Source organism: Diadema setosum, chromosome 15 (assembly GCF_964275005.1).
Source record: "Diadema setosum chromosome 15, eeDiaSeto1, whole genome shotgun sequence".
Classification (NCBI taxonomy): Eukaryota; Metazoa; Echinodermata; class Echinoidea; order Diadematoida; family Diadematidae; genus Diadema; species Diadema setosum.
This window is the reverse complement of record NC_092699.1, coordinates 9078952-9151040: the sequence shown is the minus strand read 5'-3', so window position 1 is coordinate 9151040 and position 72089 is coordinate 9078952. Positions and strand designations below refer to the sequence as shown.

Here is a 72089-nt window from a genome sequence, read left to right as displayed (position 1 = left end):
AAAAAAAAAAAAAAAAAAAAACCTCTAGGTCTTATTAGTTACAACAGTAGGTAACGATATAATGACGTGAGCAAAAATGCTGCTTGGCAACCAAATGGAATGTTAAAGCCTTCACCAACGATGCACAGGTACATAATTTCATTAATGTCCCATTTGCGTGCTTTTTAGCGTGTATTAAAAATGTACATACATTTTTCCACATCCTCGCGTATGCACAATACGTTAACTGACACTTGACGGCTGAAACGCACTCTTTAAATACGAATACTAGTATGCGGTACTTACAGCTATTCTCTTAGTTTGCTATATGGCCTTGCATTGTTTTTGTTGTCAAATTAATATGTTTGTTGCATTCTGTGTCATTTTGACTTGGGATTTTGCTGCAGCTTTCACGTACTAAAGAATACTACAACAAAGGATAACAATAGCTCTAATGATTGTAATCGCTCGCGTAGATTAAATAAAACCCAATACAATTTGTTGTTCCATGATGTGAGATCACCACTAGCGGTCTTAACACCACTCCAACAACTGCCGTAAGACTTTTTAACGAGGAGGGTTTTTTATATTTTTGCTTTTATTCAAACAACTCAGAAAGATTACAGTATTTACAACAGATTTGCACGATTAAAAAAAAAAAAAGATAATTAAGAGCAAATTAAGAAAGGGCTCCTGTACGCAAATCACTTTGATAATCGAAATTCAGCTACTGTCTCTAGTTACAACGTGATCATGATTACATACCAATTAAACATCATTTTTATATGAGATTTCGTTTGTGATGAAAAAGAAATAATTTATTCTTTGACTGTTACCTTTGTTGTTTTCGGTGGTGATTTTTTTTTTTTTTTGTTAAAGGTCATGTTTACCTTTGGAAACAGTGATTTAGAAAAAAAAAATCAAGATATGACATTTAAGGCATATGTGTAGGTCTGTTGTACCACAAAACATCCTGTCATATGAAATTTTCGTGATAACGCCTAAAATATAAGGAGATATCTGTATTTTTCCCAATAAACCGTGACTGTAGACGGTTTAGTGTGGAAACATTTCTATTATAACTATTGTTCACATTTTGTATATCTAACAATACTTAACATCGATTTTACCAAGTCAAATTTTTACAGTGGTTGTTTCTATCCGTAACTCACCTTTTAGAACTATTTTAAAGCACTGATGCTGGGTTTTTGTTTCATCTGCAAAATGATAAATTATGCCTTTAGTCTTATTGTTGATATCGTTATAAACTGTCATCATTCTGAAGCTTTAGGAGGGGAGCAACGTCGAAACATTTCTCGTCACAAATCAAACATTTTATTTTTTTCCCTCCTTAAATGTGTAAATGATACCATAATAGTAACCCTCATACAGCTAAAATCCAAGAAAAGTAATATGAGGAAATGACAAAAGAAACAATTCGTTAACAGCATTATAATTTCTAGGATTTATGTTTAAAACCTGACTTCTTTTTTTTCTTTGCATGACATTGTTGGATGGTGCATCTTGTTGAGATCAATATTCACAGTAACGAGAGTTGTCACAATGTGAACCCAGTTGTGAAACCATTGTTTCATCTAAACACCGTTATAGTGTTGTATATAATCATTAAAAAATGGTATGCAATCCCGCAGGATTTTCTTTTCCTGGATCAGCCAATAATAATAATGATAATAATAATAATAACAATAATAATAATAATAATAATAATAATAATAATAATAATAATAATAATAATAATAATAACAATAAATGATGGAGCTAAGCTCAAAATGTCACACTCAGACGTCACCTCCCGAGGAAGTTCCTTAACCCGCTGACACTCAAGTTGGCTATGGTTCTTTGAAGCGCCAATGGAGTTGTTCAAATGGCCCGGATTACGTTTTATAATTTAGCTAATTTTTTTAACTTGTGGCCAGAAATACGATAGCTAATCCATACCTCATGACATTTTATTTGTGTTTGTCAGTGTGTCGATGGATAAGTCATGAATGATATCATGTATACTTTAACACAATTATTTTCTCGATCATCTAACTGGGGAATCGGGTGACAAGTCACACGCCTTCACATAGAAGCAAACTGTTGAACACACTGGCTTAAAAAAAAATGGCATGTTGTTGTTTTTTTTTTTTTTTTTTTTTTTAATCACCAGATGCATTTGAAAGCCCCTTTATTGCATGCATTTGCCAAGAACACAATCCAGCTCCCTATAAGCAGGAACATTATATAATCATAACGGAAATATGTTTCATTGTTATAAGTTATTGAAAGGGCAGTTTCTTCAACGTACAGGTTCAACAACAATGAAGAAAAATAGCTTTTGTTTATGTCTGTGTGTGATTAAAAAAAAAATAATTTTCCTGTATATCATTCTGTTACTTTGGCATTGTTGTTATCAAGTTACCATCAGAATGGACGACACGTATTACTAAGTAAAGCTCAACATATTCATAAAATTAGGCATTGGCAGGATCCATTTGCATGTTCGGGAAAACGTTTCCTTTAAAATTCATTTCCAATCTCAACTCAATCACACTCGGCTGTTACTCATACCCTCATTCAGATGAGAGCAGAAAACGATTTCCAGCAGAGAGAGTAGAATTTCGATTATGTTTGAATTGTGGGCACTTTGCACCAAGGCGTAATTAGTTTCCAAATTGATCCAGGTGGGCACTGTAATGTATGTAATTTGTCGTGATAAGCCGAAAGATGATTTTGACCTTTCATCTCTCTCTCTCTCTCTCTCTCTCTGGAATGAGATTATGGTAAAAATACTGTCCTCCTTCATCAAATCACACTTCACTTCAAAATTGTGACTGCATATGAAGAGTTTTATCGCAAAACGAGTTATGACGATTATCGTTTGAACTTTAGATATTTCAGATTAAAGCTGCTGATAAGCAAATAAGACGAACACATGTCAAATTTTTAGTCGTAACAAAAAAAAAAAAAAAAAAAGGAAAGAAAACGGAGTTTGTACAGGCATATACATCTGGAAAGGGTCTCTTTTGCTATATTATATATGATGATGGACTTACTTAATGTTTAACAAAAATGGCTTTCAATTAGCCTAGTTTGCGATCAAGCCCTTGCACAACGAATGACCGGTTTTAATCCGAAATTACACAGATATAACGTATGGAATGTGTAATGAAAACAAAAACACAACAAACAACAACAACAAACAAATGAGCCAACAATCGTCAATCGTGTTTCTCGAAATGATGAAGGAAAGAATTAGTGTTTCCATTATGATGGCATAATGGTAGACATGCATGATGTACTGACACATTACAAGGTTGCACATGCGCAGAAGGACAGTATAAAAAAAAAACCAAACAAACAGAAATAGAAATAAGACACGTAGAATAAGAAAATGCGAAGTATGTGTAAACTGTAAACGGCAGGAATACTACAGTTGAGGGCACACCTGAGGCTTGAAAAAGATGTCAAATAAATAAAACAATTTCAGGATCATAGCCTTTGTGTGTGAATCATTGCTTGAATATCTGTAGTATTTTCCAGAGGGGCCCACAGCCTACAATCTCTGCCCTTTTAGTGGATCCCTTCGTTTTTCGCACTTTGCACAAGGTTTTACTTTATTTCGGCCATTTCTGTTTCTTATACTACATGGTATAACTATTATAAGGTTCGTCAATTACTGTATTATGTAGTTGTTGTTTTTTTCATTCTACAATGTTTTGTTTACGCTATTCTCTGTTATCAAATGAAGTGAAATATATATGTTCTATCTAAAAATGAAATCGACTTTGAAACTGAAATGGAATTGAGTATCTGAATATAAGAACGACCCAAGTCCATGGGAGACCATTTCGAGTAAACTTAAAAAAAACTTCATATCTTTTTTATTTGTCCAATAATATTCTGTTTAACTGTGATGGGAAGGCAACATTGTACATACAAATTAGAACATAATTGTATTATTATGACAATTAACATTTACATCAATTGTGGAGAGGCCATTTTGTGTGATGGACTTGGGTCGTTCTTTGAATCATTATGGACTTGGGTTGTTCTTTGAATCATATACATGATATTCTGCTATAGAGATGAGAGAAGGATGAGAGAGGGCGCTATAATATGAATGTAAGAATGACCCAAGCCCTTCATTCTTACATTTGTATAAGATTTAACTCATTCATTTCAGGCACTTTCGGGGGTAATTAGGATTTATCATTTATACACAAGATGAGTCCATGCATAAGCTACAATTTCCTATGTCAAACTGAATTTGGACAAAAATTGGACTTGGGTCGTTCTTATATTCAGGTCTTCAATTGAAATTTCAAATGATTTTATTCTCTCTCTATTTCTTCTTCATCGAGGGCAATTTGTTCTATAATATACTCTATTTTACATGCCATGACATCGATTTAGAGTGGTCGTGTCTATTCAAATTCATAGTGCGGATTATGTCAAGGCTCCGTGTTGTAGAGAGATAAAACAATACAATGCATCTATGTAGCAGGGGCGTTGACTAAACGCCACTGTTTTCTTTTTTTTCCCCCCCACAGCCTCTCCCCGACAAAATCGCAATCGTTGTTATAGTATTCTATGTTGCAGACTATTGATATCTCACTCTGACTACATCTGTTCTGCACAAGATGACTTATAGACCTTTCACACAGACGAAGGGAAGTTCATTCCCAATTACTGTCGCAATCAATTAATTCGCTTTTACTGACATTGCGCATTGGGTTGAGCATCGGATTTCTGCATCCCCCCCCCCGCGGAGTTCAGAGGAGAGCAAGCTCCATACAGTGTATAGGTGTATGGAGAGAGCGGAATTATGTCATTGTCGCAACGACTTCTTGATTGCTGTCAGCCAATGTGTGTGTGTGTGTGTGTGTGTGCGTGCGTGTGTATTATGAAGTATATATATATATATATATATATATATATATATGCATATATATGTACATATATATTATATATATATATATATATATATATATATATATATATATATATACAGTATATAATATGACCTTCTTCTTTTTGTCTATACTAGTAATTTTCTTTACTGGTTTTGTGACATTAAATCATTAAATATCATAAACAAACCAACAAGAGTTAATTTGAATACATGGATCAGATTTCTTAACAAAGGCTTAAAAAAAATCACCAAATCTGTTAAAACACACAAAAAGCAAATGTAAAGTACCGAACAAACAAGCAAGCAAACTAAACAAGAAAAAGCAACAATGATAACAGCTCCAACAACCCCAATGTCGTCATCGCAGGATACTGTAGCTGCTGCTTGTGTAAACAAACAGAACAATTCAACTTGAAGGAGACGATGAACAAACTTACAAACCAATTGATAAGAAAAAAACAAGAGAGTCATAACGAAAGTGAGCAGGGTAACATAAACGATATCAGTGACCCTCTATGATAACACAGTGTATTTTGCTCACCTTTCCTTGCCCGGAATTGCACTTCCAATTTGTTTTTGTGATGATTGTGGAGGAGCAGAAAGTTACCAAAATGTGCCGTCAATGTCCTGCACATTTGGGTAAACTTACCAAAATGTGCAATTTATTAAAATGTGCCGTAACAGTCCGATGGGAGCTAATAACACAATTCATATAAACCTTGATAATTAGTTAAAGGAGACAATACAAAAAAAAAAAAAAGAAGAAGAAGCCAAGAGCAGCAGTTCTCTGCAAGGTTCATAAAACAGGATAACTTTCTTCTGAAACAAGTTCAAGTTCAAGTTCAATCATAGTTTATTTCCAATCAAAGAAAATCAAAACGTAATGCAAAGTATACATATCATAAAATGATATTGTCTACACTTTTACAAAAGGTTAATGTAATATACGAAATAAATTATATACATCAACATATGTACAATAATCAGAAGGAACGATGCGTATACATGTATGCTTCGCGAGCTTTCAGAAAATAACTTCAATTTTGGAAAATAGCGATCCACAAAAAAGCTAAGCTTGTAGGACGTGGATCCCTAGATAATTGATGAGTAAGCAATATATTATTCAAGTTTGTTTTATTATTTTCTTACAGCATTTATATTAAATATAGATTACTTGTCGTTTGTAAAAATATAGCTATACGCTGGCTTCGACAATAATAGGAAATAAGTATCAATGCTAATGCCCAGACGGTGTTCATTGAACTGGTGTACCGGAAAAATATAAGAAGGACGACACACTCGTACAGACATTCAGTTACCCACACACATATACGACGCGAGACAGTACCGAGAAGAGAGAAGACGGTGACAATACAAGTCTACGAGGAACAAAGACAGGAAGGAAGAGGAAAGAAGAATAAAGAGAGAAGAGAGGTCTGCATACAGAACACGCCAAGTGCTGCGACATCAGGACAGGTGAAACCTCAAGCATAAATTAAAACAATTAATTTAGATTATCTAGAATTATAAGTAGATAACAAATGTTTTCTGAATTTGTATTTAAATGTGAGGAATGAGGGTGAGTCTTTTAAGCTATTATCTAGATTATTCCAAAGTCTGGGTCCGGTATACAGAAATGTATTTTGGGCATGTACGGTTCTCATGAATGGAAGATGGAATTCGTTGGATCGTCGCGTAGGATAGTTTAATATGTACATGACTGTTTCGATGAAAAGAGTCGTGAAATATTTTGGGTAAAAAGTTGCTGTTATAATTAAACATGAACTGACCAAGTTGAAACACATACAAATCTTTTATTTTTAGTATTTTATGGTAAAAAAAAAACAAAGGATCTGTATGTTCTCGTGTAGTTAGGTTAAAAACAGTTCTGAGTGCTTTCTTTTGCAATTAAAAAAGTTTATCAAGTAATATCTGATATATATTACCCCAAGCAAGAATCCCGTAGTTTAGATACGGTAGTATCAAACTAGAGTAAAGAGTTAATAATGCATATGAAGGAAGATAATATTTTAATCTGTTCATTACGCCAATGTTTCGTGAAATAGTTTTACATATGCTATCAATATGATTCCTCCATGAAAGCTTGTTATCAACGCAAACACCAAGAAATTTAAAAGAAGAAACTTCTTCTAGGGGAGTAGTATCAAATGATATATTGCCCGGGAGGCTAACTAAAGAGTTACTAAAAAGCATAAATTTTGTTTTTTGAATATTAAGTGACAATTTATTTGCGTATATCCATTGTATAACCTTTTTCAGTTCTTCGTTTACTGTTCTTGCTAAGATATTTGGGTCGGGATGGGAAAAGAAAAGGTTAGAGTCATCCGCGAATAATATGAATGATAGTTTCTCCGAGGATCTATGAAAATCATTGATATAAATAATGAATAACAACGGGCCTAGTAAGCTCCCTTGTGGGACACCACATGTTATCGTTTTATTTTGAGAATCAAAACCATTGACATGTACAAATTGGGATCTATTTGATAGGTAACTCGTGAACCACTCCAAGGCCTTTCCACGTATGCCATAATGGGATAATTTTGCGAGAAATATTCCATGGTTAATCGTGTCAAAGGCCTTGGAGAAGTCCAAGAAGATACCTATCGTGTGTGAAAATGTGTCAAGTGCGTGTGTGACTTTGTCGATGAGGGCGAGTAATGCGTGTGTTGTGCTGTGGTTTTCCCTGAATCCAAATTGAACATTTGAAAATATGTCACAGGTTTTAAGAAAACGTACTGTCCGGATGTAAACTATTTTTTCAAGAATCTTGGAGATAGAAGATAATAAAGATATAGGACTATAATTGTTGACATCATCCTTCTCCCCTTTCTTGAAAATAGGAATTACTTTCGCAATTTTCATGCTATTTGGCACATGGCCAGTTGTAAGCGATGAATTGATAATATGTACTAAGGGATCCACTATTTGAGGAATTATGTTTTTTATCAGGTGGTTATCAATTCCGTCGTGGCCAGGACTTTTTCCTTCTTTCAAATTGGCAACAATCCTTACTATTTCTTCTTTATATGTAGGGTCAAAAAATATAGTTTTGGAGTAGGTGTATCTAAAAAATCAGTAAAAGTTTTACTAGAAAGAGGAATATTTTGAGAAAGATTTTGTCCAATTGAAGAGAAGAAGTCATTAAAAATTTCAGCCATGCCAGCGGGAGTGTTGTTGGAGGCATCGCCCCATCGAACTTCAGTAATATTGGATGAATTGTTAGGTGTATTCATAGCATCTTTTAATATTTTCCATGTGTTTTTAATATCATTTTTATATTAAGACTTATCTGATTTACATAAAAGTTTTTCTTCCGCGAATAATGTGGTGAGTGTGTTTTTATATGAAACATATTTTTTCTTATTTTTTTTCAGTAGGATTGCATCTGTATTTATAAAATAGATTATTTTTTCTATTTATAGATCTTAATATGGACTGGGTTATCCACGGGAGTTTTGGAATTTGCTTATATCTATCTTTTATGTTACGCTGCGGAATATGGTTATCGATTTCAGAGGAAATAGTAGATATGAAGTAGTCATAAGACAAATTGACATCGGTGGTGTTGTGTACAGAGGACCACTCGATTTCTTTGAGGCTGTTTTGGAGACTTGTAAGCTTATCTGCAGTAATCTTACGTCGCTTGTGATAGTTATTTTGTTTAGTCAGTTTTGGAACCTGGGCAAATATAGGATAATGGTCAGTGGTGTCTGAGAGGACGATACCAGACTCAGGAAGTGGAAGAACGTTAGAAAAAATGTTGTCTATGAGGGTAGCCGATTGACTGGCGACTCGGGTAGGCTTAAAAATTAATGGTAAAAACGAAGCAGACATTAATGTTTCTATAAATTCTTGTGGGTTGTTTTGGGAATTACATTTTATGAGATCAATATTAAAATCGCCCATTAAGAATGTATCTTTGTTAAGTGTAATGGGATTTTGTACTAAATCCTGCATATATGTCAGAAAATCATTCAAATTCGACCGAGGGGGTCTGTAAATTACGCCAATCACAATGTTTTTTCCATGTGGATTTATCAATTCAATAAAAAGGGATTCGAGTTTATCGTTCATAACACTGACCTCCTCATGTATAATATATTTAATTTTTTTTTTGAGATGTACAAACCAACTCCACCACCGACTTTGTTGTTTCTATTTCTAAATACAAATTCGAATCCGGGTAAAGAAAACAAATGACTTATATTGGAGTTCAACCATGTTTCTGTTAGCCCTTGATGGAGCAAGATTTTTGATCTGGGTTTTCTAGGAGTAAACGCAACTTGTCAAAGTTTCTGTTGATACTGCGTATGTTAAAGTGAGTTAACAACAATGTTTCATTGACTGTATTCATAATACGATTCTTATATTGATTTTCAGTCAAATAAACACATGATGGACTCTGAACTGGATCATTTGAGTCGAAATTGTATTCAAATTCTTGTGCTGAGGTATTGTATTTATTGGATATATAATCTTCATACAAAGTGGAAGTAATATTTGCATGGTCAGATTCAGAATGCCTTACTGTGTCATAAAATTCATCACTATTCAAGGAATTGAAAACAAAATTTGTTATGTTAGCCATGGTTATAATAAAACATTCGGGAGTTAATAACTGGCTTCTCGAAACGAAACGAAACGAAACGAAAACAAAACGAAACGAAACGAAACATATTAAATGAAAAAAAAAAATAAGACACTGCATTAAATCTACGTCTGCTGTTAGTGATGATGTATTGGGGAAATAGTAAGCAAAAACAACAACAACAGCAACAACATCAACAAAACAAAACAAAACAAAACAATGCACGTCAAATTGATCATATTCAGTGTCAGGTCTTTACGTTTAAACCACCATCCTAATCCAACAAAAAAGGATTTGTCGTATATTTTACAGTAAAACCACCTCGGTTTAGAAATTAAGTCGCATTGATTGATTGCAAACACAAATACGAATACACATACACATCTCCAAATCTCCAAAGAGCCCATTTCAATGCCGTTTTTAAAGGGTGTGTGCAGTTCTGGTCGAGGTGAGGATTCATCTTTTAACGTTTTGCGAGATATTCAGAAACCACTTTATGAGATGTCAAGGAGCATGCAGTTCTAACAGGGGTATCAAAAGTTTATTCAATGAAAATCGGTTTTGAAATGGCCGAGACATCCAAAAACAAGGTGAAACAAAGAGATCCTCATAAAGTTGGGGCATGTCACCTTTTATTATTAGCACTTTTTTGGACATCTCAGCCATTTGAAAACCAATTTTCATCAAATAAATGTTGAATCCTTCTTAAAATTACATGCTTTTTCATATTTCATAAGAGGCTTTTCATTATCTCACTTAGGAATGTTCAAAACATGAATCCCCACCTCAACCAGTACTGTACAGTCCCTTTAAGCCTCGATAGACATGACCCACACACGCATCAAGGTACACACACGTTATACGCAATGCACTACCGTCACTAGCGTTTTGACAAGGCCTCGTGGCTGAAGATTGAGACTAACTCGCTACACCGAGAACTGCGAGAAACGGATGAACGCGAGACCGAGTGGCGCAGCCACGATGCCTTTTGAAACCTGGGTTTTTTCCCCCTACCACCTCCCGACGAAGGCGAATATGAATTATTCATATAATTAATTCATGAGTCAGAGCATGCTTTCATGCTAATGTATGGAAGCAGGAGCCCGTCAAAAACACGGATATACGTCGCGTAGTAATTCGAATTGCTACGCGACGTAAATAATTACGTCGCGTCGCAATTAGAATTCCTACGCGACGTAATTATTTACGTCGCGTAGTAATTCGAATTGCTACGCGACGTAAATAATTACGTCGCGTCGTAATTCGAATTACTCCGCGACGTAATTATTTACGTCGCGTAGTAATTCGAATTGCTACGCGACCTAATTCCGAATTACTGCTCAACGACTTAACGTCACGACATAAAATGAATTAGTGTCGTGTTGTAATTCCCAGTGCTACACAACGTAAATAATTACGTCGCGTAGTAATTCCAATTACGACGCGACGCAAATAATTACGCTGTGTTGTAAATAATTACAACACGACGTAATTCCGAATTACTGCTCAACGACTAACGCAGCGAATTAACGTAGCGACGTTAATTCAACCAATGGGATCGTTCGTAATAGCGTGTGAAAAACCCAGGAGGAGTACGAAGCGCATGCAATCCGGTGAAAACCGAAGCTGGCTATACAGCAGGGAGGTGGAAGTTCCTTTCCACCTCCCTGCTATACAGCGAGCCATATGCATTTCGTTGACAGTACAATCCTATGAAATGTTTAAAACCTAAATTATAGGGGCCTATACATTGTATCAGAAAATATGTATTCGTTCAGCCATATCCGCTAACCAAATACTGACAAAAATGCTGTAGGGAAAATGAGTGTCTACCCCTTTGGCTCCTGCACCGTGATGCATCACTGAGCAAATAACGAACGATTTCATTGGTTGATTTAACGTCGCTACGTTAATTCGCTGCGTTAGTCGTTGAGTAGTAAGTCGGAATCACGTCGCGTTGTAATTATTTACAACACAACGTAATTATTTGCGTCGCGTCGTAATTGGAATTACTACGCGACGTAATTATTTACGTTGTGTAGCATTAGGAATTGCAACACGACACTAATTCATTTAATGTCGTGACGTTAAGTCGTTGAGCAGTAATTCGGAATTACGTCGCGTAGCAATTCGATTTACTACGCGACGTAAATAATTACGTTGCGTAGTAATTCGAATTACGACGCGTAGTAATTCGAATAACGACACGACGTAATTATTTACGTCGCGTAGCAATTCGAATTACTACGCGACGTATATCCGTGTTTTTGACGGGCTCCTGCTTCCATACTAATGAGGACGTGTCAACGCTGCGCTGGCAATGCTGGCAGCTACGGATGGGCGAGCCGCCGACGTGCATATTATGCGTATTCATTAGATGCGACGGCGTGGTGAGCAATGCGGTCGCTGATTGGCCGCTTCCCTATAGGGTAGCAGAATCGGCGAGAAACAATGCTCAAGATTAGAAATTCATGTCAGGTTTCAAAAGGCCTCGCGCTGCGCCGCTCGGTCTCGGGTTCACCCGTTCTCTCGCAGTTAGTCTCTTTCACAGCCACGAGGCCTTGCCAAAAGGCTATAGGGCTCACACCCGTAAATACAATGGAATGACCCAGACCCCTTCACAAATTCGTACCAAAGATACCAAAATAAATGAAGAAAAAAACTGATTAAAAATCAATGATGTAGTTTGGCAAAAAACTGAATGGCTGTAGATATTGAGTATGAATTCCTCTACAAACTGCATTTTGGTTGGAAGATGAAAGCTTTTCTGATGGAATTTGAGGGGACTATATTTCATTGGGTACGTGTACGGAAAATAGGTGATTTTTTGAGTGACAAGAACTCGTAGTCTGGCTTTGCGGACCCCTGGACAGAATTTGGACTGAAGAATCCACCCTGAAAATTTGATGGATGAGAGGGTATATCTCACTTATCCAGGTTAGTGAAGCTGAAACACCTCATTTCTCCCAGCTATTTTACAGAATTTTTTGAAATTTGATTTTTAACACACATCCCTATGGGGAAATATTTATGGGTGTGAGCCCTATGCCGTCACCAACATTGTTGCTGATGTCATCATGCTTCCTTTGTTACATTCAGTGAAAGTCATCGCATTTAGTATGTTTAGAAAGATGGAAGTTGTTTTGTTTTTTCTCAAGAATTTGAAATCTTGCTGAAAGAGAAAATGAAATGCAAAATCTTGACTTGTGTTTATTTATGATACCTTCAGCATAAGTAATCTATGAATATCCAAATATGTGACACAATTTTATGTAATATATTTTCTATTATTTTTCTACAGATGACTTGTAAACATATAGAAAAAATAAACTTCCAAACCAGGATTTTGTCCGTTACATAATCTGAAAAACATTGTTAGAGTATTATTATGATCAATAAGAGATATTGGTATGAGCTCTTTCGAGATTGAGCATAACTTGTACGTTTCCATTAGAGTGTATTATGATAAAAAAAAAAAAAAGACACGGCGCCGAAAAATCCCAGTTACATGTACGCTCAGTGTAGGAAAAGGTGCATTCCAATGCCTTTTGTTAAGCATATCAGTACTTTTCAGTGATTGACAGATGAAGTAATGTATATAATTTTGATTTGATCGTTCTTTTTTGTATACATTTAAAGAAAAACAGCAGAAAAATACATTATAAGAGGAGTATAATTGCAGCACATATCCATATTTCATTTTGGCTACACAAAGTGATGATCAGGGTATTATGAATCCAAAAAAGTCAGCATGCATTTGCATTTCATAACATAGCTATGGTCCCTTGTTGCACTAAGGCAAATCTATGATGAAAAGACCAAAAAGCAAACAAACAAACAAACAAACAAACAAACAAACAAACAAAAGACAAAACACACCACCAACAAAAAGACAATATATGAAGATTCACCCTTTTCAAAGCAGGCTTGGTAAATATTATATGTTTTTCTCTTGGAATAAACAGCTTCGTTCATCTAAAAGAAAAAAAAAAAGAACCCGACCTGAATCATATATCTCTGCCCAAGTTGCTTGCCCGAAGCACCATTTTCTAAATAGCCTGTACATGGTATGCATAACATTTCTTGAGGGAATCAGGGCGTTACAAACACAAATAATATTAGTAAAACAAACAACAAACAGAACAGATCAAATCAAAAAAAAAAAAATAAAACAATACAAAGCAAACCACCTCCCGGTCGCCAACCAAAAACGACAGCACAATCGATGACGTGAAATCTAATTAGGTAACGCTGGTGTATCATAAGTAAATGAAATTTTCTCAAGTCAATTTCAAGTCCCTTGGCAGACACAACCAAGCGGAACCCACTAACACAGAAGGTCCATTCCAATCCACATACATGATCGTTTTTTAATTCGTCTTAGTTTTCAATTCACTTCACATAAAAGACACGAAAAACATTATCACATCTGATTCATTATTCATGATGACATGGCAAAATCTAATCCAAATACATGCTTTATGCATAAGTGTTTTTTTTTTCTTTTTTTTTTCTGTGAAAACGAAACACTCACACAGTGAGACTGAAGACCATGTTCTGACCGGACCTCGACCATTAACCTTTCGTATGCTTCGAGGGCTGATTGGCACAGAAATCTCCATAGAGTTTGTACACATTGCATAATGTCATTGGCACGGAAATGGTTAAAATGTGTTCTGGTGCTGGGCTGCATTACTTTCACGCCAGTACGAACTATAGCTGTGACTCAACCGTCCTTTGTTTACGTAGGCCTAACAACAATGTCGAGTCGGAGGATATTTGCGTATGCAGCTGTATTGCTCTTTTGTTGTTGTTGTTTTTTTCATGTCATCCCAATATTGATTTATTGATTGATTTTGCGAATTGTGTTTTCCGTTTGTTATTTTGATTTTTTCCCCATTACAATCACAGGTCTAAACGCTGCACCCGGTTAGTATTTCCTCACGTAGACACTTTATAAATGTTTGTTTAATCTATCTTTCCTGTCCATTTTCATTTTCTATTTTGTACATATTGTCTGAGATCAAATAATGCGTTGTTCATCAAATTCTTACCACGTTTGATTGCACAAGTAACCGAACACGTGAAGCGCGAATATTATATTCATAATACAGACAGACCCGCATAACGTATGGATAAGTTTCGGGGGAATGTAAAGTGAATCGTACAACAGTCCAAGCCGAAGTTATTTACACTGTTATCTTGTTATTCACTCGTTTTGTTGATGACAGCTACATGCGGTCCTTCTCAATTTCAGGTCACAGAAGTAGACAGAATAGATCTTAATATAAGGAACCAACAGAAAGATATATCAAATTGAGAATCAAAGAAGCCTATACTGTACAGCAAATACAATACAATGGGAAACCTCTTAGAGACCAAATGACCATGAACTAAATGAAAAACAAAATGCACAGTAAAGTAAGGTTGGACAACCAAGAGAATTAGAATATGATAGGCCTTCGTAAAAGCAAGATATTCTGAGTGCAGGTCAATGAAGAATTATAGGTATATTACGGTAATTATAACATTGATGCCAATAGTGATGATACTGAAATGATACAGTTTTATTTAACAAAGGTATAGCTTCTTCCTGATGCAACGAAACCTGTGTGTGAGTTGGTGTATGTGCTTATGTGTGTGTGTAAATGGGGGGGGGGGGGGGGGGGAGAGAGACTGTGGAACCGTTGTCATGATACCCCTCCCCCAGAATCCCCGAAAGTCATACACTTCATTGAATGTATTTGTCTGTTTCCCATTTCCTTAAGACCCAAGGTTGCACCCCCCCGTTCCGTTACCTCTGTCTTCAGTGTCGCTACTGCGCTACGAGAGAGCCCTGCCCTGCATGACATTATTATCTTCAATATTGTAAGATGTAAAATTCATATTATATACGCACCTGAAATGATTCAAGACCTTATTCCATGATCTTTTCTATGGTATCAATTATAAGAATGGACTGTGTTCAAGATAACAAGCACATGATCATGATGATGGCGAGCCGGGAAATGGGGATGGGGGAGGAGGAGGAGATCGCACCCCCCCCCCCCATAACACTTGCAGCTTCTACAAAAAAAGACTCAAAAGAAACAAACCAACATAGGAAAACAAATCTCCGAAAACTAAACACACCCCAAAACAATGACTTTCAGAGATTCGGCCTCGAAGAAAAAAAACACACAACAACATTCCGCACACCGTGCACAACATTCATGATGATTACTGAAATAAACAACTTCAGGATAGTGATAATGTAACGAACAAATAACTACTTAAGTAAAGTTACAATCACACGGTTAATCGTATTTCTCTGCTAGTAAACAATACTGTTTATACCAGTGCTATTTCTTATTTCTGCACAGGTATGCAGACACGTTCGTCAACTATACTGTCTACTCGACTCCCACCCACCCCCCTCTCTGTCCTCCTCTTGTTCTTCATCGTTATCTTTATGGATCATTTCCCACATCTAAAGATTTGCCACTATCAAGGACCCGAAATTCACTGAATCCTCTGTTATTTTTTCCAGCATACTTAAACAGCAATTGACTTACATCTTTATTCATTTAGAAAGCAGGAGGAATTAGTCTCTCTACCTGTGTATCATTCCTTAAAATGCATATCAAATTTGCGTATTTTTTGTGCAGTCTGTTGAAAGAAGTGAAAATAAAGTTTGGAAACGAACGTGAATTTGAATGATTATTGTTTTTAAGATGTAACAAAAAGGCTTTTTCAGTTTACAGAAAAAAAATTGAAATTTTGTGGAATTCGTACTAATTTTGTTAGCATCGTTGTTCTCCAGTGACATTATACGAACTACATTGTAGGTCCATGGTCTTCTTATCCAGCAATGGCCACACCAAAATGTTGACAATGTATAACTTTTGAATACATTTTCACAGATATGACGTGTTCTGCAAATTCATACCGTCGTGACAGTTACATTCGCTCAATTCACATGACCTCAATGGGATGGAGTAAACCTTCCCTTTAGTACCGAGCTGGCTTTCGGCGTGTATCCCTTTTTTCTTCCAGTCCATCATCAGATACAGACACGACTGCGACTCTATGACGGACGCTTCTTTCCTTGTGCCTCCCTCTCTTTGTCCCCTTTCCCTCCCGAGCTCTCCCTTCCTCTCAGCTCTTCTATGTTCACTATGGTAATATCTACAGGTCAGGGTCTGCAATGCGAAAGCAGAGGTGTATCCCCCCCCCCCACCCCAAGGGGAAAAAAAAGGAAAATAAGAAGCAGCAATTGTTTATGATGGTGTGTTATAATCACATCAAATGATGGCGGTGAGCGGAGCATGAGCAATAACAGAACTGTAGCTACTGCTACTCATCATGACAGTATGATCACGATAACAACAATACAACCACCACTACCTAGCCCTAATCATTACCAAGTGAAACTGCATGCCTGTTAGCGTTGATAATCATGCTGAGCTTTGCGATCGTGACCATGGTTGGCTCTAGCAAAATTATGCGGAGTTCGAAGAAATTTTACGATTACATTGCTTATAATAATGGTTATGATATGACCAGTATGATTGAATCCAGTCAATTTGTGTTACGTCTTTTTTTTTTCTTCACAGTCTATCCCTTTGTATCTAAAACTGTAATACTACTAATATTATTAATTACTGTACTACTACTATACTACACTACTATTACTATCATTACTACTACTACTACTACTTTACTACTACTACCACTACTACTACTACTACTACTACTACTACTACTACTACTACTACTACTACTAATACTAGACTGCTACTACTACTACTACTACTACTACTACTACTACTACTACTACTACTACTTCTACCACTACTACTACTACTACTTCTCAGCGTCTCAGATGGAAAATGAAAACAAATCAACCAACAGGTAGACTACACCTATTCTTCTTCACTTTATAGGCAAAATCAACCAGGAAAATAAATACTAGTATTTTAACGTAGCTTTATCTTCCTCCTCAAAAAATATTATGATGTTCGATTAAATCATGATGATACCTGATGACCACGTTTCGTCGACTTTGTGTTAAAGAAGAAAAATCTCTGCATGTATCACGGTAAATTAAAAAGACTGCACAAATTAAATTCTACCATGCATTGGCTGTGAAGCAACTATTTGAATAAGGTATAATCTAAAAAAAAAAAACAACAACAACAACAAACAGCAACAACGAGGGAAGAACGAGTTTTGTCCCCATCAGATAAGCGAATTCATATAGGCCTACAGATTATAGCACACACATAGAGGAGTGTGCAGTAAAACAGTCCAAAAGTCATGACAACCGTGCACAAGAGCAATAAGAAAGAATACGTTTAAGTACGAGTGTCGACCACAATGACAATGGAGTGTAAGATCAATTACAGAATGCACTAAGTTATGCTGGTGTGCAAGTGTCTCATGACCTACAAATACAACATTATTTGTGTGTATATTATTGCATTTTCCCTGTTGATCCCCTAGTGATTCTTCCTCCATCTTGTCGTCATGTTCGTGTTCAGCAGTGCGTTTGGTATCATCTTCAGGGAGTTGTATATTACACACTTTAATAGGTCAATTCCAACCCCCTTTTATAGTAACACGCTCCATCAAATATACGGAAACATTCTGAACGCATTTTGTTTTGCTTGTTAATTTGCTCATTTGTAAGTTTGTTTGCTTATTATTTTGTTGTTGTTTTTTTTTTCAAGACGATGCACAATACGGGATTTCGTTTGACTGTCTGCTCAGCTTGGTTTTCCGCTATAGATAGAATGACATGGAATCAAGTCAAATCAAGTCAACACATAGTGGAATATTATGTGTGAAAGATTATGGGGGGTTTTGAGAGCAAATGCGTATGTGGATGTCACCATCATTCTACCCTTTACATTCCCATCAAGGAAACTTCTAGTGACCACAGAAAACACTATATACAAGTAGTTCATCAGCACGCTCGGCTCAAGTCTTCAGACAATGCTACTCAACTCTCGCGTACATCTCGACTTCTGTTACGCTCCACGTGGTTCTCTCGCTTGTATTACTCTACGTGAGGATTGAGGCGGTGTTGGCGGTTATTAAAGTCCCTCCGTGCACGCCGTGATATTTTCAACTTGTTAAGATGATGACAGATTCTAACGGGTCTCCAGTGTGATAAGTCTTGCGAACTCTTCTTCTTCCCGTTGTGACATTCACGCGAGCAAATCATGCGAAAGTCGCGCGTTAATGCCATCAAAGAACAACTGTTTTTTTTTTTTTTTTCCTCAACACGCAAAGCAGAGAGCATTGCTTGGGGATCGCCAAATGCACTATATGAAATGAATATATCTGCCGTGGCAAAGGCAGAATAAATTCTTGTAAGGAAAGGTATCGGAGAAGAAATAATGAAAAATCAATATAAGGCAATCACGTGAATTTCAGTCATCGACTTGATTTTCTTGTTCGCTTAACTATTTGATTATAATTCAAGTCTCTGTTTTCTACAACCACGTATGTATCGCACATTCAACATATTCGCCATCTCGACATCAAAGGATACAATCAGGCACATATTAACAATGGAACAAGAAGCTGCATCATGAATAAACAAGAGCATATCTGTCTTCAGTTTAGAAGTAAATGCATGGAAATTCTGATGAAGAGCTTGCTTCTAAAAGCTGCTAAATCCATCATTTTTCAATGGATTTAGCGCCTCTGCATGGAAGCAAGTTCTTCATAATTATTATACACGTATATGTGTGTATCGACAAATGTTGAAAAAAAAAATACAGACAGAAATACGAGATACAACATCTCTCGAGCATTAAATCGGATAACTGTTACGTCTTTACGTATTTCATCCCTTTGTCGTTGAGAGCATCGATTGTCAGGTCTACCGACATGGACAGAATTCACAGGAATGCAGGATGTGTATTAAAGGGACTGTACAGTACTGGTTGAGGTAGATATTCATGCTTTGAAAATTCCTAAGTGAGATAATGAAAAGCTTCTTATGATATATGAAAGAGCGTGTAATTCTATATAAGAAGGATTCAACGTTTATTTGATGGAAATTGGTTTTCAAATGGCTGAGATATGCAAAAAAGTGCTAATAATAAAAGGCGACATGCCATAACTTTATTAGGATATCTTTGTTTCACCTTGTTTTTGGATATCTCAGCCATTTCAAAACCGATTTTCATCGAATAAACTTTTGATACCCCTTAGAACTGCATGCTCTTTGACATCTCATAGAGTAGTTTCTGAATATCTTGCAAAACGTTAAAAGCTAAATCCTCACCTCGACCAGAACTGTACACATCCTTTAACCCACCAAAGTAACAGAATGGTCTTACCAGTGTGTAGTCTGGTGTCCTAAGCTTTCTGTTTTCATTTTTTCCCGTCGAGACTCTTGAAGAAGGTGGAGGCCACCGAAAATTCGAGTACAATATTTATTGGCAAAGGAAATGCATTACTAGTATATTTCTGGATTTTTCGTTTTATATATATATATATATATATATATATATATATGATATAATTTAGAACAGAATGATACTATATAATAGGACAGAACTCCAGACATTTGCATAAATCCTACTGTCAATACGAATAGATTATAGGAAGAACACGAACTAGGATGGATTACAAATTATTCATGCACTATATACGTAATACATGTAATAGGCTGAAAAGCTGAAAAGGTCGAGATGGCGAGGAATTATCTCGTCTTCTCGGTGACACTTGAACATTTTCTTTAGGAAACAATACTTTTAACACAGTGAGAATGGGTTACATAGAGGGGAGGCCATTCTAAAGGAATGACCTTTTCTCTTCTTTTTTTATTTGCACAAAAATAATACCCAAGAAATAAGGCAAATCAAAAGCGTCAAAAGAAAACAAAATCATTATTAAAAAGGCAAAAATCCAAAAATTGTTTGATATGCCTATAGTGTTCGATATAGGTAAAAATTCCATCTTTTTTTTTTTTTTTAACGAACATAGCGTCTTCATATAGCGTCATGTCATGTGAACTAATCAAACTGTTTATGAATGCAAGTTTACTTTATCAATGACACGATATATATATATATATATATATATATATATATGAAGAGTTTGTTCGCAAAAACCGATAAGTCCATTTTTGAAGATTTTGAAGTACGGTCTCTGTCATAAAGTACAAAATAATACCTTTTAAATGATATATCGGTCACTACATATAAAGGTACATTTTTAAAGTTATGGTCAAAAGAAGCAAATTTTTCTTATTATTCTCTTTATTTTTCTTGACCTTTAATCGCAAATATCTCCATTTGGCAAATATGGACTTATCAGTTTTTGCAAACAAACTCTTCATGTATATATATATATATATATATATATATATATATACATGTTGAGAATTAACGTATTGGCTCCACGAACAAATGAAGAAATAAACTGGTAATGCATTTTTTTTTTTTTTGCCAATAAAGAATGAGCTTATTCGACTCATTTTTTTTTTTTATTTTGCTTTGCTTTGATACCGTCATTGTCAAAACTCCTGAAGAAGGCGGAGGCCGCTGAAAATTTGAGTCGAATAAACTCATTCTTTATTTGCAAAAAAGGCATTACCAGTTTATTTCTTCATAATGTATTATATATATATGTATATATATATATATATATATATATATATATATATATATATATATACATATATATATATATATATATATATATTATATATACATATATATATCTAAAAGTAATATATACCTGTTCTATTATGTACATATATATATATATATATATATATATATATACCTGTTCTAATGTACATGTATATGTATTTATTGTATGTACACCAACATGTCTGTATGTATAGACATGTAAACAATCACACACGCACATAATGACGCAGTAAGCTCTTTTCACTCTGCTCGGTCATGGGTTTGATACGGAAGAGGAGTTCTCGAACATCGGTGAAGGTACTGAAGAATCGAATACGAGAGAATGCATGTGACGTCTTCATATTAGCAACGCTTCACTAAACTGCCTTCTTTGAAAGCACGTTTCTAGAGGGTATATCGGGCATTACCATCCGAGATGTAAACCGAACTATTTCTGTTAGTCTGGTAAGATGGGAGTGCTGCTTCCGGCTACGTTACGGCGGGATGCATGCTTATCTTCACATTTACGACTTTTACTGGCGTGATGCAGGATGCAGAAAATGTCAGGCTTTAAAGATACCTACAATGATGCTGCCTATATCATCATAACTACATAAATTATTATAATGTATTGTAGTTGTAAGGAAACTCAGAATTGCTTCTGTGAAGACTAGATAATTATTTGCATTTTCCAAGGGGGGTTGTGCCGGAAGGGTGTGTTGGGTGGTGGCGCATCGCGTTAATGGGAACACCACCCTTCGTCCAAAGCCCCCCCCCCCCGGTTTTGCCGAAAGGGTGCGTTGGGAGCGTTGGGTCGCGTCGCGTTGACTGGAACCCCACCCTTCGTCCAAAGACCCCCCCCCCCCGGTTTTGCCGAAAGGGTGCGTTGGTACTTTTTCTCCTGTAATATTAAAAGACGAGTTTTGAATTTATATTTAACCTTCAAACAACCATTTCAAAGAGGCTATCGTCCGGATCTGTTTACACTCCATTACCACTTGGTCTACAGCCAGTTGGTCTCATAGACTGTTTAATATCAGTTGGTCTAATAACCAGTTGGTCTAGTCATCATTTCGTCCAATTACTGTTTGGTCTAATTGTTATTTGGTTTAATTACTATTTGGTCTACAGACAATTCGTCTAACAATAGCCATTTGGTCTATTTTTGGTCTAACACCAATTTATATCATCAAATACCGATTTGGTCTATGATGAGTTGGTCTAATTCCATTTCGTCTAATCATCAAATAGTCTAAAATAAAACCAAATTTGTCCCATATAAATTTGGTGTACACATCATTAATTTTGGTCCATTGCCCAGTTGGTCTAGCCTCTGTCTATCATCATTTAGTCTACACCCATTTAGTCTAATAACCATTGATCTTATTGTCATTTGGTCTAATAGCCAGCCTCCTGGTCTAATCACGTACCATTTGGTCCAATCATCGTTTCGTCTATATGACCAACTGTTTTTTTTTTTTTTTTTTTTGGGGGGGGGCTTTTTATTGATGTGTTCACCAAATTTATATTGGACAAATTTGGTTTTATTTTAGACCATTTGATGATTAGACGAAATGCAATTAGACCAACTCATAATAGACCAAAAATAGACCAAATGGCTATTATTAGACGAATTGTCTGTAGACCAAATAGTAATTAAACCAAATAACAATTAGACCAAACAGTAATTGGACGAAATGATGACTAGACCAACTGGTTATTAGACCAACTGATATTAAACAGTCTATTAGACCAACTGGCTGTAGACCAAGTGGTAATATAGAGTGTAAATCGATCCGGACGATAGCCTCTTTGAAATGGTTGTTTGAAGGTTAAATATAAATTCAAAATTCGTCTTTTAATATTACATGTGAAAAAGTACCAACGCACCCTTTCGGCAAAACTGGGGGGGGGGGGGGGGGGGGCTTTGGACGAAGGGTGGGGTTCCAGTCAACGCGACGCGACCCAACGCTCCCAACGCACCCTTTCGGCAAAACCGGGGGAGGGGGCTTTGGACGAAGGGTGGTGTTCCCATTAACGCGACGCGCCACCACCCAACCCACCCTTTCGGCACAAGCCTTCCAAGGGTGTGTTCTCGAGATCCGAAAAGGTCCGAAAGATCCGAAAAGGTTTAGAAGACACTTCAGGAGCTTCTGTAGCCGCTATACAGTCAAACCTACCTATAGCGGCCACCCAAGGGAGGCGAAAAGAGTTGCCGCTATAGACAGGTTATCCGACGTTTGTGTGCATTGCCTACATGTACATTGTCCTCGCTGTATAGTATACATTTATGAGTACTTACATGTATGCATTGAACAATGCCGGTGTTGATCAAGTTGCTTGCACAGTAGCATGTGTTTAGTCGTGAAGAAAGCTTTACCCTAGTGGACTGATGTAAATTCTTCTCATTCATCCAGTCGAAGTACAAGATCAAAGATTAGTTGAATCAAGAAACTGGAAATAAACTCACTGTTGCGACGTTTCGCCAATTATCAACTGGCTTCTTCGGGCGAATGAAGCTCCCGATGATGGAATGGCCCTTAAATAGTGCGAGATTGTGCAGAGCGCACTGGACCTTGTCCAGCGCGCGAAAGACGGCTTGGGATTTTGCGAACGGCCCGGTCCCACGCGTGTGATAAATTGAAGCGGAGACCTCCTCTCTTGTTAACAAGAGAGGAGGTCTCCGCTTCAATTTATCACACGCGTGGGACCGGGCCGTTCGCAAAATCCCAAGCCGTCTTTCGCGCGAGAGGAGGTCTCCGCTTCAATTTATCACACGCGTGGGACCGGGCCGTTCGCAAAATCCCAAGCCGTCTTTCGCGCGCTGGACAAGGTCCAGTGCGCTCTGCACAATCTCGCACTATTTAAGGGCCATTCCATCATCGGGAGCTTCATTCGCCCGAAGAAGCCAATTGATAATTGGCGAAACGTCGCAACAGTGAGTTTATTTCCAGTTTCTTGATTCAACTAATCTTTGATCTTGTACTTCGACTGGATGAATGAGAAGAATTTACATCAGTCTATCCGACACGAATTCGGTCAGGAATGTGTGAGATTGTGCAGAAACAGCGAAAAGACGGCTAGGAAAATCGCGAATTTCCGTAATCACCTGCGGTTCAACCTACGTTGTCTACACGACAACATTATACCTACCAGCGTACAGCTAAAGAGTAATGTTCGAGGTCATAAGGCACTGAACATCTTGAAGAACGCCGAGAGGAAATTACTCAACGAAAGGGTCAGACAAATCAATCACAAGTTAGATAATTTGAAAGCACATCAAAACTGCTTGGAAAAGAAGATAGGAGAGCAGTTTCCAGCCAAGGTTGTCCGACAAATCAAGGATTACACTACACATGCGCAGTTGGCACAACACGAGCTCACCAAACGGCGCCATATTGGAAAATTCGCGAAGCTCCGTGATACATGTGAATCACGAGCGGATTTGGATCATAACTGGAGACGTAGCAAGCCTACATGTGTGTCATCCAGCGTCCCATCGATTTGGGTGAGAAATCTGTCATCTAGGGAATTATCACATGAGGAAAAATCTCTCTTAGGAAAAGGTCTAAATTTTGCGACATCACCTACACAACTACCCGTATCGGAACTGATTACCGCTACTGAGTCTGCCATCCGACTAGGTAACATCAAACCTGATGCTGCAGAGGAGTTACGGCATGACGTGAGTACCCTATTATGTCACTCTGAATTACCGAAACCGAACATCACGGAAAAAGAACGACGTGCTTTGGAAGAGTTAGCAGGGGATAAGAACATTGTAACTGTACCAGCAGATAAAGGGAGGTGTGTAGTTGTGCTCGACAAAGACAAGTACACTGACAAATGTCTAGATTTGTTGGACGATAAGAAGACCTATAAGACCATAGGCTACAACCCTACCAATGGATATAGGAAGACAGTAACTGGTGTCATTAATAAGATCCACAAGGAAGGTGGTTTCAGCGATAGACAAAAACAGTTCTTGACTCCACCTACAGAACCTACAGTACCAGGATTTTATGGCCCGCCAAAGGTACATAAACCTGATCCCATTCCAGTGAGACCTATTGTAAGCTGCATTGGCTCTGTGACTTACAGCCTTGCCAAACACCTTGCCAACATTCTAAGTCCCTTAGTAGGAAAGTCCCCTCACCACGTGAAAAACAGCCAAGACTTCGTTGAGAAGATTTCACACATCAAACTAGCGGATAATGAAACATTAGTATCATATGATGTAAGTGCCTTATTTACATCGATTCCCTCATCTGAAGCAGTTAATGCGGTTAGGACATGTCTTAGTCGGGATGACAGCTGGAAGGATCGTACTTCACTTTCCATAGATCAGATTGTTGAAGCGCTAGGGGTTTGTTTGAGTACAACCTATTTTTCTTTCAACGGCAAGCACTACATACAACAACATGGATGTGCTATGGGTTCACCAGTTTCTCCCATAGTGGCCAACATCTACATGCAAGAGTTTGAGGCCACAGCACTGAGTACCTACTCTGGACACAAACCACGTATCTGGCTCCGCTACGTGGATGACACTTTTGTCATCCTCCATGACGAAGAGAGTGCGTCTTTCTTTGGTCATATCAACTCTTTGGACACGCACATTTCCTTTACACAAGAAACATGCAAGGATGGACATCTGGCATTCCTAGATGTTGAGGTCCACGTCGATTCAAATGGTACCATCTCCACTTCAGTGTACAGGAAACCGACCCATACGGACCAGTATCTTAATTTCCAGTCACATCACCCCTTGGTTCACAAACTTGCAGTCATCAGGACCCTCTTCCACAGAGCAGACACCATAGTTCACAGTCCACCTGAGGTTGAAAAAGAAAAGACCAACATCAAAAACGCCCTGGCTAGATGTGGATACCCAGACTGGGCATTCTCTAAAGCAGACACCCCGAAACGACAAAGCAAGAACACACAGAGAACCCACGGTACACAGGGACGAAAAGTCACCATCACTATCCCGTACGTGCATGATTTGTCGGACAAGATCAAAAGGCTGTTTCAGAAACAGGGCATCACTACTGCCTTCAAGCCCCACAACACATTAAGGCAGAGATTAGTTCACGTCAAGGACCGAACCGCCAAAGAAAAACAGAGAAACGTAGTCTATGGCATCCGATGTTCCCAGGAGGATTGCCATGAATTCTACATAGGGGAAACACAACAATCACTAAAAGCTCGCATGAACCAACACAGAAGACCCAGCAACTCAGAAAGCATCCCGGATTCAGCAGTATACACACACATCAATGCCAGCAAACATTCGTTTAACACCAATCAAGTGATTATTCTGGATAGAGAATCCAAGTGGTTCGAGAGGGGCGTCAAGGAAGCCATCTGGGAACGTGTGGAGAGACCTACACTTAACAAGAGAGGAGGTCTCCGCTTCAATTTATCACACGCGTGGGACCGGGCCGTTCGCAAAATCCCAAGCCGTCTTTCGCGCGCTGGACAAGGTCCAGTGCGCTCTGCACAATCTCGCACTATTTAAGGGCCATTCCATCATCGGGAGCTTCATTCGCCCGAAGAAGCCAATTGATAATTGGCGAAACGTCGCAACAGTGAGTTTATTTCCAGTTTCTTGATTCAACTAATCTTTGATCTTTACCCTAGTGCATTATCATGACTGAATGAGTGATGAATGCAGCGGTGGCGATCACTGAACGTTGCTCATGAATGACTGGCACGGCTACAAAACTGAAAAACACGCAGAATTACCGCCTCAGCTGCGGCTCCGTGTGGGTCTTTGGCCGCTATAGACAGGTAAAATTCTACCGCGGGAAACGAAATGTGTGGCCGCTGGTCGCGTTAGACAGGTGGCCGCTAAATGTAATGCTAAAAAACAGATGGACGGGATTTCTTTCATGCATGTTTGTAGTTTCTCTTTTTGTGAATCTCCAGGCTTTTTTTTTCTTGGTCTCTATCAATAGTTCACCAGTTTTACCTCAAGGAAAGAGAGTATATGAATCGGTATTGTACAGACGAACCCCTTGATAACGAAAGGAATGAAAAGGAAATACGGAACGAAAATAAATTTCATCATTGCGAGAACATTTTCGAGTACGCATATATCTGCGGGCTCAACTCACTCGATAGGCTAGCTAATTTCCGAAACACATAGCAAGATTTTGTTAAGTTAGGAATGTATTTTACCAAAAAACCGGCGTTTTCCTTGACGGAGAAAGAAAACCAAATACAGAATTGTATAATCGATATGTGGATTAAAGGACTACTGAAATAATTATTAGTTGGGCAAGAGAGTTAAATTAAAAGAAAATAGAACAATTAGCTCAAAATGTATCATTTTTAAAGATTTTTGTGTCACCATTGCTAGATCAGAAGACTACAAAGTTCCATGATGTCATGGAAGTTATAGAGAAAACAAAAAGGCGGAATTCAGCATTATAATTTCACTTTCCGAGCATACTGGAAACCTCAGAAGATATAGCGGATCATATTACACTTACCATATAGGTCTATATCACTATAACGAGGATGGGATATGTACTTCTCATTAAAAAAAAAATAATAATTAAAAATTTTGTGGAATTCTCTTGATAATATATATGTATTTTTTTTTTCAAATATCGCTGTTTATGCATGACGTCATTGGCTGTTAAAGTCTTCTTTTTTTCATTAATGGCGGCAACAGGCCTTTGAATAGCCGTAACTTTTGAACGGACCATACGAATTCCCTAAAACTTCACTCGTGTGTTGTACTCATATATCCGCATTTACTCAATCCATAAACACAAACATTTCTTGGGGTTTCATTCCACTTTAGTAACTTTGTTTATTGCGTTGAAATTGAATAAACAGCTTCGTGTATTCACTGTCACCAGGCGCAGATCTTGTATAGGCTAACATAACACACAAACGGCATCATGGTGTTACTCTTCATTGTAGACGTGTAAGACTACTTTTGCAGTGCACAATGCAGTAACGAGCTCTCAGTCATGATTTGGCCATGGTAAGCGGACGCTTCAAAGCCGAAACAACAAGAATCAACACAAAACTTGGATGTTGTAAAGGGGAAAGTGGAGAACGTCCCCACCATCCATCCGATATAATCTTCTCCCCCCCCCTTTCTCTCGATCTCTCCCTCTCTCCGTTTACGCAATGTGTAGTTTACAAACTAAGACACAAAATGAGCAGAATATCCTTAATGACCAATCGGTTTTTGCAACGTGAGATTTCAATTTTTTTTTAATACATGTAATCATACTTCTCAAAAGAAAGAAAATAATGCGACTTACAAACCCGCATGTGGGACTGTGTAGCAACCGTCTTTAGTCCTGTAATGTAAATTGTGTGTGTGTGTGTGTGTGTGTGTGTGTGTATGTATGTACAGTATGTATGTATGTTGCAACGTATGGGGGTTGGGTTGGGGTCTGTAGTCTGATGTCATCATAAAAAGAGAAAATTCTCGCGGTCCCAGAGCATATTTCCATCAATTGGGGTTCACCTGCACTCTCTCAACCGCCTGCCTTGTACTAGTAGTCAGTAGTAGTTGTTTCGTTGTCTTTTTCAAAATAAAGTCATCGCAATCATAATGCAAAAAAAAAAAAAAAAAAAAAACCCTCGGGTGACATGACCTATTTTACAAAGCAGAAAAAAAAGATGTCAAAATTGTATTTTACGCTGAAAGTAAACTGTCGTATTTAGATTGAAGTATATGCCCATTAACACACTAAAAAAACAAAAAACAAGGAAAAAACCCTCTAAATTTTCTTCAGTTTATGTGAGAGCTGACAGGTCACCTCGATAGCAAACCAAATTTACTTTCATAATTCATCGGAAGTGACTACCCGTCATCAGAAGACGGGTTGCTCCTGTCAATTACATCACAACTTCACTCGGGTGGAAATTGCGGATTTAGCGAGGTTTTAATAAACGCTTTGTACAAAACCATAACATCATGCATCAGTATGCTTATTGTGACTGCCTCTGCATCGTGGGACATGGCATGGAAAAGAAATTGCAACAATCTGCTGTAATGTATTTTGTATCTAAATGATATATTGAATTCGTTTGTAGGATTAAATTTTCCTAAGAAAGCCGCACTTATATACCAAATATTTTCGTTCGTACATTTTACTCTTGAAAAGAAGAAAAAAAAAAAAACCTCTTGAACAAACAAACAAACAAGCGTTGCAGATAAAAATGAAATTCAACACTGAACTGTCTTAGTCTCTCCATGCCTAAATAGACAGCTGAAATTTCACGATGTTGTACTTCAGTAAGAAAAGGTGTCACTACTCACTCGTGTATTGATGTTAATGACTCTATTAACATACAATGTGGTAGTTGTCGTTGCTGCTGTCATATTTACGTACATGTCTTGAGGAACTTTGAAGTACAAAGTACATGTTTCTGGTGTCTGAGAACAAGGTATGGCTAAAACTAGCCCGACCAGACGCTGTTACTACGCTGTGTGCACCTACGTACAGCGACTGGGCTGTGTATAGTTAGGCTAAAACAAGAAAAGTATAGTACATGTACGACAATAACAAGATGGTACCATTCGTGTAGGCAAGGTGACATACATTGTATTTGAATGAGTTAACTGTACTTTTTTCTTTGTTTCTTTTCTCTTTTAGTGAAGGTAATTCCTGTTAAAACGAAGTCATCGGGACGGCAATTTTCATTCGTTATAACATTATTTTTTTTTTCTGATAGCCAAACAAAGTGTATAAAGATATATAGCTATACACTGTAATAATTGAACTGAATTCTCACTTCATTGTAATTGAAATTTTGTTGTAACCGTGTTAATTATAATGGGGGTGCACTGCATGCTCCAACGTCTGAGTGTTTTGAGAGTGCAGGAAATACAGGAGTCCAATGTTGCAGGTTTGTAAAGAAGGGGTGTGTATTGCCAGGCCTAACGTCCACGGTGACATAGTGTGGAAATACAGGGGTCCACTGTTGCAGGTTTGTAAAGAAGGGGTGTGTATTGCCAGGCCTAACGTCCACGGTGACATAGTGTGGAAATACAGGGGTCCACTGTTGCAGGTTTGGAAAGAAGGGGTGTGTATTGCCAGGCCTAACGTCCACGGTGACATAGTGTGGAAATACAGGGGTCCACTGTCGCAGGTTTGGAAAGAAGGGGTGTGTATTGCTACGCCTAACGTCCACGGTGACATAGTGTGGAAATACAGGGGTCCACTGTTGCAGATTTGGAAAGAAGGGGTGTGTATTGCTAAGCCTAACGTCCACGGTGACATAGTGTGGAAATACAGGGGTCCACTGTTGCAGATTTGGAAAGAAGGGGTGTGTATTGCTAAGCCTAACGTCCACGGTGACATAGTGTGGAAATACAGGGGTCCACTGTTGCAGGTTTGGAAAGAAGGGGTGTGTACTGCCAAGCCTAACGTCCACGGTGACATAGTGTGGAAATACAGGAATCCACTGTTGCAGGTTTGTAAAGAAGGGGTGTGTATTGCCAGGCCTAACGTCCACGGTGACATAGTCTGGAAATACAGGGGTCCACTGTTGCAGGTTTGGAAAGAAGGGGTGTGTACTGCCAAGCCTAACGTCCACGGTAGCTAGCCTGGAAATACGGGGGTCCACTTGTGCAGGTTTATGCATAATTCACCCGAATGCGATTAAGCAAACGTAGGCGACAATGTTGGCAAAAAATCAGTTGTTAAACCAATAATGTCCACGGTGGTATAGTCAGTCATACAGGGGTCCACTTTTGCAGGTTTGTAAAGAAGAGTGTGTACTGCCAAAACTAACGTCCACGGTGACATAGTCTGGAAATACAGGGGTCCACTGTTGCAGGTTTGTAAAGAAGGGTTGTGTACCACTAAACCTAACGTCCACGGTAGCATAGCCTGAAATACAGGGTTAATTAGTGCAGGTTTATGGATAATTCTTGCGAATGCGGTTAGCATAGGCGATAATATTGGCAATCAAAGATGTTAACCAATGTACATAGCATAGTCAGTCATATGGTCACATAGGGGTCCACTGTTGAAGGTTTATAAAGAAGGGATGTGTGTTGCCAGGCCTAACGTCCTAGTCTGGAAATACAGGGGTCCACTGTTGCAGGTTAATAAAGAAGGGGTGTGTATTGCCAGGCCTAACGTCCCCGTGACATAGTCTGGAAATACAGGGGTCCACTGTTGCAGATTTATAAAGAAGGGGTGTGTGTTGCCAAACCCAACGTCCACGGTAGCATAGCTTGGAAATACAGGGGTCCGCTTGTGCAGGTTTGTAAAGAAGAGGTGAGTACTACCAAGCCTAACGTCCACAATAGCATAGCCTGGACATACAGGGGTCCACTTGTGCAGGTTTATGTATAATTCACCCGAATGCTATTAAGCAAACGTAGGCGACAATGTTGGCAAAAAATCAAAGTTGTTAAACCAATAATGTCCACGGTGGTATAGTCAGTCATATAGGGGTCCACTTTTGCAGGTTTGTAAAGAAGAGTGTGTACTGCCAAACCTAACGTCCACGGTGACATAGTCTGGAAATACAGGGGTCGATTAGTGCCGATTTACGCATAATTCATGCAAATGCGATTAACTTAGCTTAGGCGACAATATTGGCGAACAATCAAAAATGTTAACCAATGTACCTAATATAGTTAGTCACATGGTCACATAGAGGTCCACCTTTGGAGGTTTGTAAAGTAGGGGTGTGTATTGTCAGCCTAACGTCCACGGTGACATAAGTCTGGAAATACAGGAGTCCACTTTCGCAGGTTTATGCATAATTCACGCGAATGCGATAAAGCTAGCGTTGGTGACAATGTTGGCAATTAAGGATATCAAACCAATAATGTCCACGGTGGTATAGTCAGTCCTATAGAGGTCAACTAGATTTTTTGCAGGTTTGTAAAGAAGGGTTGTGTATTGCTAAACCTAACGTCCACGGTGACATAGTCTGGAAATACAGGAGTCCACTGTTGCAGGTTTGTAAAGAAGGGGTGTGTATTGCCAGGCCTAACGTCCACGGTGACATAGTCCGGAAATACAGGGGTCCACTGTTGCAGGTTTGGAAAGAAGGGGCGTGTGTTGCCAGGCCTAACGTCCACGGTGACATAGTCTGGAAATACAGGAGTCCACTGCTGCAGGTTTGTAAAGAAGGGGTGTGTATTGCCAGGCCTAACGTCCACGGTGACATAGTCCGGAAATACAGGGGTCCACTGTTGCAGGTTTGTAAAGAAGGGGCGTGTATTGCCAGGCCTAACGTCCACGGTGACATAGTGTGGAAATACAGGGGTCCACTGTTGCAGGTTTGTAAAGAAGGGGTGTGCTGCCAAACCCAACGTCCAGGATAGCAAAGCCTGGAAATACAGGGACTGGTTAGTGCAGATTTACGCATAATTCTTGCGAATGCGATCAAGCTATAGTGGGCGACAATATTGGCGAACAATCAAAGATGTTAACCAATGTACATAGCATAGTTAGTCACATGGTCACATAGGGGAATGCGATTGAGCTAGCGTAGGTGACAATGTTGACAAAAAATCAACAAAGATATTAAACCAATAATATCCACGGTGGTATTAGTCGGTCATGATATTGAAGGGGTCCACTTTTGCAGGTTTGTAAAGAAGGGGTGTTTACGTCCAAGCCTAACGTCCACGCTAGCATAGCCTGGAAATACAGGGGTATTTTAGTGCAGATTTACCCATAATTCACGCGAATGCGATTAAGCTAGCTTAGGCGACAATATTGGCGAACAATCAAAAATGTTAACCAATGTACCTAGTATAGTTAGTCACATGGTCACATAGGGGTCCACCTTTAATTTGGAGGTTTGTAAAGTAGGGGTGCGTATTGTCAGCCTAACGTCCACGGTGACATAAGTCTGGAAATACAGAAATCCACTTTCGCAGGTTTATGCATAATTCACACGAATGCGATAAAGCTAGCGTTGGTGACAGTGTTGGCAATTAAGGATATTAAGCCAATAATGTCCACGGTGGTATAGTCAATCCTATAGGAGTCAACTTTTGCAGGTTTGTAAAGAAGGGTTTTGTATTGCTAAGCCTAACGTCCACGGTGACATAGTCTGGAAATACAGGGGTCCACTGTTGCAGGTTTGTAAAGAAGGGGTGCTTACGTCCAAGCCTAACGTCCACGCTAGCATAGCCTGGAAATACAGGGGTATTTTAGTGCAGATTTACCCATAATTCACGCGAATGCGATTAAGTTAGCGTAGGCGACAATATTGGCAAACAATCAAAGATGTTAACCAATGTACATAGCATAGTTAGTCACATGGTCACATAGGGGAATGCGATTGAGCTAGCGTAGGTGACAATGTTGGCAAAAAATCAACAAAGATATTAAACCAATAATATCCACGGTGGTATAGTCGGTCATAATGTTGTAGGGGTCCACTTTTGCAGGTTTGTAAAGAAGGGATGTGTACTGCCAATTAAGCATAAAGTCCACGGTAGCATAGTCTGGAAATACAAGAGTTTTTTTTTTTTTTTTTTTGCAGGTTTTATAACAAGGGATATGTATTGTCAAGCTGAAAGTTAATGTCTACAGTGGAATAGTGTATAAATTTAAATTTATGTTAACCAAATTGTGCAGTATAACACCACAGTGGAATATTCTCTATGTACAGGTCTTATTCAGGGTGAAGCCACATTTGATCGTACTACCTTTTTATAATTGTAAACTGTGCACCAGACTAATTTGGCTTGAAACAATAAGGTATATTGATTCCAATTTTGAAGATACAAGTATTGATTAGAGTTGAAAAATATCAATATGTCATGTCATTAAATTTGTTGCTTTAATTTCATCTTTCCACTCCCCCAAAATGAGGAGTTAGCCTCACTTTCAATTTTAAATATGGCCGGCCATAAATAAGGTCTATAGGGGTCCACTATATAACATGTTTTGCAATCATAGGTTTTGTAGTCCACGGTGGCATAATCTGTATATACAGGGGTCCACTTTTGTAGGTTTTATTGTCAAGTCTTTGTCCACGGAGCCATAGTCTGTATATGCAGGGGTCGAATTTTTGCAGATTTGGAGAGAAGGGGTTAAACTGTCCACTTTTGCGGATCTTAAAAGAAGGAAGTGTATACTGTCAAATGTCCACATTGGCAGTCAACAGAGGTCCAAATTCTGGTTTTCTATGTATGCATACATATCTTCATGCCTTAAGTCAAACAAGTCTTACAGGTAGGTAAAGACTAATAAAACAACTCATCCACTGACTCAAACGAGAGGCATAAAAGGCTTAACTAATTAATGCACACGGTGGCATAGTCAAATATACTGTTTCAATCATTTTGTAATAAAGGTACAGCTGATTTGGAGGACAAATTAATTTTCAAACCAGGTATGCCAAATACAATCACACAAAACACAACTGACTTTATGATCTCAAAGCATTGTTTGATTTATTCATTGCTATCTGTGGTATCAATTAGGTCATGCATGGACCAATTGGTCTGTTTTCTAAAAATGTAATAACCTGAAAGTAATCAACCATTATCAAGATGGCATTTTCTTGCACACATGTATCTACATTAGTGAAGAAATAAATGAATCTACAAAAACTAACTTTTTTGGCGATGAAAAATACTTAGGAGGTGGCATGTGATAAGGAGTGACCCCAATTGAACCTCATGAGTGACTCCAGTTGAACTTAGACCTGTGGTGACCAAACCCCCCCCCCCCCAAAAAAAAAAAAAAAAAAAATGAACCAAGCTCCCAGATGGACACACACATGCAAACAAAGAATAACATCATCTTAGGTCTGCTATTGAAAAACCCGTGGCAAAATTGGGGTCTGCAACCAACCCATTTTCTAAAATGTAAACTGGATTAAGCACTTATAAATTAAACTTAAATGAAATCCGGGTTGAAATTCTATAAATCAATGCTCGATCACTTAACTGAATCTTGTAATTTTAGCAGAGTGATTTGAAGGTATACTTCTGCTTTACTTAGTGAACTTTTATAGCAATATAAAACATCAACGTATTAATAAATCTTCAACTCAAAACTTCTTATAACACATCAACTGTAACGAAAAAGGATTTCTTCACTTCAATTCCACAAAGGTTGTAAAAAGAAAACTCTTAATTTGGGGCAGGAAACATATGGGCTTTAGCCTTTTTGAATTCTAAGAAAAACATACAAACTCAGGACAGCACCATCCCAAAAGAATAACCGAAAACATAATAACATGTCGTCAGAAGTGCAAGTGGAAACTTTCCAGGAGTTGAATTCAACTACAAATCAGCCTCTTTGGGGAAGGGGGGGGGGGTGCTCAGCTATTTTTAAGGTTTTAGAGGCAATTTTGATTGGCTGCAGGGGTCTTAAAATTTGGTTTAAAAGTGTGCACTGACAAGCAAGAACTTTTTCCTTTTCACCCTTATGTCACTAGGAATTTTTTTACAAGTCGGAAGCCCTAAACTTTGTACATGGTTTTTTTCCCCTCTAAATTTAACACTGGAGTTGGCTTGAAGGCAGCCCTTCCCCCTACACTACAAACAGGGAAAAGATGCCTCTTCTTAAAATCCCAAAATTCCACAGAGAGCAACAACAGGGAAGGATTCCCACAGGGGGAGCTGCCCCCCCCCCCCCCCCGTGCCACTGCAAAAAAAAAAAAAAAAACTTTCCATTTGCCAACAGCTCAAACTTTTTCACAACCTAAAAGTACATATAATATGCTTTTTAAACCCTCAGCATAAAGGTTTGCATTAGAGCAAAAATGTGTCTCAATTACTCATAACTTGCAAAAGGACAACCCTTTACACATATTTGTGGGTAGAACATGAACAGTTTTTGAAACAAACAATATATATATATATATATATAAATATATATATATATATATATATATATATATATATATAATCCCATCCTGTATCTACATCATCATAAAATTTACATAACATATGAAGAGAACACTTTAAAAATGATATCAAAATTTAGGGGCCATTCATAATTCACAATGTTTTAAATTTTCGATTTTTTTTTCAAAAAATTGTGGGTGTGTGTCAAACCAAAAATTCGAAAATTGAAATTGGTTTCACTTTCAAACCAATGTGTGAAAAATGAAAAAAACAAATCAGCTTTTCCAATCAAAATTAGGGGTAGGTGGGTGGGTCAAAAAACTTGGGAAAACAAAATCAAAATTGTAAATCATTGAAAATTATGAATGGCCTGTAAAAAGGCATTTGCACTGCTTTATATTTTCAATTACATCTTTGAAATCTTGTCTATGAATTGCAGAAGTACTGGCTTAAATTGGTAGAGAATTATGAGCACATTAACTTTGGCAGGGAATCACAAACGTTTTGAAATGGTTGACTCGTCTGCATGTAACTGCAGGCAACAAAAAATTGCCAGACTGTACCTGCCAGTCCACTAGTTATGCATTCAAGCACAACTGCCCCTGCAAGTCATGTAGAACCCAAAATGCAGAGGGCTTTCTTTCTAAATTTTGATCAGAAGTTACCAGTAGTTGTCTACAAATCAAAGAAGTTGATGCTGTAAAAAGATCATAGAAATTTAACGTACTATTTTAGGATGTGCACATTTACATGTTTCATGATCAGTCACTCAGAACATCACCATCACAAAAGAATAACTAAACAAACATGTTAACATGTCATCAGAAGTGCAAATGGGAAATTGGCTATTTGTTGAGTTGAATTCAACTACAAAACTACAAAACAGCCTCTTTCGTTGAGGGGGGGGGGACGGGGCTCGGCTATTTTTAGGGTTTAAGAGGTAATTTTGATTGGGTGCAGGGGCCTTAAAATTTTGTCTAAAAATGTGCACTGACAAGCAAGGACTATTTCCTTTTTCACACTTTCCTCACTAGGAAATTTTACAAGTCGGAAGCACCAAAGTTTGTACGTGGTTTTTTCCCCTCTAAATTTAACACTGGATTTGGCTTGAAGGCAGCCCTTCCCCCAACACTACAAACAGGGAAAAGATACCTCTTCTTAAAATTCAACACAGGGCAACAAAGGGGATAGGTTCCCACAGGGGGAACTGCCCCCCCCCCCCATGCCACTGCAGAAAAGCCTTCTATTTGCCAACAGCTCTAACTTTTACACAACTTCAAAGTACTCGGGATCATATAATATACCGGTACTTTTTAAACCCTCAGCATAACGGTTGGCATTACAGGGAAAAGTTACTGTCTTTCAAACAAATGCCTTCATTTGTGAACTTTGTGAACTGCAGACAGCGAAAAATTGCCAGACTGTACCTGCCAGCACATCAGTTCAACATTCAAGCACAGCTTCCCCTACGAGCAATACTGAACCAAAAACATACAGAGAACCTCAGAATGGTGGTAACATGCCTGACTGGAACACCTCATTCATTTAACATTTCTGAAGAAACCCTAGTGGATCTTTTTTCCTGATTTGGTTTCTCACGAAATCCTTGATATTTCTCCATGTGCGACCCTTGAAGATTTGTGGAGCAGCTTTCATTGCTGAGGTGATTGGTTCTTTTCCAGGAATTTTTCGTGTTCCTAGGAAAATCCCCAGATGCCTGTTGACAGCTTCCTTCTCAGCATCACTCCACATCTTCTTTGTCTGGCGTTCTTTGTGCTCTGTAGTAAGATGACGTGGCAACTTCTTTTGCCCCTTCAAACAGAAGGGACAGAACTGTGGCTTATCCCACCTGCGTCTTCCAATTTCGTTTGATGTGCTTAAGACCTCGATGTCAGATTGCTCACATGAAGAACTGGAGGCCTTGGGATTTTGACAATCGGAAGATTCAGCTTGTTGATTGTTTGCCCCAATGGAATCTCTAGGTTCACAGTCAAACACGACACTAGCATCATCACTATCACAATCGGGATGTGGATATCCACTTCTGTCTGAAGTATTAGAAACTTGGGAAATTCTTTTTCTACGTCTAGTTCCTGGAATCTGCAAGATGTCATCAGAACAGCTAACATCACCATCAGTGGCTGAGTCCGGTACGTAATCAGGGTCAGGTACATAATCGGGATCATCGGGATCTGAATCTTCAGAATCACTGGCAAAAATCACAGCTGTGGCATCAGATGACTTCACTGTTTGGTTGGCACTGTAACAATTACTTGTTTCATTGCCTTCCTGGTTGGAACTGGCAGTTGGAAGTGTCTGCATGCTCAGACTGGCAGTGACAGGTGGCTCAACACCGGCAGATAGACTGGATTTAGGTGGTTGACATTCCTCCAGATGGGGACTTGTTTCACCAGCCGAATATGCCTGAGTGTCTGCAAAAGTAGAGGTGGCATGTGGAAACTCAACTCGTCTGAGGGCTTTACTGGGTTTGCATGGATCATTGTCTTCCTGATGGATACTGCTATTTTGCGTTTCTCCTTCTTGCTGAAGATCCGGAATGGCAACATTAGACAACTCACCATGTCTAACAGCTTGGCTCAAAGGACTAGTTTCACCGTCTTCTCCATGGGGACTTGACTGACCAGCTGATAGTGTAGGCTTGCCCAGCTTTGCAGCAGTGGCATGAGATGACTCATTACATCTGCCAGCCAGGTTGAATAGACACACTTCACTGTCTTCATAGGGACTCGACTCACCAGCTGAAGGTGTAGGCTTGCACAGATTAGCAGCAGTGGCAAGAGATGACTCATTACATCCAGCAGCTAGTTTGAATGGACATGCTTCACCGTCTTCATGGGGACTTGACTGACCAGCTGAAGGTGTAAGCCTGTCCAGACTAGCAGCAGTGGCAAGAGATGACCCATTACATCTGGCAGCTAGGTTGAATGGACATGCATTACTGTCTTCATGGGGACTTGACTGACCAGCTGAAGGTGTAGGTTTGCCCATATCTGCAGCAGTGGCATGAGATGATGCATCAAGAAGGGCAATTTGGTTTAATGTGGATGTTACGTCTTCCTGGAGGGGACTTGACTGACCAGCTGCCTTAGCCTGGGTTCTAACTTCAACATATAAAAAAGGATGAAAAGGAAAATAAACGTCATTTGTACTGATTATGATTTTGATGCCAAAGAATTTGACCTGTTCCTTATAAATTGCATGTTTGAATGAAAATGGGATCACATTTGTATTTATAAAGAAACAATAGGATAATTCAGGACTGTATATACTCAAACCAAGCAGATGACACTCTTTCTACGGAATATTGCTGTGCAAGCGTACTGTGTGTAATTGTACAAAAATTGTTGCTCCCTTTGCCAAAAACTTGGCTTAATCTTTTACAGGCATAGCAACTAGTTGAAAAGTTGGGTGGGGGGGGGGGATGGGAGGCAAATGACCAATGACCGCCGGCAAAAATTTTCCAATAGGGGCAAAAATAGTTTATTTGAGAAGTGAGAACCTCCTTTTTTCATTTCCAGTAATAGGGACTTTTCAGATGGCAAAGAACACCAGATAAGATGTTTCAGTGCCACCATGTGATACAAAAGTGTGGGTGGGGGTTGTGAAGGTACTCTTGCCACCCCCCCCCCTTGAAAGTGAGGGGGCACATCTACCCCTTCTCCAATGCCGTCTTTAGCACTTTTGGATAATTAAACAGACCGAAACCCAGCAGTTTGAAGTGGAAGATGATGAATTAGTGAATTAAATGATTATGAATTTAGCATAATTATAGGGGTGAAGGCAAGCAAAGTGAGTGATATAAAACAATTATGTATCTCAAAGAGCTCGCAGGAAAGTGCATTTAGGGCTACACAAGCTTCAGCTGATTAGATAAGCTTTGAGGAGGTTCACAACAATGAAAGGATTTGAAACATGTGCCAGTACCTTACGCCATGGGTAGTCATCCTCTCCATAGTTGTATCTAAGTTCAGCTCCTTGATTGATGTCAGTCAGTGCAAACAAACACAGATGGGGAACATTGTTAAATACAAGCTTCTTCATTCTGCAGTTGGGCTTTGTTTCTTCATCATTGATGTATCTTGCCAAGCAGCTCCCTTCACTTGAGGCATCAATTCTGTTACATATGAGACAAAATATAGGTGACACTGCAATCAATTTTTTTTTGCCCCATTTTGCAAAACCTGAAATCACATGTAGCTTTTAATTTTGTTTTTCAACATTAAATTTAACCGAGCAAGGGGCCATTGATAATTTGTAATGTTGATGTATTTCATTTTTTCCCCCAAATTGTGTGGGTGGTTCAAGGCAAAAAAAAAAAATAATAATACAAAAAATAGAAAATCCAAATTCTCCCTTTTCTCCTAAAAAGGGTGAAAAATGAAACACAAATTACAATTGTAATTTTGTTTAATCAGAAATGGGGTGGGTCGGTGGAGTTTCCCAAAAGTATTGGAAAAAAAAAATCAACATTTTAAAACTCTGAAAATTAAAAATGGCCCATAATGTATAACATGGGAACAAGCGAACTGTTACATGAAAGGATCACATATCGCTTGCCTAATCAATACTGATAATATCCATATTCATTTTCTTTGTCCAAGCCCAGCTCTAAGCATGGCAGAATTACTAGTCCTTTACACATGCCATACAACAGATGGATGTTTCCATAAATTAGGGACACACTCATTTTTGTGTGTGTGTGTGTCTCCTTTACAAATAAAACCAATTTTGGAAATTGCACAAAATTATCGTGCAAATATCACTTTTGTAACAAAAAAGTGGTATACACAAAAACTTGTGCGATGCCTAATTCACTGTTTAATGTACAAAATGTTTGATCATGTTATATTACTAGCAAGATAACAGATTGGTTTCTTGCATAAGGGGGAATACAAAAATGTCACAAAGTGTGTCCCTTAACTATGGAATCACCCAGATCCTCAAAAGTCAGCAACAATTTCCCTGTTTTCCAACATCTGATTTAAGGCCAACTCAATACCACCCCAAATCATTTGATGTTAGATATACATGTACATGTATATTTCAAAATTCAAATTCAAATTTATTTCACATGCTAAAAAGAAAACATCACGTTCACAATAAAACAGAAGAGAAAAATGTATACATACATAGCACGTGAGGGATCAGTAAAGGCCGTATAAAGCCTATTGTGGCCGATTCCCTTACAACAATAAATAGGACCCAATTTACATTAAAGGAACAAAAACAACAAAGAAACATCACAACAATAAGAAAGGGGAAAATGGCAAAATTATTTCAGTAATTACTCAATTGCACTTTGGATTAAAAACATTTTGTATTTACGTTTAAAAGATGACAGTATTGGACTCTCTTTAATAATAATTGGCAACTCATTCCAGCATTTTGCTCCAGTGTATCTAATTGTAGTCTTTGAGAACTTACATCGGTAAAAAGGTACACATATCTCGTTGGCACGTCTAGTGTTGTAGGCATGGATTGCACTATTTGGGGTAAACGAATTATGGAACGTGACAGGTAAGACACCTTTAAAGTATGAAAACATAAATGTAGCCACTTGTAATTGCACAATTTGATCAATTTTCAAAATTTTCAATTTCTTAAACAGTATTGCAGTGTGTGTGTGTGTGTACGGATTTACATTACAGAGTATTCTTATTGCACGCTTTTGTAACATCAAAACACGATTCAATAAATATAACGAACTATGACCCCATATTATTGCACAATACGTTAAATGTGGGGAAATCATTGTATGATACATTGTCAAAAGAATTTTTAAAGGAAATATATGTTTCAGATAATTCATGACACCAACAATTCTGCTTATTTTGATACAAATATCATCAAAATGACCTTTCCATGTTAACCCATCATCAATTGTAACACCAAGAAATTTTACTCTATTGACCTGCTTGATTTTGACATTACCTATATATATTTGTAAAACATCTTCATCTATTACCTTATTCTTTGTCCTAAAATACCATATAGCATGTTTTATCAATATTTAAAACCAAACGATTTGCAGTAAACCAAGAATACACTTTCTGCATTTCAGAATTAATCATATTGTTATATGTACATTTGTATCATATACATGATATCCTGGGGCCGTATTCTGAGAGCTAATTAAGTGTCTGATTAGCACTTAATTACCGAATTGGTATTCTGAGAGCATGATTAAGTAGGGGATATATCAACTACCATAGCAACAAGCGTTTTGGCGGGAAGGACCTATGCGTTTGCGTGTATCAATGCGCGTGCACCTCTGAGTGGACTTAATCACAGAGTTAATTACGAATCGGTATTCTGAGTGTGTAATTAAGTATGAAAGTTAATGGAAAATTTAATGATACCAAAGAGTGTCATTAACTACTCCGATATCACGCATTACATCGTGTTTTCTCTGCCACAACGATGCTTACCGTCTTCGGTAACCGAGGAGCGGTTGAATCTTGTTATCATGGTATCCGTAAGTCAGAGAAAAAAAGAAATATAGCCGATCTTCGAGGAATTTTGTCATTTTATGTGAGCAAAGAGGTTGAGGTCTTCGCGTGCGTAGGTGAGGGGTTGTAATCAAATACCGGAGTGTGCGCACGGAGCTCTTGTGTTGTAATTACAGGTGGCGTGCAGGAGCGCTCATTAAGGGCATATTTGCGCGTGTAATCATCATTTTGGCTTCTAACAACGCGTCTGATTGGATGGAATAACAATTAGATGGGAGGGACCTAAGATAATTACAGGGGACTTAATCATACCTTAATTACGTCCTCAGAATACCGATTTTGCCCATGATTAAGGGCCTATTAACTTCACGACTTAATCACGAAGTTAATTACAGACTTAATTACGACCTCAGAATACCACCCATGGTAACACCTGCATGATAGCCAGCATGTTTTGCATGTACATACATGTATACATGTATATATGCAGCAGCATAGCACTGAGAGGCAAGTGATGTCTCAGTTGGAAAATGGAGTGACAGCAAATGAAGCACTAATGGTAGTAAAATGGCCACAATTTCATTAGCGATTGCCGACTGGTGGTGTTTCGCCCCTTAAAACAGTAAACAAAAACAAAAAACATAAATAAATGGTCATCACTTTCTAAAACCAACAAGTCGGCAAGCCATCTGTGACACCCCCCTCCCCTAACAGAAAATTCCTTTGCCATGCTGCTAGTCAAACTGCTAGTAAATGTCCACAGTGGCAGTCTCTATGGAAAGGGTCCACTATTGCAGGTTATATAATAAAGGTTGTTTACTATCAAACGTGATTGTGAATAGTACAGTCTCTATGAAAAGGGTCCACTATTGCAGGTTTTATAGTATAGGGTTTTGTACTATCAGGCCTAATTGTTAATAGCACAGCTACCCCTCTTTTGAAAGGGTCCACTATTGCAGGCTATAAAATAGGGGTTGTGTAATATCAAGCATAAGTGTTAATAGCACAATTATGGAAAGAGTCCACTATTATACGAATAATTTATGAGTTGTGAGTGCATAGGGCACGAATACCGCACGAGGCGCGAGATAAGCCACTGGTCTATTCAACAAGGCGCGTAGCGCCGCGTTGAATAGACCAGTGGCGAATCTCGCGCCGAGTGCGGTATTACGTGCCCCAATGCACGAACAAAATCATAAATTATTCGTTTTATACAACACCTTGTCCACAATCACAGTACTAAATTAGTGACCGCCAACTCAGGAAGGCCCCAAAATAAATGTAACAATTAAGGCCGAGAATTGTAAACCACCCTGTGTACTGCTTTCAAACACTCGTCATGATTCGACCACAACAGTCACAGTAATCACAAACTTCGCAGGGTCTATACCCATTCTACGCTAACGTTAGATCGAGTTAGGCCTGACTGTTAGGCCGATCTGAGATGTCGGTAGATCTAGTAGTAGGTCTAGACTTTGTCTATTTCCGAAAATGATTTTGTATAAAAACACAGAAAAATAACCAAATTACGGTTTCTCAACTTGAAATGAAGTCTTGATTTTGGGATCACTGTGGTCCACGTAGCAGATCAGAGTCAAAAGTAAAAACACAGCAGTAGGTATAAAGGCCGCAATACATGCAACTAGCTAGGTAAAGCAGCTGCGCGTACACGTTAACGTTGCAGTACTCCGCCGCGCCTGGGGTCCGTTTCATGAAAGTCTTAAGAGAGACTTTCTCTCTCCTAAGTCACACTTAGGAGAGACTTTGCTAAAAACCGTTTCATGAAAAAGCTATCGCATAAAGCTATCACATAAACTCAGACTTAGGAGAGACTTTTTCTACAAACCATTTCATGAACGAAGCTAGCACATAAAGTCTCTCCTAACTTGGCAAAGCTATCACATAAATCTAGGAGTGGTCAGGAGCACTCCTAAGTTTATGTGATAGCTTTTTGAGAGTCATTGTATCAAACTTTTTTTCTCATTTTTGGAGTAATTGACCCCAAATTTGGCATGTGTGACCACTGTCAAAGGTAGATGTGCAAGACATCTTTTTCGTTAATATCGCGTAATGCTTTGCCATGGCAACGACATATTTTCATAAAAATCACACAAATTATTGTGGATTACACTACTACACTCAGTTTTAAAGCAATGCAGTTGAAATTCAGCATAGAATCAGATCAATGTAATGTGTAGTTGTGCAAGACGCTTTTTTCCCTGTGTGGATGTGAAGAAATCTGTTGCCATGGCAACAACAGTTTTTTCTATACCAATCATACAAAGAAATATGTGGATTGATCTAACTTCGTATAGTTTTTTAGCATTTGACCTAAATTTTGGCACATGTGACCGCTACAGTATGTAGATGTGCAAAACTAATCTTTTGTTGATGTTGAACAATGCGTTGCCATGGTAACAGCATTTTTTTCACTTAAAAGCATCTAAAATATTGTGAATTCAGATAAATTTGTCAGTCTTTGAGCAATGGCTTGAAATTTGGCACATGTGACCGGTATAGTACGTAGATGTGCAAACTTCATTTTTCGTCATTGTTGAACAATGCGTTGCCATGGTAACAACAGACTTTGAATAAAAAGCATACAAAACTATTGTGGATTCAGCCATCTCCCTCAGCTTTTGAGCATTTGGCTTGAAATTTGGCACATGTGACCACTATGATATGCAGTTGTGCAAACTTCAATCTTTCATAGATATGGAACATTGTGTTGCCATGGTAACAGCATTTTCAATGAATATAATACAAAAAATTTGTGGATTCAGTTTACTCCTTCAGTATTTGAGCATTTTACTTGAAATTTGGCACATGAGACTGCTAAAGTACATTGACTGATGTGCGAATTTCTTCTTTGATCGTTGTCAATGTGTTGCCATGGTAACAGAGTATTCTGAATGAAAATCATATAAAAATACTGTGGATTCAGCTAACTTCCTCAGCTTTTGAGCATTTGACTTGATATTTGACACATGTGACAGTCATAATATGTATTTGTGCAAACCTTTCTTTCAAATTTTCTTCCATTAATATTGGACAGTGTGTTGCCATGGTAACATCATTTTTTTAATGAAAATCATAAGACTTACCAGTTTATTCATCCAACTCCATCAGTTTTTGAGCACTTGATTTGCGGTACGTAATTATGACACATAATTTAATGACGAACAGATTTTTTCAATAAACAAAGCATGACTTTATTCTATGTTGAACAATGCGTTCCCATGGTAACAACTTTTTATAAAAAATAAAACCGTATAAAGTTAGTGCTGGTTGAACGAACTCCCTCAGTTGGAGGTGGGGGTAAAAATCACAATGAGTGATAGTTCAAGTTTCTGCAGGTATTCATGGTTTCATACTTGGATTTGATTTTACTCATCAATTGCCACAATTGAAACACATTTCATTTAAAGATGCATAATGATAAGCGCCGATAATGATTCAATTATTTAATTCATTCACCACTATCAATTTCATACTCATTAACCCTATTAAGCCCAAGCTATTTTGACCCTTCCCAGGCCCAAGGGGGGGGGGGGCACATTGTGCCCCCCCCCCAATATAACTTTGTTATTGTTTGATGTCTCATCGTCATATTTGGCACATGGGTAGAGCAACTCATACTCTACATGACCGCATACTTGAGTTGTTTCAAGGTCACCCATAGAGGGCGCTATTTATCAAAATATAAAGAAATACATAGGAAATATGCTAAAAACATGATTTTTTTGTATAATTTCTTTATCCCCAGTATATATGTCTTATCATAGACCAATATTTTTCATATTTGCCACAAATGATGTGCAAGTCAAAGCTGATTATTTGTTATGGTTGAAATTTCTCAAGGTCACCACATGGGGGCGCTATTCATAACAAAATAAAGAAATACATTATGAGACCTATGATGTATTGTTTGGGATAGGTACATGCATAGTAATCATATTTCATATTCCCATAATATTGGAATTTTAAGTTTGCAGATTGATAATGTGATAAACAAATGATATTAGAGGTATAACTTGGGTGAAGGAATCAAAATGACACAAAATAGAACGTCAATCTTTGGAAAATACTGTTATTTTCAAGCATCTCTATTATATCTACTGTTTTATGCTGTTGGCACAGAAAAACAAAGGAAATAATAGGAAAAACATTTCAAGACCATAATTACTTCACATTCTGCTTCTTCAGCAAATTTCAGCCAAGAAACGCCCATTTCATACATTATAATAATATTATTGTAAATTTGAATTGGAATAGAAAAATACGCAAAAATCTGACTGAGATGGTTGTCAGTTTATGGTTGCCATGGCAACCAGCAATATCAAATATAGCTAAATTATATATCAAAACGTTCGGAATAAGATTTTAGGAAAAGTCACCAAATTTGGTTAAAATTGGATAAAGGGCGAAGGAGTGGCGAATGAAAATCTGGTAGGGGGGCACAATGTGCCCCCCCCCCCTTGGGCTTTTAGGGTTAATATTAGTTCTACACAATTTAACTACATGTCATGTGACAGATTATGTAACTGCAGAAACTACTGAAACAGTTGTTGCTGTCAAATTTTCATATTCTGGTTGCCTGATTTATTGGAAAATCTGATCTTGAAAACATGTATTTCATTATTCAATATCGTCATAATCACAGCACAATTATCATAACCACAATGATGATACTGGTAAGAGTCTTTGTGAAATTATTATCACTCACAGTATTTTCTGGTATTACACTCTACTTCATTTCTACATAATAAGTTATTCTTAATTATATCTTTCTGATCAAATTATAATTGCCCGCATAGATATAATTTTCTAACTTGGTTACATAAAGTTTGCCGTCACACGCCTGGAAACTATAACAAAAATAATGCACTGCAACGTTCACTGATGTATTTATGTTTGGATCACTTATACCTCAACACATCTTTCATAATCATTTGAAATATTTTCATGGTTTATTAATCAAATTGTGAAAGCAGCTGAACTTCAAGCAATTCTATCATTGCAAATATTTGGTAAGCATACAATGATATGTGTTGCAATCCACTGTTTTTGCACTCTGAGGTTCCCTACATCAGAATACTAATTATGATAATAGTACTAATAATATTGACCTTGTCTGCTACACAATAGCTTTTATTCATCAAAGCAATCAGAAATCAGACTGTTATGTGCTGACAGAGATTTGCATTTGTCCATTTTAAAATGGTTTCTTCCACTTTACTATAAATCTTCTTTTCGGTTTTTTTTAATCTTTTTTTTTATTTATTTATTTTTTTTTTTTAGTGTGCTTCGATTCACCCGTTTGCTTTTCACTGACTTTTTTGCATGCTTAGCTGTTCTGTTTTGTTTTGCAATGCATTTGTTTCTCTTTTCTTCTAAGGGGGATTTGTCTCATTTCTGGTTTTGTTAATGCCTGGCAAAGCACTTATGCCATCACCAATGGACTCATCTATGACAAAACTCTGAGTGAAGTTCAGCAGTCAAACTGCAATAGTCTGATTGTAGCTTCATATCTAACACTGCAATTGTGACTCTGCATCACAAAACCCCCAAAAAGTCACAAAAAGTCACCAAACATGGATTTCTGGTTAAAGGGATGTTGTAGTTTTGGTTGAGACCTGGTTTCAGATTTTTTTTTTTTGTGTGTGTGATATGAGAAACCTCTTCTGAAATATGAAAGGGCACATAATTCCAAGAAGAATTCAATGTTTACTTGATGAAATTGGTTTTGAAATGGCTGAAATATGCAAAATAAAGCGATTCCTAATAAAAGGTGGAACCAACCTTTCATTAGAATCGCTTTTACTTTGTTTTACTTTGTTTTCGGATGTCTCAGCCATTTCAAAATCGATTTTCATCAAATGAACTTTGAATTCCTCTGAGAATGGTATGCTCTTTAGCACTTCATTAGTGGTTTCTTAGTATCTTCCAAAAAGTTAAAAGCTCAATCCTCTTTCTGAAAGAGCAGACTCTAAGATTTAAAATGATGTACAACTCAATTCAGATGGACTCTCCTAACCTATCTGTATATTAGAAAGCACAACCTCTGCAAAATCATAATCCTTTCCATGTTACTTCCGACTTCCAGTTGTTTTGCTGGTTGTGAAACATTGATGTGTATACTACGTAAAAGATTACAGCCGAAATAATTAATGAAATCATCGTGATGTTCATATTATTTCACACTGTATTTTCCAAATGAATAATTTCATTCTTTCAGAATGGTCCGTTATAATGAGGAAGAGATAGTCGTAAAAAGGATCACGAATTCAACCATGTCGTGTACCTTTCAAGGACACATGTACAAAATGCGAAGAGATTTTGGGGAGAAAAATACAAAATGCATTTTCAACCCCTGCTGGTGCAAACATCATGGAATACAGCCTAAATAATTAATAATGTAATCATCGCGATCCCGCTGGGCGCACACAGCGTAAAATAAGTTTAATAATGCATGTTACTCTGCTTGCACCCATGTTCAGAAAAAAAGTAACACATGTATTTGATACAATGTGATTTTGTTTATTAAAATTTTATACTGTGTTTCACAAATGATATTTTCATTCTTTCAGAATGGTTCAATACACGAGGAAGAGATACGTGTAGAAAGGATTACGAATTCAACCCTGCCGTGCACTTTTCGAGAAGGCATGCACAACACACGCGAAGAGATTTTTCAGAAGAAAAACAAAGAACGCGTTTTCAACCCCTTCTTTTTCTTTAAATTCTTTTGGTATCAACTCACAAATGATTCCTTTTTATCCTTTCTCAATAATAATGATCCATTTACTTGTGTAATAACAACACAAAGACTGCTCATAAGTTTGATTGCTTGGTATATGTGACTCCATGCTTATGTTTTCTTTGTTTTTAGTGCGTACGGTTATAACGAGGAACCGGTCATAACGAGGCAATATTGGCGGTCCCACGGACCTCGTTATAACGGGGTTTCACTGTATATACATTGATTTTGAAGGATTAAATTCATATATATATATATATATATATATATTTACAGCCGTAAAAACTATCATATGTTGCATTCAACCTGTCTGCATCACCCTCGGCAAGCTCCATGCCTTGAGAATCTATATGAAAGAAAAAAGAAATACAAATATGGAAAAACAAATATTGGTTACATACTGAAATTTTATGACACGCCATTCATCCCCTCTGCCTGACATTATACAGAGTGTTAAATATGTGGGCTTACAGTTGAATGAATACACACACGACTGGCACACATATCATTACACAGAACTACTTTTCAGCAATTTCTTATACAGTATATTAGAAACAGTTTAACAGCATCTACGAAAAAAAAACTAAGAAAATCGTCTGGGATGTCATACACAAGAATTAGTGTAGCAGATTCTTCCTGATAACAAAAAAGGTGTGACACAGACTCAAAATGAGAATGTGATTGTGACTTTAAACACTCGTCTGACAGAACGTTATACATTTATGACTTTTTAAAAAGGATTGTAACTTATGTCAGGCAAGCTGGGGGTTCCAAAATAAACAGAAAGATGATTCAATGGGTTATGCAATAAATCAGCTGCATTGCTATGTCAGTGCGTTAATCAACTAATGTAAGCCGTACTGAATTCCCAATTGTGGCTGATATAGACATAAACATTAAATCAACTCCCAACTGGGGTGTATAAATGCACTAATTTCTTCATTTCTCGTATGGAACAGTTCACATATAGAGGTGACATTGTTTGTCCACCAAGTCTACAATAATTGCTAAAATAAGAAAGACCGAATTACCTGTAACTGATATGTCATCAACAGAGGTTGCCCTTTTTCAACTGTTATTCAAGTTGTTTATTTTGTAAAATCTTTATACTTTCAAGTTTAATTTGAGAAAAGCATACCTGTGTTCTGTCGTAGATAAGATGCTGCTATACAGTTTGTAGTCCAATTGTAGTCTGACTCTGACCTGGGTGAAGTTCAGCTGCAGTTGTCTGTCCCAAGGCTTGGTGAGGTTCAGCTCTCTTCAGGCCTTTGGGTGTGCAAATTTAAGAACAGTTAAATACCATACAAACAGAAACATCGGATGCACACATGGGATAGTTGGAAAATATTTGAGATGAGTGTACATCTTTATTAAAACAAGCAATAATAACAAAATGTTCATTAATGATTATCAATTTTGTAAGATATATTATGTGAACAACAAGTTTTAATTGCCAGTTTTCAAAGCTTGAATCACTATGTAATGAGCCCCTGTTAGCAAATTGTAAGAGTATGAGGTAATTTTAGTAATGAATGAGAGGGTAAATTAATAATAAGCATTCACTTTATTCAGTTGGCAGCAGAATTATTCACCCCCCTTGCATTATGGACACTATAGCAAAATAAATAACATTACAATTACTAAATCATATACAAGTGGTGAACAGATAGTTTATGACAAATGCCTACCTGATCAATAGTCTTTGATTTGCATATAGTTAGAAACTTTGATCATTCATGCATGAAGAGATAAGGTCCAGTGAGCACATTATGGTCATTTCAGACCTTTCTGTGATCACTGAAGCATGACGTGTTATGGTCTGATGATAACGATTAATTTCTTTTGTTTTTATGGAATTTTAAATAGTATCTTGCCATTCTATGCACAACTCTTAGCATTTCATTGGGTTATATTCATTTTGACATGACTTAAACTTTGAATTATTAATATCACGGCTAAACCTCTGTACAAACTCTATGGTGGCAACTTTCACTAGAAATGAGTTCATTTAGATATTTTTGTACAACGAAAAATGCCAATTGAAATATTAAGAATCCTACATCAAATTCCATCATATTGTGTCACCTATCAAAACATTGAGTGAACAAACCATATTCAACGAAGCATTTCAGTGATCACTGAAAGGACTGAAAATGACCATAAATGTGCTCATTGGACCATATCTCTTTATACATGAATGATCAAAGTTTGTAACTATATGCAAATCAAAGGCTACTGATCTGTTATTTACTTGTAGCAAACTATCTGATCACCACTTGTATGATTTAGAAATGATCTCAGTTATAATGTAATTCATTATGCCAGAGTGTCCAACATGCAAGAGAGGGGCTGAATAATTTTGCTGCCAACTGTAGATGATCACGATAACATGATTTCTCAACTTGCTTCAATAGCTAAAAATAATCATTTAACACACCAAATGAAGATGGTGGAATATCCATGACACTGTCACTTGACTTTTCCATTTGCATCTTGCCCCCAGTCCTTAACTCTGAAGTGGATGAAGTTCACATGTTGTCTGGTCCTTGGCTGTTTGGAGTTTATTCAATATACAAGAACAGTTAATATCTTACAAACAAAACAATAGTGCAGGACATGGGACATTAGAAAGTATGTTAGAGATGGTTGCTTTGCCTTTGCTATAACAAGCTATAGCAATCAAATTGAAAAGCCCTACCATTGATTTTGAAAGAATGAATTCACTAGTATCTACTGATCCATAAGCTATAAATAGGACTTTTCACAGTTTAAAATGATTAGCTATGTCGAATATTCTCGTTTCAAACATTGTAAGAGCATAAGGTGGTTTTGATACTAGAAAAGGGAGAGGGTAAATAAACAATCATAGTAGGGCCTACATTATTAAGATAACGTGACTGCTAAAGTTTGTTTCAGGAGCTTGATACATGTAGACATGCAGGTACCCCCCCCCCTTCCATGAATTATCTCTTTTCAATTGGATCAGTATGTAATATTCTACAGATAGTGAAATAAAAAATGCAAAAAAACAGTTGTTTCTAGAAGGGTCACTATTCACTGGATAACAATGTTTGTTTTCAATTACCAAGATGGACATTACAGCAAACATTGTTTTCAATATTTCCTGTCTAACACTATTCAACTAAAAATCCAGAGACAATTTGATGTCCAAATGTAAATAATGTTGCAATTGTAGTATTTGAAAATATACAGATATGTTGTCTGCTAAAATAGTATTATAAGCTAAAATACTTGCATTCTGTTGAAGGTGACCATGCTGGTAGATACATCGTAAGTCTCGACGAAGTTCAGTAGCAGTCTAGCTGTGGAGAAGATGGAAGTTCAGCAGTTTGGTTCTGTGTTCAGTGAAGTTCAGCAACTGACTCTGGGCTTTATTAGATGAAGAAGTCTGATTGTAGCAGTCTGACTGATGTTCCATATCTAACATTATAATTAAAAATGTGAATACAAAATAGAAAATGTGTTTTCAAACTGTTGTTTGATTATACAAGATTTTACACACAATATCTAGAATCTGCATGAAATTTGAAATCAGTTCACATGTTTTTGCAGTTTAAATATATAAAGGATCTTATATTATTATTTTTTTTTGGGGGGGGGGATGATTAAAAGACATACTACTAGTATTTGAGTTGTCTCAATTCAACATGTGTAAGCCTATAGTTTAGGGTATTATGACTTCTTGAGGTTCTAGATCTTGTCGCTAGGCATCCATGTTGCAAGGTCTACATCTACCTAAGATCTGGTAGGACCAGCTGTACTGTGGCTTCACATTCGGGTTGATCACAGTTACAGCCTGAGATGCAGCCACAGTCTGACTCTGATCATCAACTGTTGTCATGTCATCATCATCAGTTAAATTGCTAAAAGAAGTTGTGTAAGCGGTATTAGCATCGGAGTATGGACCTATAGAATCTACTAACTGCCTAGATAGATAGCACTATTAAGAAGACCTATTAACTTCCTTACTGATGAGTGATAGGCCTACTTATGTTAATGATAATATGTTTAAGAATATCAAGGCAAAGGGTCTAGTCTGGTTATACTTTTGGTATACACTGGTTAAGTAGTATCTAGGTCAGTAGGTGCTACTCAGGATCACTATACCACTGGATTCTATATCTATAGACATCTGGTAGTATAGCAGTAGAATTCTAGAGGTTCCATGCCAATGAATTTAGGTAAACATCATTCTCTATCTTATTGTGACACATGCATTGCGATTACAGTGCTGTATGCACTTAGAATTGTTGAAGATAGCTTTCAAGTCTGAACCAAGATCTGAACCATGGTTTCCAATTCATATTCTGTGTAGACCTGGATCTACGTACTACTACTAGGCCCTACTATTACTACCGTACTTGATTTTGTTAGTCTAACCACTGTCGGACTCTCCAGATAGTACTACCGGCCCTAACCCCAGGGCACTCCCTGTTAGTTGTACCAGTACACAGTGCTTCGCGTTCGGGCTGGTCGCAGTTATAACCCCTAACCCCTAGTATTTTACAAGTTTTTGTTGTAGACCTATATTAGTAACGCTAGATAGTAACATTAGGACTTGTAAACGTAACAATGACACAGGTAACGTACAGCTGGTTCTCTGTAGTGTAAATGCTAACGCTATAAGTTCACGTTAGGGCCTAAACTAAAAAACATTAGGCTTTATTAGGCTAGGCCCATAATTCTGTTGGACAAAATAACCTGAGATTTTCTAGACTGAAAAAAAAACCCAGATCTTTCCTGTCGATTTGACACAAAACAGAAAATTTGTATCACTTCTGAATGCTATCCACACAGCTAGTGACAGTGTAATTATTCAATGTTAGACACGTCTTCAAAAATATAATATTAATAATAAAATGCAGACCAATTCTTTACTTATGAAATTTCCGGTTTCTTCTTCGATCCCTTCACTATTCACGCCTTAAGTTACCTGCAATTCACCCATACATGAACAAATCGGGCAATTGCTCTCATGAAATATCTGCACGCTAAAAATCAACCCACAAACATTTCACTATTTCTTGTAGAAGTCGTACAATGTCGATTGCTGGCGCTTTGCTGCTGTGAGCCACAGAACTCTGTGAGCGGCCATGCATTAGTAGCCCCCCGCGAAGCCGTGCTATAGTACCTTTGAGCCGTGCAATAGGCTCATGCCGGGGGCCTATTGTATGGCTGTCACTCTCAATGAGTTTGATAGGTATTTTCTATTGAATGTCATGTGACATGTTCTTGGCCAATCGCAATTCGACATCATTCTGAGGTGTTGTATAATGCAGGCTATACATGTATGATAAGGGTTGTGTACTACGCGAGTATCTAGTCTAATTATTAAAGGGCAAGTCCACCCCAACGAAAAGTTGATTTGAATAAATACAGAAAAATCCAACAAGCATAATACTGAAAATTTCTTTAAAAATCGGATGTAGAATAAGGAAGTTATGACATTTTAAAGTTTTGCTTATTTTTACAAAACAGTTATATGCACAACACTGGTGATATGAAAATGAGAGAGTCGATGATGTCACACACTCGCTATTTGTTTTGTATTTTATTACATGAAATACAGAATATTTCAGTTTTTGCAGATTTAACAAATAGGAAGCTCTTCATTGAATCATATAAAGGTGCAGCAATGGCAAGTACACATGTTCAGGGAAAAATCAAACCTTATTTAACATTACAATTAGGACAAATTAAAATATGTAACTTTTTCATATAATAAAATACTGTACAAAAGAAAAAGTGAGTGGATGACCTCATTGCAGTCAGTCCGCAGCACCCAATAATTCGCTCGTATTTATTCAACTCGTATGCAAGCCCGCTTTAGGCTTGCATACGTAATGAGGATTTTGTCCTTGGGCTTTCGGCAACAAAAATACACCTTATGTTCACAAATTTGGTATCAAATTCAAGGAAAATATGTAAACTATCGTCACGTGTTACTCAAATTATTGTAAATGAAAAATATCATAGCGTAATTTGAGCTTGAAAAATGATGAAAAAAGTAATTCGTGCAGTACACTTTCAAGACGTCAAAAAATACCAAATTCACCTTGCGTCTCAATGAAAATGCTTTATTTGGTAGTCCATCTCCTAATCTTTGTATCCATGTAAATATCTTGACAATTTGTTGCTTAATCCGGTCAGGAACCAGTAAAATATACATCGATGTCAGTGCTGATCAGCTTGAAACCGTGCAATCTCAAGAGTAAGCTCTCTCATTGGACAGCGCCTGCACTCAGCGCTTGCATTACGTCATTACGCTGCTACATAACGGTTTCATGCCACTTGCGGTTTCTTGGCACGCGTGTAGTTCAAGCGCTGAACGCACGCACTGTCCAATGAGAGAGCTCTTTCGCGCCACTGTACACTTTGTGCGGAGCATACTTCCGGCTTAGGAGTGAATTTTACAGACATTTCAAAACGGAAAAACTAGTATAAATCATGCTTGCGTCTCCTTGAGTCCAATATATGATGAGCATCTAAGTTTCCTCTCTACGAAAAAGCCAAAATCAGAAACAACAGTTTCTTAATCCGGTCAGGAACCAAAAAAGAACTTTAGACGACAAAATCTTCCGTGAAAAGCAGGTAAAATTTACGCAAATTCAACTGATTATATAGTCATGATAAGATCCGATGTTATAGGCAAATTTAGTATCAAAATAAAGATCAAAGTCTGGAAAACAATTTCCCCTGACTTGTAGCCATGACGAATGTATGTACAAGTCGCTACACTGTGAAAACCATAGCCCTATCAAAGTCTCGCAAAATCTCGCACGACGAGACACCTTTCGAACGCAAAGATCGTCAACGAGAGTGCTGAATAAATCTTGCCGGATCGGCTCATTAGCATACGTGCTGCGGACTGACTGATTGGTTTTCTCATTTTGCATGCTTGATGTGCAAATAACCGTTTTGTGAAATTAAGCGAAACTTTAAAATGTCATAACTCTCTTATTTTACATCCAATTTTAATGAAATTTTCAGTATTGTACTTGTTGGATTTTCCTCTATGTATTCAAAACAACTTTTTGTTGGGGTGGACTTGCCCTTTAACGGCACAGTCTCTATATGGAAAGGGTCCACTATTGCAGGTTATGGTTGTGTGGGCTTCACGCTGAAGTGAGGGGGGGGGGGTACTGACTGCATATTACATTAATTTGCTATGACTACCGACTGGTGTCCCCAGGAATGTAGATTTGAAAAATAATCAATTTCCAAAATGCAAGTTGGGGGCTGGAAGAGATGGTGTCATTTTTCAATGGGGGCCTGCACCCACTCCCATGCCCCCTTACCTTTGCCACTGTCCACGGTTGCATAGTCTGTATGTAAAGGGATGCACTTATATTCACATATAATGGAGAGGGGTGTACTAGCAAGTCTAAAGTCGATATTTCTGTATTTATACATGCACAGGGGTTTGCCTTCTGCATAAAAAGAAGGGGTATGCATTGTTAAGCATAAAGTTGAATTAATGGTCACAGGAGTGTAGTTTGTATAAACATGGCCCACTTTTGCAGATTCAGAAAAAGAGTTGTGTACTGTCAAACCTAAATTTAATGTTTACAGTGGTACAGTATACACAGGTCCACTTTTGAAGGTTAAAACGAGGAGTGTGTATTGTCAAGTCAAAAGTCTTCATGGCATAGTCTCAAGAAGTCGGAAAATTGTATGTGACACCCCCCCCCCCCCCCGTTGTATATAATTATGTACATATTTGACACAGTAATTAGCACTGGTATTTCACCAGGACATTAATATATGCTTCAAACTAAGAGGTGCTGGGGGCCCTAACTGCCCCCCCCCCCTCCAACTAAGGCTGAAGATACGCCCCCTCAAAAAAAAAAAAAAAGTCAATCAACTGATCAATACATGGTGATACAAATATTTTACAATGAATGATTTGGTGTACTGTTGTAGTCCAGGCGAGGCCTTATGAAAAGGAACCTAACATAGTGGAATGCGTGTTCACCCAGGAAATACGCAGCCACCAAAACTTGTTTAACTCACGTGACCACCGCCATTTTGCTAGGGCAATTTTTCCTTATATGTGACTGTGCATCTCAAAGCGAACATAAAGTCGCACACACTGATTTTGCGTGAGGACTAAATATAAGTGAAATGGGTCAACCTAGCCGAACTTGACTTTTTCATATTTTCTGAAAGAGCAGATCTTCTTTTACATTATGCTAAAATTTGGTATCATAAAACGGGCAGGAAAGTGTGTTTTTTTAGCAGTTTATGTCGAACATTTTTGGTAGAATAGTGTGATTAGGTGTGTCTTTAGAATCCCTTTTTCATTTCTGAAAAACCTTGTCCACACTCTTCATTTTCAACTCCAATAACTTTTGAAAGGATAGTGCTACTGCTTTGAAAGTTGACATTAATTATGGACAGAATGTGTTAATGAGGCATGCTTAATTTCAGTTTAATCTGATAACCCATTCATTGTTGTTACTCTGGTGGTTTACTTCCTGTTTTTTGTCCCATTCATTTCACAGCCAGCACGGTTTGGTAAAGATTAAGCGCTTGAATAGACACTGTACTTCAGAGCCTCTTTTCTCAGTTCACTCTTTTCTGAGTCTGTGCTTTCTTTCCAATATTTAGATAGGTTAGGAGAGTCCATTTGATTTGAATTATACATCATTTGAAAGCTTAAAGTTTGCTCTTTCAGAATATGGTCTTAACTAAAAATTCATGTCTGGCGACTTTTTGTTTGTTTTGAGGTGCAGGGTCACATATGGAGCGCACGCTCAAGCAGGACTGGTCGGTCGGTGCATTTGCAAAATCATGTGAATCCAACCATGTAGAAAGGTGCATTGTTAGGTCATAATCACTAGCCACCGGACGGCGCACTTTTGCTTGCGCGCGTATTAGTGGCCCAGTCTGACCGCGCCTACACAGTCAGACCGCAACCTCCTGAAAAGCCTTCGCATTTATTTTATCGTACGCGTATGCATGGACCTCGCGGACATGAATACGTAATGAGCTGGGAGACCACATTTTTAGAGTGTCTGTAATCTAAACGACATTATCAAGCTTCATGATTTATATATCGATAAAAAGCTGAAGAGTTGTACTTTGATGAAATTTGACCACTTGACAGGTTATGACATATAAAATATACTGAACAAGGAAATTATAAAACACAAAATTTGCATATTTTCCATTCTTCTTAAGGGGTACACTAGACCGACGAAATTAAGGTGGACCAAAATGGAAGAGGTATAAAATGAAAGAGGAAATATCATTCTATGAAAACATAATGATGTGGACTGATCCTATGAACGGGTCAGGTTGGCGAATAAATCATTGCGTTGTACAGTTAATTTTTGACGAGATTTCAGTTTGCCGCGAATACGCGTTTCTGATTGGTTAATTCCCTCTGAGTGGCGAGTTGAACGCACCTCGCGGAATGACAGTAATACACTGTGTGTAGATGACTGTGTAGGATCCTATGGTGTGTGTGTGTGTGCGCGCGCACAATGTGTGTATACGCGCTCAGGTTCAGGCAACTGCAGCTGGTGTAAGATCTCCACGTAAACAACAAGAACAACACTCCACTCTGATCGACGGCTCAACTTTGGCTTGAACTTTTTTTTTTTTTTTTTTTGCCGGCACTTACTAGATAAGAGTAGAGTGCATTAATAAGTAGCATACAAATCAATAATACAAGATCTAGCACTGTGTTTGCACACATGAGTTCTTTGGGGCTCTCTTTTTGGTATTAGAATAATTATTCCTTATTAATCCACTGTATACATCGCTGAGTAATTTATCTAATGATACCCTGGGAGCGTATGTATCTCAAATTACCACACTATGATTTTTACTCGACGAGACTTTCAATTTTTATTGTTTTCTAAGCGAGGGACCAATTCAGTTCTTAGTGTGCTGTTATAACAGGTATATCTAAAACGTTGACTATCATTCATGTGGTGATTCAACCTATGAACGGGTCGGGTTGGCAATAAATAGAAAGCCTTGTTCTAATTTGTCTCAGGGTCGATTGGAAAATATCGATATAATGCAGAGATATGAATAATGATATCATAAGCTCATTCTGTATAATGTAAGCATTAAAAGGTGTGATTTATTTCAAATATTCACAAACCATGTCAATCGGTCACGGATAGTAGATCTTCATGTCGCCAATAAGTGAATCTCGTAGACCATGCACTTTGTCTCTGAATTATCTCGCAAAATCTCGGGTGCTGAGAAGGACATGCGCAAAAACCTGCGCGTACGATAAATTTTTGATTTGAGCTCATTAACAGCAGCGTTGCGGTCTGACTGTACAATGTTGTAGGTGTGTTAAAACTGCTTGAGCGTGGGCACTCCAAAGGAAAAAATTGCCCTAGCAAGATGGCGACGCAACACGGTAATTTGGCTGCACGGTCTCGTGTATGTAGGGAATAGGGACACGCATTCCACTATGTTTTAGTTCGGTGCCTCTAACGTGGACTTCGTCAGATTTGCCAGATATTAAGAGAGGGCCCTCAATGGACCACGTAAATGACGAAAATAATAGGCGTTCCAATCGTGGACGTCCACGATTCCTTGGTGTCCACTATTTGAAGGTGTGTATTCTGGTGAAGGTCCACGATCGAAGGCATTCACACACGCACACACACACATATACACACACACAAGTGACAACATGCATGAAAGTAAAATGGATAAGAACATCTCCAAATGTTTGTTGAGGACATTTTTAATTTCAATGTTCATCTTTCAACAGAGGTATACTTAACCATAGCCTCTCTTTTCAAGAGCAAATGTTTACAAATCATTCTATGTCACATATGAAACCCACGTACCAAACTGACCTACTGCTCCAAAAACAGTGAAATTTATTCCAGCGCTCAAGTATTGCAAAGAACATACACGCTATACATTAACCACACAATGGGATGTGTACAGACCAAGCACTGGTGTGAAGGAAAGATACATTATCCACTCTCCTTCCTACACTGTCTACTCCACTCCAGTCCATCTCAATGGGACTGAGGATGACGCATCATTGTTATAAGTGCAGTCCACTAACGTGAAATTGACATTTCCCTACTTTCTATAACTACCCTAATATGTGGCCAGCATGAATGATATATTCAGTATTGCTTTCTGTTAAAAAAAAATGAAAATAAAATCAAGGCAATCTAGTGCCCCCCCCCCCCCCATAAAATGAACAAAGCACAGACATAAATCCCAAACCAAGTGCAGAGCGTATAATGTTGTACACATTTGGAACTCCTTATGAATATGTACTATGTGCATGTGTACATACCAAATTCATTATGGCTTTCCCTGGTGTATTCTGTTATGCAAGGAAAGATGAATTTGTCTGTGAAATTGGAAATTTTTGCATGATAATGAATTTTTAAGCCCAGTCAAGTACAGTGTATTTTGAATAGCAAGTTTGTATTCCACTGACTGTTAGACATATTCCTAGTGATGTAAAAAATCCATGTGGACATGTTAAAATACACAAAGTATATGCACATTCAGTCTCACACTTGCATAACGAAGTTTGAATGCACAAGAAAGTCCATGCCACAAAATACCCCACTTTTAAGGAGGTACAAAAAGTATATGAAATAGTCTTATTTATTTCAAAATTATGCATACGAATTCCTTGAGAAAACTTTATGTATGGTACAAAGAGTTTGCCCATTTTAACCACGGGCGCACCTACACTTGTAGTTAATCTCATAAACAGCGTCTGGAAAGTTCGATAATCATTTAAGAGACAGGTTGAAATGCCACTGCAGAGAATATAAATTCTCCCAAAACAGATTGGACAGCAATCATATTGGATTTACTGCCACTTTGTCAGCTTGTCTACAACTAACAGAATGTTATCAAATCTGGTCACTAAATGTCAATAATGTGAAAATTGTTGCAGTATGATCCACATGTGAAGGTGTTGTGACCAAATGGGCTATCAAAGCCGTGCAGCTGTAAGAATGAACCAAAGTTCAGTTCAAACAAATGTGAAAATTAAGCAACCCCCTCAAAGCAAAAGATACAATTGATGGAAAAAAAAAGAGAAAAACTCAACCAAAAAACAAAAAAACAAAAAACAAAAAACAAAAAAACCCAAAGATTAAAGAGACAAAGACAACAGGAAGAGAAAAGGAATGAAAAAGAGAGGGCTTTCTAATCTCGCTTGGATTTTTCTTCGTCGCGGTGATGGAGGAAGACGAAGCTGAAGATAAAGACTCCAAACATCATGGAGAAGGCACTGGCGTAGTAAGGGAACGCAGACGGGATGAAGCGCTCGAACTGGGTGTGCTCGAAGGGTCGCACAGAGACCTGGATTGATAAGGATGCAATGAGGAAGAAATCCACAATGCCACGGTTCATGAGATGCACAGCAGATGATGTGATGGACAGGACATGCTACTCCATACATCCAATATTTGTCTGCAGCTCTGAATCAGCCGAGATTGTTAAAAGTGAATGCAAAGCGAAAAATACAAACAACCCCCTCCCCCCCCCCCCCCCCAATTTGACTACGGCAGTTTGCCACTGTGCAACTTCAGCTAATGTGGAGTTAACAGTATACAACATGTAAATACAGCTGTATAATATTTCACAAAGTATGTGTCTATTTACCAGTGAGCTTTAAGTAATGTATAAGCTGTTATTTTCGTGAATCACAGTTGGATCGTGAATTAAACAACATGCCAAAATGTCTCGATGCGCTTGGGTACTGGTAAGTTAGTGTCTGCGTCAATTCACAAAAACATCTCGAGAGAACGTCTATGACCTCCTCATGCGCAAAAATATCTGTACGCGAAAATAACAGCGTATACAGTAGCCCAAATATAAAATAGAGACTGTGCAAACATAATGCAGCTAATTCTTTTAGAAGTGCATGTCGCACGATCAATTCCCATGTATTCAGATTTTAATAAACGTACTTGTACACTTGTGACTCACATTCATGGTTTTAGTCAAGTTAGGTAAGAAGCTTTAGGCAAAACCTCCTCCAACATTACCTTTCATTGAACTTGTAAATCAAATATTTCTGTATACTGCATACATATTCAAATATTCAAAGCAGTAAAATATGATTCATGACCTGTTCTGAATGAATGATATAGCATTCCTAACCAAGGCTTTTGGAGGTCACATTAATAATACTTAGGTTTCTTTTCTCTTGGTTCTCTTTGCTTCAACAACAAGCTAGATCATCTGGGCGCAAAATACTGCTTACTGACCTGAGTGGTACTGAAGAGATGGGTGTAACCAATACGATTGTAGTCAACCTTGAACTGAAACACACCATAGACATCCGGCAACTTGAATACTGTTGAAAATCGGCCATCTGCATAATGGAATATCAATACAAAATTAGGAAAACTTTGTTTCATTTTATCAAATATACAATCTCCATATTATCTCTGCAATGCGGCATGGAAAGTTAACTTGTAAGATAATCTTATTTTTAGGAGAAGTTCTACCAATGGAAGCGCCATGGTGCACACTGGCATTCTTTCATACACCACACTGTAACTTTATTATGTCTTTTCTGGTGATAGTGCTTGTAATGATCACAATATTCTATAACCAAACATAACATACCAAGAGTAGGGAAAAACAACAAACAACTTTGCTCCAATTTCCAGGAATACCCAATGCAAGCAAAAGCATCACGGGCTATACACAAGCACGATTTGCATTGGTGGTGATAGCAAAGGATAGCAACATTGCTACAAACATAAAATAGCAAAGATCTCTATCAAACCTGTAAACTACTGCATGGGAACAATATGCACTCATGACATTCAATTATTTTCTTCTCTTTATTTTTCTCATTCTTAACTTACTCTTGCCAGAGAGGGTTGTGCGGACGAAGGGGTCGATGCGGACGAACTCCAGCTGGACATCATTGGCACTGAATGGACGCCACTGGCCATCGACAAGTATGTCCAACCAGATACTGAACTCCTGTCATTTGTGATGAACAAAAACATTTCAGGACTCAGGACTTAGGAATTGATATGCTCTATAAGAGAATATTACTGGGAGAGTAATCTGGAACAGAATACTGCAAAACACAGTGTATTTTTACAACAGTTTAATTTTCTTCAACTTTAACAAGTTGACTTACACTCACAAGAGGAACAACACACCAGATCATGTCCTATAAATCTCGAAGACTAGAAATCACAGAATTGTGCTTCCTGAAATGAGATAAAACTAAATTTCTTCTTCAGTTCCACACACTCAGACTAGGGTACTTGGTAGGTGAAACATTTTGGAAGGCAAGAAGATGTATAAAAATACGCAAAACTCTCCAAGCACACGTCCATCCTGTCCTGTCCATTGCAAGTTACATTTTGGAAAACCATTCCCACAAACGTCCAAGCAAATTCCTGTGCCGTCAGAGCTCTTGTCTTGGTACACTCTTATGAAGACATGCATAAGCTCATGGGTAACCATCAGCTGGGAGGTTGTGGGTGCACACTACTCACCACTTTGTCTTCAATGGTGTAGGATGAGGGTGGTGTGCTCTCCCCCACTTTGTGATGAGCGACGCGGTTGACCCGGATGACGCCCTGCTCCTTGAAAGCCCACTGAGTCACGGCCAGGGCCAGAGCCATGTTGCCAGACTGCTCAAACCTACACAACATGAGGTACATGGTATACACACTGTCATCTAACATAATCTAAGACATTAAAACACTTAAACTTCTAAAGAATAAAGCTAATCAACTATGCCCTTTCCATATCATTTCCACATGTGCCTGGTCATCAGGAGTATTCATGTATGATACATAACAAATATAATAATACCATGATAATGGATACATTTGTATGTTTTAAGTTTTTAATTTACCCAGTCAGCAATTTCTACAACACAAACATCATTTCTACAAGTGCAATGAAGGTTGAAACAAAGAGAAAGACAAAGAGAGGAAAACAATACAGCTGCTAGCTCATCTCACTATAAATGAATCTAAATCTTCGATGGTTTCTGTGGCAGCAGAACGTCTAGTAGGCTTCACAGCGCACCATGTATTTCTTCTTGTGTATGGAGAACTCTATGTGGCTCTGAATAGGGCCTACCCACTCCCGACGTTTCGGCAAGCACGTTCTTGCCATATTCACAATCTCTTGAAAATGGCAAGAAGATGCTAGCAACTCTGCTGAATCGTCATGAAAGGGCAGGCCCTTTTCAGGGCCAAATTCATACCCGAGGAAGAATAATAATGTGGTGCACAGTGAAGCCTCCGACTGATATAAATGAATTCCTAAATGCTGAGCTTTCACCTCTATCAGTTCTGCAATATTCAAAATAGAGAGAAGCAATGGCAAGACACCTACCTCTGAGAGTTGTCAGAGGCTTTCTGTACAGCCGACTGGAAGTAGGCGTCACTGAAGAGGTCCACAGACCCGCTGAAGACCACCCTGGCATTGTTCCTGGCCTGCAGGGCGGCCATCAGGAGGGTGTTCTTCCCCACCGCCAGCGGGTACTCCTCCACTAGCTCCTGGGGGTTGTGCGAGTAGGCAGACGACGAGGCGTGCAGGACATCGATGACCAGGGGGTTGTCGGCATCGGCTATCATGCTGGATGGGCAGACAGACAGGGAAAAGTCATGCATAGAGAACATGAAATGTGGTGCATCAATATGTTACAAAAATTGCACCAGTACAAAGTCTGAGACCATATAAGGAAGACAAATGTACATAAAGCCCACTTTGGCAATATTATACAGTAAAATGAGGAATGTTTGCATGCATTTTAATTTTGCTAATTTCACGAGAGCCAAGATTTGCGAAATTAAAATGCACGCTAAAGTTGTTGTCTAAACTATACACATTTAATGTTAGAGGCAACTCGCAAAAATTTCATGCCGCGAAAAAATTGTTTTACAGGGTGTAACCTTTACAGTTTTCTAGCTGTTAATTCCTTGTTTTTCAATTTTCTGTGTTATGGAGTAGGGCATGTTGAGCATGTCCAGAGCATTGAATGCATTCATATCTGGCAAAAAGCCCCCAAATTATTTTCCTAGACTATAAGCCTTTTCTGATGACCTATCACAAGTGATAACACTGATGAGGTAGTCATATAATTATAAACATTAGATGTTATGCATGGAGCCCTCACACAACTTATGCAGGCCACATCACTGGGGAGGTGATCCAAAAAAATTCCTCTTACATGGAAGTATAGGAGCTTTTTTTTTCTTTCTCTGTCTCTAATTCTTAGTTTTCATTCAGACATACCAGATACTGTATATCACATCTACCTTGAGGATCCCAGCTCTTGGCATACTTCAACAGGAAAACAGTGATAGTAAAAAGAACTATGCACTCGCTTGACTATTTAATCTAACGTGGTGAACAGAAGGGTTGAGCAAGAACATTACAATTTCATGTTTTCCTGTGAGCAAATGTTGCCTCAAACACAATCCAAAATATGTAATTTCTTTCCGTGCTTTCATTTAACTCATTCAACAACATTTCAAAAAGAGAATCTAAAATGCACTTTACTAATCCAGTTTACAGCACTTTTATTTCATATGTAGCAAATTCTCACTGTGACACTGTATGTTTCAAAGTTTAATCACATTCAACATAATATTCATCTCTATTACTACAAATGATTCTCCACTATTATATTTAGTGAAAGTTGTTTTCTCCACAAAAACGTGGTGCTGAGTTAAATCTTTTCTTACCCAACTCCACTGAAGAGAATTGGCTTGTTGGTCTTTGGTCCTGAAATAGTTTCTGCATCAATCAAGTTTTCTGCATCTGCTACCACTAATGTGTGCTGTTTGAATGAAAAGACAAGGTTGAGGATGTATTGAGGCATTGACCACGTTCAGTCACAGCTAACCAGGAAAAAAATGAAATAAAGATAACTGTAACTGTTTACAAAGTATTTTCCCCCTGGAATAACAAAATGAAGTTCCATCATATTATAGACATATATCAAAGTGTGTAAAAGTAATATGTACACACTATCATTACCTACATGTAAGCTCCTTTTTTTTTTTTATTTCTTTAATCATATCCTTAAAATTGTCTATCATACTTCCTGTCAAGACTCGGATATTTAATATTTCCAAACCTTTTGACTTCGATGGTTGTGTGTTTGCCAATGCACAATCTCTTTGGCCCTAAACTGTAAAAAAAGTCAGTACATTGACAGGAATTCCTATTATCTCAAGCAATAAAAGAAGTGTACTAAACAAACTATCTGCATCATACAGCTCATCTCATAATTAACCTGCTGTGATGTGGTTGACATTAGAATGCATGTAAAAAACACCACCAAATTTCCATAAATTGCAATTCAGCTTAGGAAATCTCAGAAAAAGACATTGCAAATATGACTTCTAAAAGTGAATTGGATCATTGAACAAAGAACATTTAAAGATGTATGAAAGAAAACGAAGGAAATTGTATAGTCACTGTAACACCATGTATTCACATTGATCATTCTGTGAGAGATACACAGAAGAGGGGATGCATGCATCAAAGGTACTAGACTTACATATCCTTCATCTTTAACATCATAGTTCAGATGATCAATTACTGCTGTTCCTTCTTCATCAAATTCCACTCCACAATTACTTCCTAGATCCCTGAGTGGTTCACCTGCAAATGAAAATGATGTAGCAAAAATTGTCTTTTAAAATGTCATGTCAAATGTAAAGCTTTGAGTTGCAGCTATCATACACACACACACACACATACCAAATAAAAAAAAAAAAAGCAAACAGAAAACACAAATAATTTGATTCTTTTTTAATACTTTTATTAGCAAAATAAATACCCTATAAATGAACATGCATGGATAAGGATGTAGCAAATGTACTACTGTACTTACGTGTAATACATGCACATTTTAATTAAATCTCAACTTAATCTTGAAAATATCTCACATTGCACAATCTTGCGTTATTTGTAAACATTTGATGATTGCAAGAACCTTTAAATTACCTGAAATCACCTGAGACATGTTTGCCTTTGTGTTAAAGCACCAAATATGTACAAGGAATGATAATCATGTACATATAAAGCTTCCATTTGATGCACACATTTAAAATACAGTGGTGCCCTTTTGTCCAATTTCTTCACAAGCCTACAAGAATATAACAATGCATTATATGGAAGGAAAGAGAGATTCCAATTGAGTGAAGCATTGAGATGTAGTGGTGTGATTTCAAGTGATTCTGGGAAAACCAACAAGAGTATCACAGCATACATGTAAGGGTGCTTGAAAGTGTTATCTTTGGTCAACCCCGACATATACACGTAGACACCCATGTGAATTTGTGTACTCAATAGAAAATTTTACATCAAACTGCCCAGATTTGACCAAACTGACTGAACCCTGCATCAAAAGTAAATTACAAAGAAGGTACAGGTGGACAATTCAGTCATACATGAACCTCAGTTTTCCATTCCCCCTTCAACCCCCACCCACCCCTACTGGTTTGCATAGCATTTACCAGTACTTCCATGGAACTTACCTATATTTGAACTGCCTGCTACAAGTATGTTTCCTCCTTCATCAATAAAGTCGGTTAATGTGTTGTCTCCAATGTCTCCTCCGAATTCTGTTCAAAGCAAGCCATTAAAAAAATGATATAATAAATGTTATTCAAAGAGACCTGATGACTTTAATACATGTATATAGATTATTAATACAATTTGTAAAAGTAATGGTGGTGATTATGATGATGATGTAAATAGTAACAATAATGCCTCCGGCCCCCTTCGGGCGGAGGCATAAAAATGATGATAGCAATAACACTAAGCATAATCACAATTATATAAACTCTCTTTCATATATCATTTGTCACAGTAATAAAATCAAAAAATTAACATTGATTCTTTTGTATCTTAAATTGATACTGATACAATGAGTGAAGTTCCTCTGCAACATACAGTTGTACTCCACACTTCATTAGTATTGTGGACCACAAACTTGCACATTGTCATTGAATTAGATGTATTTGGTATTCTGTGAGGGCTGAAAGTAATACACTACCACAGGGAAGAGCCTTTTTTTTTCTTTTTTTTTTTTCAAGGGGCCTCATATTATAGTTAAAATTCTTCCATACCCATCCATAATACACCACGTTACTTGCTGCCCAATAAATACTTGCGTAGTTGGGCAAGGGATAAGAGGGTTAACAGTCCTTTCCATACTCTCATGGTCATACATGTACTCACCTTCAACCGACGGGCAGAAGAGCACCAAATGTTCAAAGAGGTACTCCCCATAACTGCTCAGCTTCAAGTTTGGGTCATCTGCAGTTTTAAACGTTAGGTCGAAACCTCGTTCTGGAACAATGGGATAAAAAAAGGTTTACACCAATACTATGCGATCTGATGAATCTGGCGAGTGCAGAAATATGGTAAGGCTGGGATCTGAACCTGTTACATGGATATTACTTACACTACAGCTGTAAATACAATAAATTGTACCCATTTATTTATTTATTTATTTATTTATTTTTTTTTGGGGGGGGGGGTTAAATTTACATGCTTATCAGTCTATGTTATCGAGGAGTGCTTTCACACAACCTATCTTGTGAAAATTTTTAGGGAAAAAAAGGAAAGTAACGAAAGTAAAATTGAGCAAATGAAAAGAGAAGCAAAAAAAAATAATAATAATAAAAGGGGGGGGGGCAATTGCAGCATGCATGCTGATCTTTGAGGAAACATGTTTCCAGGTGCATTCATGCACCAGAATACCGTTGAGAAACAGGCAAAGAAGACTGAGCGAGTGTGCATGTCTACATCTCTAAGTTGTACTTGTGCCCTACAAGTACCCGTCTTCTTTATTGGTAGGCATTGTGACCACCAAATGCCTGCAACAATGTGATTGGGAATTCTGCAATTGTTTTAAAAGTTCTACAATATTTTCACATTAATGGATTTCTCAAGCTAAGGAAGCAAAGTTAAAATGTTCCTGTAAAAAGCTGTAACACTTGATCTTATAACACATGCATGGAAATTGCGTTGTACAAAAATGATCTCAAGCAGGGAACGCTAGTTAACCCATTGCAGCTGCAGAGGGATTTCATGTCCACTTTCCTTGGCGACATAATTCTGTGAAATAATGAAAAAAAAAATCCACAAAAATCTTATCCCAATCCACCAGTCTGTTGCCATCTGCAGTTGCTTATTTTGGGGCAACCACTACACTTTACACAGTACACCCTTTACATGCACACACACACAACGCTATGTTTCACAAGCCTCGCCTGCGCGGATGGTTTCGTCATGTTCGTGAATAAAACTGTGTGCGTGGTAGTGGACTGATGAAGGAGGCATGAAAATGTTTATATGACCATGATGACTGTTGTGTTGTAGCTATGAATTACAAAAATGGAAGCTATATTGTGTAAATAATGTTATATTGAAAAAAAAAAATAGATAGCAGACTTCCTCACACTTTGTGCCATGATCATGGCAAATTTCTGTGATGCAACAATAAAAATGGTAGAAGGCCTAAAACCATTAAAGCTCAATATTTCTGCAGCGGAGCGGACGGAGAGCAAAGACAAAATACGCAATAATATCACACAGTATTCTATGTTTGACATGTCAAAATCGCAGTGTGAGGTGAGCTTTAGCGACCTTGTCACATAACGTTCCATACAAAAGAAGCTCGCGCCAGCTGCTCAGTGCAGCGCGTGGCAGTTCATAAATCATCATGGTCACGTAACTATACACAGCCCAGTCGCCGCTGTACATACGTAGCGCGACAGGGCTGTACCAACGAAGCTCCAAACACGAAGAGGGTCCAACGATCGCATGCGATCGGATTGAATTTTGATACTTTAGATCATTTTTTTGTCACTTCAAATTCATCTGACGAACAAAATGATAATGAGACTTCATATCCATGCTATGGATATTGAAATTTAGATTTAATAACTTACCTAAAATGATGGTTATATGCAGCATGTGTGAACGGTTCACGAACGGTACATCGTCTTTCACGCCAGGCCATTTCCAATATCCGGGAGGTCACATGATCTGAATGCCCTTTCAAAAGGTCGTGCTGTCGACCGTGCTGCTACACCAACACCCAAGCAGCGCATCGCACGCACGCAAAAGATTTCCGCAGAGATCAAGGCGCCATTTTCAATTTTGAATTCTGCAACGATGAACCCTGACGCTGTTAGGGAATCCGCCAGAAAGTATCATTTTTTGGTTCCACGGACTTATCACGAGGGCTCTCAATGGACTTACGAACCTTCTGTAATACAAGCATGCACTTAAGGTGAGTAACGTTTGGTAACGTGTACATTGTTTATAAAGAACGTATAAATTTTCATAAGTTTTGTAGTTGTGTTGTGGTTCCCCACTTTGTAGGTGCCCGCTCGTTGGTCAGACGCTTTATTCGCATAGCGTATTAACAGCGTCTGGTCGGGCTACATGGTCACGATGCCGTCTATAGCCTAGGCGTTGCGTCGATGGATATGGTATGGATCATAAAACATCACCATCATCACCTGCAGCTGCACTACCACCACTACTCTGTAGCTGCACCTTGCTTGGCATACGGGGAATGACGTACCTATAACATAGGGCCCAAAAGTGCATGATTACTCTAATCTGCATCTAGACCTAGCCTACCTTGATATAGCTTTAGAGACACAATATGGCATGATAGATCTAGTATTTGTAACCAGCATGCAGCTTGCAGGAGCAGTAAAGCTAACTGCTTACTCAGATACAAACGTGTGGGACTGCACAAATCTCAACGGCAGTAGTTTAATCGACAATTTATGAAAGAAGATACAAGGAAAGGTTACCTTGCAGAGATTTGAAATAAATTGAGTGAGATTCTCTCATGGTCATTGAGTCTAGTAACACTAGAGTCTTTCCTCCGCCCTGAACGCTACTCAGGAGGGCAAGAAGCCCGCAGAAAACAAGAGCCACTCCGACTGCCATTTTTGATACGATGCGAAAGGACGTCGACAAATATTATGTTAAAATATGACTTTTGTAGAAAGCAGAATGGTATTTTTTATATTTATAAACATATATAAAATATTTTTCATTAACATATGTATTATTTAAAGTTTAAAAACTCCTGTTTCATATAAATATCATAATATAATTTTTAAATAAGATGAATTTGGTAAATTGGCAAATGCATAAACCAATCAATTCTCGCCAACGTGGACGACGCTGGCTGGTGATACGGTGCACAGGGTGTACAATACACATGTACAATAATACACATGTACAATGTACATTGCACATAATATTATCCCTCCCACTTGTCGCGACCCGCTCGGGCGCTGTGCCATGGACGTGGACGCGCTGGACTGTGACGTGTCGGCACCACTGTGATCTTTTACATGTAGTTTGTTCCAGTGGTTTACAGTGATCCTGTGATGTCACAAAGGTAGCATGTTTTTATGGAGCAGCTAAGACGGTCTGAATACTGTAAATCAAATGTATAGGTATTGACATTGTAACAGTTGTTATGGATAGAGCAGAAATAATTATACAGTTGTTTGATAAAAATTCTAAATAAAAACGGGGAAAGCCTTGGGGAAAAATCGCCCTCACGTGTTAAAAAAATGTTTTACAATATGATATACCCACTTGTATTTTCAATAGAAGAAAGGATATGACTCCAATTACGATAGGGAAATCTTTTTATTAGATTAAGAAAGATCACACGGGCCTATAGTGTTCTACTTGTGAAGTCCCAGAAACAGTGCATCACTATGATCCTCTCACTGCTCTTGATTTATTATTTGATAACAAGGTCTATGACCGAGATTGATTATAATATCAATGATACACTAGTAAACGAAATATTTAACTAAAAAAAAAAAAAAAAAAAAAAAAAATATGCAGTATGCTGTTGGGTTTGTTTTC

General features: G+C 37.9%; 2 protein-coding genes and 1 long non-coding RNA gene across 3 annotated transcripts; 1 reads left to right on the top strand and 2 right to left on the bottom strand.

Annotated features, from left to right (window-relative positions):
* The first annotated feature begins 24137 nt into the window (after nucleotides 1-24137).
* Nucleotides 24138-26663, top strand: LOC140239225 (uncharacterized). Its single transcript, XM_072319106.1, has one exon. It carries the CDS (start codon nucleotides 24138-24140, stop codon nucleotides 26661-26663), a length of 2526 nt encoding a protein of 841 aa, XP_072175207.1.
* A 22775-nt stretch (nucleotides 26664-49438) lies between these two features.
* LOC140238429 (uncharacterized) lies at nucleotides 49439-52703 on the bottom strand. The gene is made up of 4 exons (XR_011901910.1): nucleotides 52444-52703; nucleotides 51625-51737; nucleotides 50326-50453; nucleotides 49439-49533 (listed from the first exon to the last, which is right to left on the bottom strand). It is a non-coding gene; the product is annotated as an uncharacterized lncRNA (long non-coding RNA).
* Nucleotides 52704-59907: 7204 nt separating this feature from the next.
* LOC140239034 (dolichyl-diphosphooligosaccharide--protein glycosyltransferase 48 kDa subunit-like) lies at nucleotides 59908-71152 on the bottom strand. The gene is made up of 10 exons (XM_072318930.1): nucleotides 71009-71152; nucleotides 68412-68522; nucleotides 67706-67792; nucleotides 66724-66827; nucleotides 65903-65997; nucleotides 64548-64790; nucleotides 63695-63842; nucleotides 63047-63167; nucleotides 62438-62544; nucleotides 59908-61526 (listed from the first exon to the last, which is right to left on the bottom strand). Exons 1-10 carry the CDS (start codon nucleotides 71145-71147, stop codon nucleotides 61371-61373), a joined length of 1311 nt encoding a protein of 436 aa, XP_072175031.1. The 5' UTR covers nucleotides 71148-71152; the 3' UTR covers nucleotides 59908-61370.
* Between the last annotated feature and the right edge of the window lie 937 nt (nucleotides 71153-72089).

Coding starts and splice junctions, on each gene's coding strand:
- LOC140239225 (XM_072319106.1), top strand. CDS start 24,138: ATGAATGAGAAGAATTTACATCAGTCTATCCGACACGAATTCGGTCAG.
- LOC140239034 (XM_072318930.1), bottom strand. CDS start 71,147: ATGGCAGTCGGAGTGGCTCTTGTTTTCTGCGGGCTTCTTGCCCTCCTG. Junction 66,828..67,705: donor AGCAGGCAGTTCAAATATAG/GTAAGTTCCATG, acceptor TTTCATTTGCAG/GTGAACCACTCAGGGATCTA. Junction 62,545..63,046: donor CACAACCCTCTCTGGCAAGA/GTAAGTTAAGAA, acceptor TCCATTATGCAG/ATGGCCGATTTTCAACAGTA.